Source organism: Mauremys mutica, chromosome 12 (genome assembly GCF_020497125.1).
Source record: "Mauremys mutica isolate MM-2020 ecotype Southern chromosome 12, ASM2049712v1, whole genome shotgun sequence".
Taxonomy (NCBI): Eukaryota; Metazoa; Chordata; order Testudines; family Geoemydidae; genus Mauremys; species Mauremys mutica.
The window spans coordinates 54,853,372-54,912,732 of NC_059083.1; the positions used below are offsets into that span (position 1 = coordinate 54,853,372).

A 59,361-nucleotide genomic window follows, 5' to 3' on the forward strand; every position below is an offset into this window, starting at 1 on the left:
GATGTGTCCTGTTTCTTTATGAAACACTCTGATAGGTTTGGTTGCTTTTTGACCAAATGGTTTCTAGATTTACAACCTACTATTTGCAGGATATTGTAATTAGACTCTTAACAAATATTCTGTACAAAGCAGGAATCGCAATAACTAACACACATACTCTTTCAAAGCATGGTATAAAAGAAAGTAGTGTATAGAATGTTACAGTTCAATAGAAGCTATACAGCTGCATTCTAGAATCTGCATAAACACATTTGGAGGTAATAGATTCTCCTTAGCCATAAACCGATGTTTATCTTTACTGACATTTGTTTGTCTTTGGGAGATAAGATAGAAGTCCCCTGAGACTCCATTGGTTAGTCTGATTTTTTTCCCCATAATTAAACAAACAGAAATACAGATATATGAGGTAATTTTCTGCTTCAGTATAAGAACAGGAAGGTTTGATGGCATAATATTTAAATTTATTAATATTTTGCATTAATATTTAGGTCTTTCACCTACCAGGGGCTGAGGGATTCAGCTCCTAATATTTCAGTCTCCCCATCAACTCTCAATATACTGACTGACTCCTGTCTGGTTTCTCTCTGTCCCAGCAGGTGACTGGACAGTGAGTGAGAAGAAGGAGGAGAACTCTCAGCAGGGATGTCCTGAGCCAGTGGAACCACAGAAGGTGGTCTCAAGAAGAGGTGAAGGGAACTTTTCTCAGAGTCCTGAGCAGTGAGAAGCCCATGAGAGTCAGTGCAGGCCAGAGAAGCAGCAGGGAAACCAGCCAGAGAAGACAGTGTAAATCCTCTCAGAGGAGCAGAGGGGACAAGAAAATCAAAAAAGCTGTTCGACAGAGAATCCCCACTGGAGAGGGACCCTGTATGTGCGGCAACTGTGGGAGAAGCTTCCCTTGGAAATCCGTTGTTCTTATTCATCAGAGAATTCACACAGGAGAAAAACCCTACAAGTACCCTGATTGCGAGAGACGCTTCAGCCTGCACGGAAACTTCATTGCACATTACAGAATCCACACAGGAGAGAAATTCTACACATGCACTGACTGAGGGGAAAGCTTCAGTCTCAGCTCAGACCTCACAAAATATCAGAGAAACCATATGGGAGAAAAACCCTATACCTGCAGTGAGTGCGGGAAAAGCTTCAGACTCCGCTCCCACCTCATTGCACATCAGGGAATCCACAGGGGAGAGAGACCCTATAAGTGTCCCGAGTGTGGGAAAAGCTTCAAACACAGCTCCTCAGTTATCAGACATGAGAGAATCCACACAGCAGAAAAGCCCTATAAATGCCCCGACTGCGGGAAAAGCTTCAGCTGGAGCTGGTACTTTATTACCCATCAGAGAAGCCACACATGCTCCCTGTGTGGGAAAAGCTTCTGCCAGAGCTCACACCTTATTTCACACCAGCGAACCCACATGGGTGAGAGCGCCTATAAATGCCACCAGTGTGAGAAAAGCTTCAATCAGAAGTGGAACCTTATTAAACATTAGAGAACCCACACGGGCGAAAAGCCCCATAAATGTCTTGAGTGTGGGAAAAGCTTTGGTCAGCGCTCACACCTGGATTCACACTAGTGGACTCACACAGGTGAAAAACTCTGTGAATGTCCCAAGTGTAGGAAAAGCTTTGGTTGGCGCTCCAACCTTTATTGCACATGAGAGAGTCCACACAGGAGAGAGATTGTATAAATGCCTGACCTGTGGAAAAAGCTTCCTATACAGCTCAGACCTCCGCAAACTTCAGAGAAAACACATGGGAGAGAAACCCTAAAAATGCAATGAGGGCACATCTCAGAGCAGACTTTAATCCAGGGGTCGGCAACCTATGGCACGCGAGCCAATTTTTAATGGCATGCTGGAGCCTGCTGGGACCCCAGTGTGCCATTAAAAATCCTGCTGACGTGGCAAGCTGCAGGGTCCGCGCTCCCTGGCCGAAGCGCCGGCCGAGCGTGGCAAGCTGCCGGCCCCTCCTCCGCCTTCCCCTGGAGCCCTGCCGCCGCGTTTGGCCCCGTGGGGAGGGAATACTGCTCCACGCTCATCCAGAGCCCCGCCGCCGCACACGCAGCACTCTGAGGGGCGGGGCTGCGCGCGCGGCGGCGACAAAACTCCGGATGAACAGGGAGCCTCATGGTAAGGGGTCTGGGGTTTGTGGGGGGTTGGATAAGGGGTGGGGGCAGACAGAGAGCAGGGTGAGTTGGATGGGGCGGTGGGATCCTGGGGGTGGTGGTTAGGGGCAGGAGTCTCTGGAGTGGGCAGTTAGGGAGCAGGGGGGGTGGATGGGGGGTCAGGGCAGTCAGGGGACAGGGAGCAAGGAGGGTCCTGGGGGGGCAGTTAGGGTGGGGGGGGGGTCTTTGGAAGGGGTGGTCAGGGGACAAGGAGCTGTGGGGAGTTGGATGAGTCGGGAGTTCTTGGGGGGAGGCTGTCAGGAGGTAGGAGTGTGGAGAGGGGTTGGGGCAGGCATGGAGCAGGGGGGGCGTTGTATGGGTCCAGAGTTCTGGGGGTCCTGTCAGGGGGTGGGGAGCGGTTAGATAGGCATGGGAGTCCAGGGGGTTCTGTCTGGGTGTGGGGGTGTGGATAAGGATTGGGGCAGTCAGGGAACAGGTAGGGGGTAGGGTCCTAGGGGGAGCAGTCAGGGGACAAGGGGCAGGGAGGCTTCGATAGGGGGTGGGGTACCAGGAGGGGGTAGTTGGGACAAGGAATGGGGGGGGGTTGGGGGCTCTGGGGGGGCAGTCACCCAGCCCTGTGCCCCGAGCCCTGCCCCCCCCACATGCACCCCAGGCCCCTGCCCTGAGCCCTGTACCACCCAGCCCTCTGACTCCTTCACCCCCCCATGACCCCAGCCCTGACTCTGGCACCCTCACGCATACCCAGCCCCCTAACCCTGACACCAGCACCCCCTCACATGCCCCAAGCCCTCTGCCCTGACTCTTGCACCCCCCACATCCCATGCACCCCACACATCCTCACCCTCACCCTGAGCACCAAACGGGAGCTCCTGCACCCCCACTCACATTCCCACCTGCACCCCTCACACCAAATGGGAGCTGACCAGGTAAATGCCCCCCACACCCAAACCTCCTGCCCCAACCCTGAATCCCCTTCCTCATTCTAGCTGCTGGCCAGACCCTTCACCCCCAGCCCTGTGCTCGGTCCACTGCCACCCTCAGCTCAGTGCAGAGAGAGGAAGAGAATGGGCCAGAACCAGGGAGAAGGTAGGTACCCACTGTATGTGGGCAGGGCCAGGACCCTAGACCGGCAGCGGGCTGAGCGGGTCCGGCAGCTGGGATGCTGCTGGCAGGAGCCGGCGGATGGAACCCCTGAGCGGCAGTGGGCAGTGGGCTGTGGCAGTGGGCAGCGGCAGTGGGCTGTCGGTCTGGGGTTCTGGCTGCCAGACCCTGTACAGTCCACTGCCAGTCTGGAGTTCTGGCTGCCAGACCCTTTCCAGCTGGGGTCCCGGCCGCAGGCCCCACTCAGCTCACTGCCGGCCTAGGTGAACAGAACCCCAGACCAGCAGCGGGCTGAGCGGGCCGGCGGCGTAAGATCAACATTTTATTTTAATTTTTAAATGAAGCTTCTTAAATATTTTGAAAACCTTGTTTATTTTACAATACAACACTAGTTTAGTTATATAATATATAGACTTGTAGAGAGAGACCTTCTAAAAAACATTAACATGTATTACCGGCACACACAACCTTAAATTAGAGTGAATAAATGAAGACTCGGCACACCACTTCTGAAAGGTTGCCAATCCCTGCTTTAATACATATCAGAGAATCCACACAGGATGCAAACCCTAGAGGGGTCCTGGCAAGGGATGGGCCATGTGGATAACACCTTTGCCGATTCCCATGAAGCTGAGTGTCAGGCCAGGCTAGAGTGGCCAGGTAACAAGGACATGTAACAGTTATTAAAGCAGAGAATAAAATCACCTTCCTGGAAGGGAGTCCTGTAGAGCAAGAGACTGAGACGTTGTGATGGGATTTGATTCTCATTTCTCAAGGAAGCTCTGAGTGTCTCTTCAGCTCCTACATTTAAGTTTGGTACTAGAAACCTAGAACAATCTTTATCTTGTAACTTCTGGTTTATTCTTTCCGGTGTTTTATTTAATCGAATTGATACATACAGGAGCAATGTTGGAGTTACTGATATCAGTTTCAAAACACCTATCCTGGGCTCTGGGCGCTGAATCAAGGCAATGGTTTAATTGTGATTTTTCTTGCTTTGAACAAGGAGGAATGAGGTAGATCCCAGTTTCTCAAATGCTCAGAGTCCTTTATCTGGAGAGGACAAGAGTGTGAAAATTGATCTTTGTGGGGTGAAATGGGGCCTCCAGGGGAGTCTCTTTAAGGGTTTAATTTATACTGTACAATCTAGCAGTTGAAATTACACTTGGACTGTGCTTTTTATTCCCCTGTAGTTACTATGAATTCACAGATCTAGAAGGTTTAGTTAGATGACTGAGTTACTGATATCTGCCAGTAGAGTTACATACATACATACACTGTCATGAGTCTCCAGTTTTTCTTTTCAATACATGTATACACTACACAGCCCCTGTAATGAGTAGGTGAACTCCATGACCCATTTACTTGTTCCTATTCCATGAGAACGGCCATACTAGGTCAGACCAAAGGGGCTGACCCCAAGACTGATTCTCCCTTGTACATTTAGAATCTATGTCCATTAAATGCACTGTTGTTCCAGTGTAATTATCATGCTGTTTCTTTCTCTCTCCTTTTTTTTTTTATACAGGCACTTAAAACACAAAAAATATCAAAGTTCACTTCAGAGTCAAGACAGTGAAAAAACATAGAAGATAATTCTCTGTACTCCAAAAATACCTCATTGACTGAGTTGGGGGTGGGGGGGGGAGTGTTTATTAAAAGATTCCATTGTAAAGTTAATCATCTGTTTGTATGAAGTAGTTGTAAAGATGGGTGAAATGAAGAACACAGTGAAATTGAAGCCACAGGTTTACATTTGAATTTGAGGCTGATAGACTCATTGAAAGTTAGGCCAGATTTTTCTGCTATATGTTTTTCTGCTCTAACTGTATCAGTATAACTATTGTGAAAGAATGCATCCACTCTTCTTTGTTTATGCCACTTTTAGCTGCTTCCCTTCTGAATTGTTGCTCTGCACTTTGGTCAAAATAACTGTGGAGCATCCTGAGCAGATACCCTGGGACACAATGTTCCACCACTGGGCTCTCTGCATTGTGGGATCTTTTTCATGATGCATTGTGGGATGCTTACCACAACCAACTGGGACTTGGGGTCAAACTAACAAACTTCTAGGATTCCTCTTCTGGCATCCCATAATTCATCCTTTTTTGTCCCTTGCGAGTGACATTTTCAAACTGCAGAAAGACAGTATGGGGAAATTACCGTTGAGGACATAGTCCTGACAGTCCGTAATATGAACAGGCTGTTCTGTGTGTACTGGCAGTCATGCAGCTGGACAGCTTCGGATGGGTGGGAGACAGTCACGGCAATATGGCTAGCAGAGAAGGATGAAATAGAGCAGTTACTTTTTCATGACAGTTTTCTGAGGGGAGTACCGCTTTGGGTCTCTGCCAACTAGCACTGGCCAGCGGGATGGGATAGCACTGCAGAACAGGGAGGAACAGACATGGTGGCAGAACCGCAGAATGAAATTCAGCATAGACAAATGTAAGGTGCTACAATGGGGGATGAAAAAACAAATGCACAAATACTGTATGGGGAATAACTGGCTTGGCAGCAGCACTGCTGAGAAGGATCTGGGAATTGTGGATTACATCCCCAACATGAGTCAACAGTGCAACGCTGTTGCAAAAAAAGGAAAGGCAATTTTAGGTTGCATTAGCAGAGTCATAGCATGCAAGTCACAGGAGCCGATAGAACTGCTCTACTCGGTGCTGGTTAGTGGAGTACTGTGTCCAGTTTTGGTTACCAATGTATAGAAAGGATGTATAGAAACTAAAAAGGATCCAGAGGCATGCAACAATGATCAAATGCAAGTCATATGAGCAAAGGCTGAACTGGGTATGTTTAGTTTGGAAAAGAGGAGATGAAAGGGGGACATGACAGCAGTCTTCAGATACTTGAAAGGCTGCCATAAAGAAAATGGAAAAAATTTCAGGAAAAAACTTCCTAGCTGTAGGAACAGCAAGACAATGGAACAGACTGGCTAGGGAGGTCATGGAAGTGCCTTCACTGGAGGTTTTCAAAAGGAGGCTGGATAGCCATCTGTTCTGGATGCTTTAGACACAACAGATCCTGCCTCTTGGCAGAGGGTTAGGCTAAATGACCCTTGCAGTCCCTTCTAACCCTATAAATTCTAACACAAGCACTCCAGGTGAGTACATGCAGCGCTGACACAAGCAGCCAAGTATATATATGCCCAAGCAATGTATAGACCAGGGATCAGCAACCTTTGGCACGCAGCTTTGGTAAGCACCCTGGTGAGCCGGGCCAGTTTGTTTACCTGCCACCTCCGCAGGTTCGGCTGATTGTGGCTCCCAAGGCCGCAGTTCGCCGCTACAGGCCAATGAGGGCAGTGGGATGCGGTGTGGGCCAAGGGATGTGTTGGCTGCTGTTTCCCGCCGCCCCCATTGGCTTGAAGCGGTGAACCGCAGCCAGTGGGAGCCGTGATCGGCCTAACCTGCGGATGCGGCAGGTAAACAAACTGGCTCAGCCTGCCAGGGTTCTTACCCTGGTGAGCCGCATGCTAAAGGTTGCCGATCCCTGGTAGACTTTGGTAGCTGCATGCTGATGTAACTTGTGTTGACCAAAGTTTGTAGGGTAAATGTGGCTGTATATGATGATAGATTCAAGAAGCTCAATCTATTTAGCTTAACAAAGAGAAGGCTAAGGGTAACTTAATTACAGTCTATAAGAACCTACGTGGGGAATAAATATTTGATAATGGGCTCTTCAGTCTTGCAGAGACAGTTGTAACAACCACAGAATCCATAGGATAGGAAAGGACCTCGAGGTGTTCTAGTTCAGTCCCCTGCACTCATGGCAGGACTAAGTATTATCTAGCCCATCTCTGACAGGTGTTTGTCTAACATGCTCTTAAAAATCTCCAATGATAGAGATTCCACAACCTCTCTAGGCAATTTATTCCAGTGCTTCACTATCCTGACAGGAAGTTTTTCCTAATGTCCAATTGGGATTTTTTGTGGCTTTTAGAGATTTTAGTTTAGGTTGGCTGCCTGTGGCTTTTTTTAGTATTACCAAGCCACACCGGCTTCAGGTTTGCAAAGGCACACTGTTGGATATTGCCTTTGGTTTGCCTTTGTTTATATTTTTTTTACAGCCAGCTGGGGCCGAAAGCAGGTTTTTTTTTTGTTTTGTTTTGTTTGTACTTAGCATGGTTTGCATTGATTTTGACCTTGAACGCAGAGCAACATTTTTTTTATTTTTGGGCCAAGCTGAATTTTAAATTAACTGGTTTTTTTGTAATAGACAAATTGCTTACACTATGTTAGAGGCTTTTTTGGTGATTAAAAGCTTTTTTTAGATGTATAATTTTATTTAGATTGAAGGAACCTTTTAGTGGGCATTGTTTGGATGGATTTTTATGCGTGTAAAGATTTTAATTTTTTAAATACCTGCAGGTTTTAGGACCATAATGTACGTACATGTAATATGCTGGGGCAACCTTAGGGGGTGAGAGGGAATGCTTAGACTGTTTTTTTTACCCATTTTTTAATTACACACACAGGGAGGATGCCCTGTTCGCGCTAGCGGCTTATAAACTAAGGTGTTTTGGTTTTTTTTACAAGGTACTTACACAGGAGAGGCTAATGAGGATGGACACGGCCCTTTTACACCTTTTTTTAGCAAAGAGTGTCAGCTAGTTTTAGGGAGACGGTGCCGCTTACTTCTGTTGCGTTTAGTGAGATGATTAGACTGTTAGCAGCCCACACGGAAAGGAAGGGGGAGGGAAGATGGGTTTACATGCTTTTAGACCCAGGTAGCTTTTTTACCGGACAATGCCAGGCCGAGTCAGCCCACTGTGGGTTGGATTTTTTTATAGATTAGATTTTTTTTTTTTTAGGTGGAGTTACCAGGCTTGCTTTAGAATATTTTTGGTTACGAGCTATTGCTTTGCAGAATACTTTGGGCATTTTTAGCAACTTTTATTTACATTGTGTACACATAGAATCATAGAATCATAGAATCTCAGGGTTGGAAGGGACCTCAGGAGGTCATCTAGTCCAACCCCCTGCTCAAAGCAGGACCAAACCCAACTAAATCATCCCAGCCAGGGCTTTGTCAAGCCTGACCTTAAAAACCTCTAAGGAAGGAGATTCCACTACCTCCCTAGGTAACCCATTCCAGTTCTTCACCACCCTACTAGTGAAAAAGTTTTTCCTAATATCCAGCCTAAACCTCCCCCTCTGCAACTTGAGACCATTACTCCTTGTTGTGTCATCTTCTACCACTGAGAACAGTCTAGATCCATCCTCTTTGGAACCCCCTTTCAGGTAGTTGAAAGCAGCTATCAAATCCCCCCTCATTCTTCTCTTCTGCAGACTAAACAATCCCAGTTCCCTCAGCCTCTCCTCATAAGTCATGTGCTCCAGCCCCCTAATCATTTTTGTTGCCCTCCGCTGGACTCTCTCCAATTTATCCACATCCTTCTTGTAGTGTGGGGCCCAAAACTGGACACAGTACTCCAAATGAGGCCTCACCAGTGCTGAGTAGAGGGGAATGATCACATCCCTTGATCTGCTGGAAATGCCCCTACTTATACAATCCAAAATGCCGTTAGCCTTCTTGGCAACAAGGGCACACTGTTGACTCATATTCAGCTTTTCGTCCACCGTAACCCCTAGGTCCTTTTCTGCAGAACTGCTGCCCAGCCATTCGGTCCCTAGTCTGTAGCAGTGCATGGGATTCTTCCGTCCTAAGTGCAGGACTCTGCACTTGTCCTTGTTGAACCTCATCATATTTCTTTTGGCCCAATCCTCTAATTTGTCTAGGTCCCTCTGTATCCTAGCCCTACCCTCCAGCGTATCAACCACTCCTCCCAGTTTAGTGTCATCTGCAAACTTGCTAAGGGTGCAGTCCACACCATCCTCCAGATCGTTAATGAAGATATTGAATAAAACTGGCCCCAGTACCGACCCTTGGGGCACTCCACTTGATACCGGCTGCCAACTAGACATGGAACCATTGATCACTACCCATTGAGCCCGACCATCTAGCCAGTTTTCTATCCACCTTACCGTCCATTCATCCAGCCCATACTTCTTTAACTTGCTGGCAAGAATACTGTGGGAGACTGTATCAAAAGCTTTGCTAAAGTCCAGAAATAGTACATCCACTGCTTTCCCCTCATCCACAGAGCCGGTTATCTCGTCATAGAAGTCAATTACATTAGTCAGGCATGACTTGCCCTTAGTGAATCCATGCTGACTGTTCCTGATCACTTTCCCCTCCTTTAAGTGGTTCAGGATTGATTCCTTGAGGACCTGTTCCATGATTTTTCCAGGGACTGAGGTGAGACTGACTTGCCTGTAGTTCCCTGGATCTTCCTTCTTCCCTTTTTTAAAGATGGGCACTACATTAGCTTTTTTCCAGTCATCCGGGACCTCCCCCGATCGCCATGATTTTTCAAAGATAATGGCCAATGGCTCTGCAATCTCATCGGCCAACTCCTTTAGCACCCTCGGATGCAGCGCATCCGGTCCCATGGACTTGTGCTTGTCCAGCTTTCCTAAATAGCCCCGAACTACTTCTTTCTCCACAGAGAGCTGGTCACCTCCTCCCCATACCGTGCTGCAGAGTGCAGCTGTCTGGGAGCTGACCTTGTCTGTGAAGACAGAGGCAAAAAAAGCATTGAGTACACTAGCTTTCTCCACATCCTCCGTCACTAGGTTCCCTCCCTCATTCAGCAAGGGGCCCACACTTTCCTTGACTTTCTTCCTGTTGCTAACATACCTAAAGAAACCCTTCTTGTTACTCCTAACATCTCCGGCTAGCTGCAACTCCAAGTGTGATTTGGCCTTCCTGATTTCACACCTGCATGCCTGAACAATACTTTTATACTCCTCCCTGGTTATTTGTCCAATCTTCCACTTCTTGTAAGCTGTTCTTTTGTGTTTAAGACGAGCAAGGATTTCACTGTTAAGCCAAGCTGGTCGCTTGCCATATTTACTTTTCTTCCTACACATCGGGATGGTTTGTTCCTGCAACCTCAATAAGGTTTCTTTGAAATACAGCCAGCTTTCCTCGACTCCTTTCCCCGTCATGTTATTCTCCCAGGGGACCTTGCCCATCAGTTCCCTGAGGGAGTCGAAGTCTGCTTTTCTGAAGTCCAGGGTCTCTGTTCTACTGCTTTCCCTTTTTCCTTGTGTCAGGATCCTGAACTTGACCATCTCATGGTCACTGCCTCCCAGGTTCCCATCCACTATTGCTTCCTCTACTATTTCTTCCCTGTTTGTGAGCAGCAGGTCAAGAAGAGCTTTTCCCCTAGTTGGTTCCTCCAGCACTTGCACCAGGAAATTGTCCCCTACACTTTCCAGAAACTTCCTAGATTGTCTGTGCACTGCTGTATTGCTCTCCCAGCAGATATCGGGGTGATTAAAGTCACCCATGAGAACCAGGGCCTGTGATCTAGCAACTTCTGTTAGTTGCTGGAAGAAAGCCTCGTCCACCTCATCCCCCTGGTCCGGTGGTCTGTAGCAGACTCCCACCACGACATTACCCTTGTTGTTCATACTTCTAAATTTAATCCAGAGACACTCAGGTTTTTCTGCAGTTTCATACTGGAGCTCTGAGCAGTCATACTGCTCTCTTACGTACAACGCAACTCCCCCACCTTTTCTGCCCTGCCTGTCCTTCCTGAATAGTTTATATCCATCCATGACAGTACTCCAATCATGTGAGTTATCCCACCAAGTCTCTGTTATTCCAATTACATCATAATTCCCTGACTGTGCCAGGACTTCTAGTTCTCCCTGCTTGTTCCCCAGGCTTCTTGCATTTGTGTATAGGCACTTGAGATAACTCGCTGATTGTCCTGCTTTCTCGGTCTGAGACAGAAGTCCTCCCCTCTTGCAGTCTCCTGCTTGTGCTTCCTCCCGGTATCCCACTTCCCCACTTACCTCAGGGCTTTGATCTCCTTCCCCCGGTGAACCTAGTTTAAAGCCCTCCTCACTAGGTTAGCCAGCCTGCTTGCAAAGATGCTCTTCCCTCTCTTCGTGAGGTGGAGCCCATCTCTGCCTAGCAATCCTTCTTCTTGGAAGACCATCCCATTGTCAAAGAATCCAAACCCTTCTCTCCGACACCATCTGCGTAGCCATTCGTTGATTTCCACGATTCGATGGTCTCTACCCTGGCCTTTTCCTGCCACGGGGAGGATAGACAAGAACACCACTTGCGCCTCAAACTCCTTTATCCTTCTTCCCAGAGCTACGTAGTCTGCAGTGATACGCTCAAGGTCATTCTTGGCAGTATCATTGGTGCCCACGTGGAGAAGCAGGAAGGGGTAGCGATCCGAGGGCTTGATGAGTCTCGGCAGTCTCTCCGTCACATCGTGAATCCTAGCCCCTGGCAAGCAGCACACCTCTCGGTTTTCCCGGTCAGGGCGGCAGATAGATGACTCAGTCCCCCTGAGGAGAGAGTCGCCGACCACCACCACCCTCCTCCTCCTCCTCTTGGGAGTGGTGGTCGTGGAACCCCCATCCCTAGGACGGCGCATCTCATGCCTTCCAATCAGTGGAGTCTCCTTCTGCTCTGTTCCCTCAGGTGTATCATCCACTCCACTCTCTGCACTAGTACCTGTGGAGAGAACACGAAAACGGTTGCTCACCTGTATCTGTGTTTCTGGTACGTGGATGTTTCTGGTACTCTTTCCCCTTCTGGAAGTCACATGCCGCCACTTATCCTCGCTGGCCTTCTGTCCCCGCTGCGTAGCCTGCTCTGAATCTTCAGAACATTGTGCCCGCTGCAGCTGATCCTGACGTCTATCCAGGAAATCCTCATTTTCTTTTATGGAACGCAGGGTTGTTATTCGTTTCTCCAGACCTTGAATCTTCTCTTCCAAGATGGAGATCAGCTTGCACTTTGTACAGACAAAGTCGCTCCTATCCTGTGGAAGGAAGACGAACATGGCGCATCCTGTGCAGGTCACAACGGCGGATTGCTCAGCATCCATGGTCTCTTCCTTCTAAGAGCTCTCTCCAAGCCAACTCCCAGGCAAACTCCTTCTGTTTGCCTCTCTGCTGTTCGCTGCTCAGCTGGTTCGCAGCTGACTGCCTTTTTATAACAGTCAGGCCCAGCTGGAACAAAGCACTCCCAAATCAAACTGGTCAAACAAGCAATCAAACAATCAAGCACACAGTCAAACTGCAAAACTGCCCCCCCAACAGACACTCAGATACTCACCAGCGCAGTCCCCCTACTGCAGCACTTAGCGTACCTCTGCTCAGAGGGATCCCAGGCAAACTCCTTCTGTTTGCCTCTCTGCTGTTCGCTGCTCAGCTGGTTCGCATATGTTGAATATGTTGAACAGCACTGGTCCTAATACAGATCCTTGGGGGACCCCACTATTTACCTCTTTCCTATCTTTTAATCAATTACTGATCCATGAGTGGACCTTCCCTCTTATCCCATGACTGCCTACTTTGCTCAAGAGCTCTTAGTGTGGGACCTTATCAAATGCTTTCTGGAAGTTCAAGTACTCTATATCAATTGGATAACCCTTGTTCATATACTTGTTGAAACTCTCAAAGAATTCTAACAGATTGGTGAGGCTTGATTTCCCTTTACAAAAGCTATGTTGACTATTCTTCAGCATATTATGTTTATCTATGTTTCTGATATTTCTGTTCTTTACTATTGTTTCAATGAATTTGCCTGGTACTTAAGTTAGGCTCACTGGCCTGTAATTGTCAGGCTCTCCTCTGGAGACTTTTTTTTTTTAAATTGCATTGTTAGTTATCCTCCAGTCATCTGGTACAGAGGCTGATTTTAGCAATAGATTACTGTACATACCACAGTTAGTAGTTCTGCCATTTCATATTTGATATAGTGTCATTGTAGCCATGTCAGTCCCAGGATATTAGAGAGACAATGTGGGTGAGGTAATATCTTTTATGGGACTAACTTCACCGTGAATGGTCCCTTGAAATATGTGTTAACTAGTAACGCTAAACAGTCTGTTCCACTTTGTATTTAGCTGGGATACTCTGAGTACATTTCCCAGCCCTGAAGAAGAACTCTGTGTAAGCTGGAAAGCTTGTCTCTCTCACCACTAGAAGTTGGCCCAATAAAAGATATTATCTCACCCATCTTGTCTCTCTAATTTCATATTTTGAATTCCTTCAGAACTCTTGGGTGATATCATCTGGTCCTGGTGACTTATTACTGTGTAATTTATCAATTTGTTTCAAACCCTCCTCTACTGACACCTGAATCTATGGCCTGGTCTAGACTACGCGTTTATACCGAATTTAGCAGCGTTAAACCGAATTAACCCTGCACCCATCTACACAACGAAGCCCTTTATTTTGATATAAAGGGCTCTTAATATCGATATCTGTACTCCTCCCCGACAAGGGGAGTAGCGCTCAAATCGGTATTGCCATTTTGGATTAGGGTTAGTGTGGCCACAATTTGACGGTATTGGCCTCTGGGAGCTATCCCACAGTGCACCATTGTGACCACTCTGGACAGCAATCTGGAGTCGGATGCACTGGCCAGGTAGACAGGAAAAGCCCCGTGAACTTTTGAATTTAATTTCCTGTTTGCCCAGCGTGGAGAGCTGATCAGCATGGACTGTACGGGAGATACTGGATCTGATCGCTTTATGGGGAGACAAATCTGTTCTATCAGAGCTCTGTTCCAGAAGACGAAATGCCAAAGCATTTGAAAAAATCTCCAGACAGAGGCCACAGCAGGGACTCAAAACTGTGCTGCGTGACAAGTGTAATGGAAAGCCAAAGAATCAAATGGACGCTCATGGAGGGAGTGGGGGGGACTGAGGACTCCAGCTATCCCACAGTCCCTGCAGTCTCCAAAAAGCATTTGCATTCTTGGCTGAGCTCCCAATGCCTGAAGGGTCAAAAACATTCTCCCGGGTGGTTCAGGGTATATGACGTCAATTTACCCCCCTCCCTCCCCGGTGAAAGAAAAGGGAAAAAAATCGTTTCTCGCCTTTTTTCAATGTCACCGTATGCCTACTGCATGCTGCTGGTAGACGCGGTGCTGCGGCGCTGAACAGCAGCATCACCTCCCCTCCCCTCCCCGATGGCAGATGGTACAAAAGGCTTGGAAACCGTCCTCATCATCCCGTGAGTGCTCCTGGCGGGCCTCAGTGAGGTCGGCCAGGGGCGCCTGGGCAAAAATGGGAATGACTCCCTGTCATTCCCGGCAGACGGTACAAAAGGATTGAAAACCGTCCTCATCATAGCAACTGGAGGCTGAGCGCCTCACCCCCACCCCCCTTTCAGGCCTAATGAAGATTCTGTACTGCCTGGACTATCATAGCAGCTGGAGGCTGCCTCCCCCTCATTTTATCTCACTAAAAAGTCAGTGTTTCTTATTCCTGCATTCTTTATTACTTCATCACACAAATGGGGGGATAACTGCCATGGTAGCCCAGGAGGGGTGTGGGAGGAGGGAAGCAATGGGTGGGGTTGTTGCAGGGGCACCCCCTAGAATGGCATGCAGCTCATCATTTCTGCGGGATATCTGGGGCTCTGACCCGGAGCGGCTGTGGTCTCTGGTTGTCTAGTAGACTTGCCCCATATTCTAGGCAGGACTGACTCTATTTTTAGACAAAACATAAAGAAGGGAATGACCTGGGGAGTCATTCCCATTTTTGTCCATGCGCCCCCAGCCGAGCTCAGTGAGGCCAGCCAGGAGCACCCATGACAGCAGCAGATGGTACAAAAGGATTGATAACCGTCATCGCCAATTTCCAATTGCAGACGGTACAAAAGGATTGATAACCATCATCGCAATTTCCAATTGCAGACGGTGATTATAGGGCTGGTAACCGTCTCTGCTACCTTGGAAAGGCGAATGAATGCTGCTGTGTAGCACTGCAGTACCGCATCTGTCAGCAGCATCCAGTACACATACGATGACAGTGACAAAAGGCAAAACAGGCTCCATGGTTGCCATGCTATGGCGTCTGCCAGGGCAATCCAGGGAAAAAGGGTGCGAAATGATTGTCTGCCGTTGCTTTCACGGAGGAAGGATTGAGTGACGACATTTACCCAGAATCACCCGCGACACTGTTTTGGCCCCATCATGCATTGGGATCTCAACCCAGAATTCCAATGGACGGGGGAGACTGCGGGAACTATGGGATACCTATGGGATAGCTAACCACAGTGCAATGCTCCGGAAATCGACGCTAGCCTCAGTACATGGATGCACACCACCGAATTAATGTGCTTAGTCTGGCCGCGTGCACTCGACTTTATACAATCTGTTTTAAAAAAACCAGTTTCTGTAAAATCGGAATAATCCCGTAGTGTAGACATACCCTATGACAGTGCCTCAGTTTTGTCACCTAAAAGGAATGGCTCAGATGTGGAAATCACATCCCTGCAGTAAAGACCAACGCAAATAATTAATTTAGCTTCTCCGCAGCAGTCTTGTCTTCCTTGAGTGCTCCCATATGCATGTGCATGGGATGTGCCGGGTGTGCCCAGGTGCACCCTAATGCCTGCGGGCCGGATCCAGCCCCTCAGGGCTTTGGATCCGATCTGTGGGCCATGCCCCCCGTGGAGCCGCAGGCCCCACACCGCTCTCAGAAGCAGCCAGGACCACGTCCCTGGGGCCCCAGGGGGTGGGGGCAGAGGGCTCCATGCATTGCTCCAGGCACTGCTCTCTGCAGCTCCCATTGGCTGGGTACAGGGAAGGTACCTGGAGGCATGGCAAGGGCAGTGCACGAGCCCTGTGCCCCCCCGAGGGGCCGCAAGTGGATGTGATGAACGGCATGGTGTGGGGCCAGGGTACGCAGGCAGGGAGCTCGCTGCTGCCACCCTGAGCCGCTGCAGGTAAGCGGCGCTGGACCAGAGCCTGAACCCCTCCTGCACCCCCCCCAACTCCCTGCCTTGAGCCCCCTCCTGCACCCCATACCCCTCCTGCACCCCAACTCTCTGCCCTGAGGCCCCTGCCTGCACCCCTGTATCCCTCCTATACCCCAACTCCCTGTCCTGAGCCCCTTGCCTGCACCCCTGTTCCTCTCCTGCACCCCAAGTCCCTGTCCTGAGCCCGCTGCTGCACCCTCCTGCACCCCAAGTCCCTGTCCTGAGCCCCCTGCTGCACCCCACACTCCTCCTGTACCCCAACTCCCTGCCCTGAGCCCCCTGCCACACCCTGCACCCCAACCCTCTGCCCTGAGGCCCCTGCCTGCACCCACACCCGTCCTGCACCCCAACTCTCTGCCCTGAGGCCCCTGCCTGCACCTCACACCCCAACCCCTTGCCCTGAACCCCTTCCTGCACCCTGCACCCCAACTCTCTGCTCTGAGCCCCTTGCTGCACCTTGCACCCCTCTTGCACTCCAACCCCCTGCCCTGAGCCCCCTGCTGCACTCCGCACCACTCCTGCACCCCAACCCCCTTCCCTGAGCCCCCTTATACACTCCGCACCCCTCCTCTGCCCCAATCCCTTGCCCTGAGCCCCTTCCTGCACACTGCACCCCCCCCACACCCTGCACTCCCTTCCGCACCCCAACCTTTATGATGTTTGCCTTAAAAAAAAAATTCCCTGGGTGCACACCCTAACGAAATGTGCTGCGCATGCCTATGAGTGCTCCCTTAGCACTTTGATCATCCGGGGCTTGTACACACTAACGGTTACTTCAGTATAACTCAAGTCACTCAAGGGTGTGGAAAAGCACCCCCTCCTCCCCCCATGAACAATGTAAGTTACACCGACCTACGCACCGGTGTGGACAGCGCTGAGTCAATGGGAGAAGCTTTCCCGTCAACATAGCTAATGCTGCTCAAGGAAGTGGCATAATTACGCTGATGGGAGAGCTCTCTCCCGTCAGCAAAGAGCAGCTCCACTGTAGTGATTCTAGTGTAGACTAGTTCCCAGTGGCCCCATTGATTGTTTGGCAGGCTTCATGCTTCTGATGTCTTTCTTTTTATTTTGCTGTTAGTGTTTGTGTCTTTTGCTAGTTGGTTTTTGCCCTGCCTCTTTATACTTTTACACTTGCCAGAATTTCTGCTCCTTTCTATTGTCCTCAGTAGGATTTGACTTTCAATTTAACTTGGCTGCCTTACTGTTTTTTGTTTTGATTTTTTATTTGGAATGTACATTTAGTTTGATCCTCTATTATGGTGTTTTAAAATAGTTTCCATGCAGTTTGTAGACACTTCACTCTTGTGACTGTTCCTTTTAATTTCTGCTTAACTACCTTCCTCATTTTTGTGTAGTTTCCCTATTTGAAGTTAAATTCTACTCTTGTGGCTTACTTTGGTAGTCCCCTCCCCCGGATGTTAAATTTAACTACATTCTGGTCGCTATTACCAAGTGGTTCAGCTATAGTCACCTCTTGGACAGATCCTGTGCTCCACTTAGGACCAAATCAAGAATTGCCTCTCCCCTTGTGGGTTCCAGGACTAGCTGTTGCAAGAAGCAGTCAATGAAGGTGTCGAGAAACTTTATCTCTGCATCCCGTCCTGGGGTGACATGTACCCAGTCAATATAGGAATAGTTTAAATCACACATTATTATTGTTTTTTGTAGCCCCTCTGATCTCTCTGAGCATTTCACCATCACCATTACCATCCTGGTCAGGTGGTCGGTAATATGTTCCTATGACTATACTCTTATTATTCAAGCATGGAATTACTATCCATAGAGATTCTATGACACTGTTTAAGATTTTTACTAGATTTGACTCTATGCTTTCTTTTACATATATTGTCACTGTTCCACCAGCATGACCTACTTTGTCACTCCCATGTATTTTGTACCCTGGTATTACCATGTTACTTTGATGATCGTCATTACATCAGATTTCTATGATGTCTATTATATCAAGGTCCTCATTTAACACCAGGCACTCAAATTCACCCATCTTAGTATTTAGATGTCTAGTATTTGCATACAAGCACTTATAATATTTGTCAATAATTAGTTGTCTGCCTTCATGTGATATAATTGAATGGGACTCTTTTTCAATTGACTTTTTCGCTTTGGTTCCTACCCGTACTTCAGCAATTTCTATCCTCTCTTCTTTACTATGATTTAGAGGGGCCCCTTTGATAAATCCTCCCCTAAGGCTCTCTCTGTCCAACCCATGTGCTCTTTAACACCTGTTGCCTTTCCCCCAGTCCTTAGTTTAGGGGCGTTATACCAGCAGAGCTATATCAGTATATTTGTGCAACTACACTTGTAAAATTTCCCCATGTAGACAACCTTTAAACTGGTACAACTGTTGTGTGAAAAATGTTATAGTCCCACAAGGAGGTGAGGGCCTCGCGGGGTGTGGGGGTGGAGGAGGGGAGCAACTCAGCAGGCGGTGGGGCCTTACGGGAAGGGAAGGGGATGGGAAGGTGCAGAGCGAGGGCAGGTCTTGGGATGGGGGAAAGGTGGAGTGGGGATGGGAAGAGGAGAATAGTGGGAGAGGCAGTGCGGGGGGAAGAGCGGGAGTGGTGCTTTGGGGCAGAGCGCAGGCATGGCCACAGCCCAGGCATCCGTGCTCTCAAATGCATCCAAATGAAGGTGCACAGCATCCTGTTTGAGAAGGCTTAGCCTCCCCTGGCCTATTATACCTGAAGCCCATGGTCCTTCTGCTGGGCTCCCTTCCCCTCAGTTGCTCAGTCTTGGTGCTAGACTCCCAGCCACTTGTCCCACGAGGGACAAGCACTCAGGTGCTTGTCCCTCGTGCTCAGGCACAGTCATGCCCTGGAGGGCAGGAGAGGTTGGAGTGTTTTGGGGAGGTCGAAACAGGGAGGCATTCAGCATAAGGTTGGCACCCACTGACTCTGTTATTTGGGGATGAATGGGGATATTGCCATCAATCTTGGGGCCATTGTAGCCATCCCAGACACCAGTGATGCTCCAATAGGATCTCCGCAGCCAGGAGGGTAAATTCTGTAGGAAACCTCAAAGAAAGACTCCCCCTCAAAATAAAACAAAAACAAAACAACCGATGACACCCCAAACCTTCAGGAGGGGCAAGAATTTTGTCACTCCCCAATTGCCATTCCCCTGGCTCTGCCCATCCCCCTCCACAGCAGTGTCCAGTGAGGGGTACTAAAGGCTCAGAGTATCAGAGGGGTAGCTGTGTTAGTCTGGATCTGTAAAAGCAGCAAAGAATCCTGTGGCACCTTATAGACTAACAGACGTTTTGGAGCATGAGCTTTCGTGGGTGAATACCCACTTCGTCGCTGATGACACTGCTTGTCGGTGGTATTTCGATGGATGCTTGTCCACTGGCCAGTACGCGGGCGGACTTAGATGCCCCAGCGGGCACCATGGTGCCCATGGGCACCACGTTGAGGACTCCTGAGCTAGAGCTTATCTGAAAAAAATCAATCTTGATTTAAAAATTGCCTGTGATGGAGAATCCACCATGACCACTTGAAAAATCGTTCTGATGCCTATCTTCACTATTGACTTCCAAATATGTGGTTCCATGTGCTCTGGAATTTCATTTTGGAAGAAAACAGAAACAAAATTTCCCAACATCCTGTTCTGACATTTTCACAGTGAAACATTTTGAAACGTGCTGATTGAACTGAAAGAATTCAGGGGGTTGTGGTGGTGGTAATTTTTCATTGCAATTTAGTACAAAGCCAAATTTCAAAATCTGGAAGAGAACTTCCCTCCCCCGCACAGGTCACCTCGGCAGCAGGTTACCATGTTCTTTGCCTGGCTGAGAGGCTTCTTTAGAAGTATTTTATTCACTCCTATGTATAGGACATTCTGTCAGCCTCATGTATTTATCTGGTCCCCATCATGATCTTCAGTACATTTCTCCTCACAACACATTTGGGAGATAGGGGACTGCTAGCATCCAGATTGGGATCTGAGGTGCAGAAAGCCTAAGGGCTTGGCTACACTTACAAGTTGCAGCGCTGGGAGTTACAGCGCTGGTCATGCAGCTGTGTAGGGCCAGCGCTGGAGTGTGGCCACACTGACAGCTACCAGCGCTGCAGTGTGGCCACACTTGCAGCATTTCCAGCGCTGTATTGAGAGGTGCATTGTGGGCAGCTATCCCACAGAGCACCTCGTCCCATTTTGGCGCTGAGTATTGTGGGAAGGGGAAGGAAGTGTGTGGGTCATTCCGCTTCCTGTGCCAACGCCCCGTGGTGCATCACTTCACATCCCAGCATTCAGTCTTTCCGGCAACGTTTGGCGCCATTGTGAGTGTCTTTCTGTTACTGTGTGTGAATCGCGATTGCTGTGGGAAATGGAGCCCGAGCTGCTGAGGACTGTGCTGATGAGTGTCGCCAGCACAACACGTTTGGCAGTCGAGCTATTCCTTCAGCTCCAAAGTGACAGTGAGGAGTCTGACGATGATATCGATATCGATTCTCCTGCCGCGTGTGACACTACAGTGCTTGTGGCATTCATGGAAATGCTCAGCACCGTTGAATGCCGCTTTTGGGCTCGGGAAACAAGCACTGACTGGTGGGATCACATCGTCATGGAAGTCTGGGATGATGAGCAGTGGCTGCAGAACTTTCGTATGAGAAAAGCCACTTTCATGGCTGAGCTCGCCCCCACTCTGCAGCGCAAGGACACAAGATTGAGAGCTGCCCTGACGGTGGAAAAGCAGGTGGCTATTGCAATCTGGAAGCTGGCAACTCCAGACAGCTACCGGTCAGTCGGGAACCAGTTTGGAGTGGGAAAGTCGACCGTTGGAATCGTTTTGATGCAAGTTTGCAAGGCAATTAATCGCATCCTGCTAAGAAAGACCATGACTCTGGGGAGCGTGCAGGACATTGTGGATGGCTTTGCACAAATGGGTTTCCCTAACTGTGGAGGGGCGATAGATGGGACGCATATTCCTATTCTGGCCCCCCCCCCACCTGGCATCAGAGTACGTTAATCGTAAGGGGTATTTCTCTATGGTTCTCCAGGCACTTGTGGATCACCGTGGGCGTTTCATTGACATTTACACAGGCTGGCCTGGAAAGGTGCATGATGCACGCATCTTTCGGAACAGTGGCTGTTCAGGAAGATGCAGGCAGGGACTTTTTTCCCAGACAGGAAGATCACAGTAGGGGACGTTGAAATGCCCATTGTGATCCTTGGAGACCCCGCTTACCCGTTACTGCCTTGGCTCATGAAACCCTATACAGGGAAGCTTGACAGGAGCAAGGACCGGTTCAACTACAGGCTGAGCCGGTGCCGAATGACTGTGGAGTGTGCTTTTGGGCGTTTAAAAGCCCGCTGGAGATCCTTGTATGGGAAGCTAGACTTGGGGGAAAGCAGCATCCCCGCGGTTATATCCGCTTGCTGTACCCTCCATAATATTTGTGAAGGGAAGGGTGAAATATTCAGTCAGGCATGGACCACCGAGGTTCAAGTCCTGGAGGCTGAATATGCACAGCCAGAGAGCAGGGCTAATAGAGAGGCCCAGCACAGGGCTTCAAGGATTAGGGATGCCTTGAGGGAAGAATTTGAGGCTGAAAGCCAACAGTAATGTTTGCTGCCTTGCATGGGAGTGAAGTGCACTGTTTACACTGTTATTCTATTATCCCTAAAATGATTTGCAGTGCCTCTTTCTTTACTGGGCTAAGGTATCTTTCACTATCTGCTATAATAAAGACTGTTTTCAAAGCCAAGAATTGTTTTATTGAAAAGAAAAAAAATTCCTTGACAGACAGACACACACACAACATTTCATGAACACAAGAGGGCAGGGGTGTGGGTTGGTGAACTGTACAGTCACAAGTTTGCATATGTCCTGTCTGGAGTGCTGTGCAATGAATCCTGCACTTCAGGGTGCATATACTGCATGGTGATGGGGGTTGAGTGCAGAGGGTAAGGGTTGTAGTTATCAGGGCTGGTTGGTGAACGTACAGGTGTTGGAGGCAGCTGGTGGTGGTAAGAACCTGGATGGTGGGGAAAGGGGGTTTGAGCTGACATTGGGGCACAAGGCAAAAAGCTTTGGGACGGGGGTGGGTGGGGGAGTAGCCCGGTAGTGCTCTGCTTGCATGGCTACGAGTGACTCGATAGAGTCCGCTTGGCGCGACAGGATGCTTAGCAGCTGCTCTGTGCTTTTCCTCTTGGTCACTGCATTTCTCTGCCAGGTCCTGCTTTCCCTCTGGCGGATCCTGCTTTCCTTTTCTCTCCACTCCTGCAAGTTTTTACTCTCTCTAGCAGAGTGAGCAAGAACAGTTTTCAGCATGTCCTCCTTGCTCTTTCGGGGATTTTTCCTCAAATTCTGCAGTCTCTGTGCTGTGGTACATCTGGTCAGTCCAGCAGTCAAGGTCACTTTAGAAAGGCAGAAATGACAACATTTAACAGGGTAGCATTGTTTTCATTATCTCCAGACAGTAATTCCCACACACTGAAGGAGTTCTTAGTCCTCACTTTAGCATTCTTTTACCACACACATAACACAACAGAAGACACGAAATGGTGAGTGAGGGGTGCTGCATAGAGTGAGAAGTGGGGCTTGAGTGATAGAGGGGTGCTGGTTGCTTCGGGGAAGTGCACCGAACAGCTGCAGTGATAGAGGGGTTGAGTGAAGATGCAGCTGCAGGGGTGATCTTCACTATCTCCCTATCTCCTAATCACTATCTTCACTAAAGAGTCTCCCAACATTTTTCACAGGAGTTACTCCTGGAAGATATCTCCCTGCTGCGGGTCACTAGGGAAGAGCGGGAGGCTCTTCTACAGCAATGTGGATTCCGCCCTGGACCCTATGCGGGTTGCCTGTGTGCAGCAATGGTCCCACCTCCCCTCGTGGCACAGTGGCGCGGACGCGTTAGCCTGACTGGGACAAGGACCACAGTGGCTCTCCCTATAAACCTGCACAGGCATATTGCCCACGCTCTGGCTGAAACTTTTGAGGAGATTACTGCAGCCGATTACCGCGACGTGATAGACCACATCAATGGGCTATTCCACATCTAGGCTGGCATGCATGCAGCCCTAACCCCCCTTCCTCTCCAGAAACATTTCCACCCAGAAAATAAAAGCCGCTTACCGGTAACCCGCTGCTCTGCTTGTCCTTCTGCAACTGCTGGCTGCTGCGATTGGGTACTTTCCTCCTGGCTTGAGAAGAGCTCCTGGCTGCATGCCTCCTGGGACTCTGGGGTGTCTTCCCCCATCCCAGTAGCTTCACTCGCGTTTTCCTCCCCCCCCCCGCCGCCTCCGCCTCCACCTCCACCTCCACCTCCTGTCCCCCACCCTGCTCAGAAGTGTCCATCGTGGTCCTGGGATTGGCAGTGGGGTCACCCCCAAGTATCGCGTCCATCTCCCTGTAAAAACGGCAGGTCGTGGGGGCAGATCCGGATTGGCGATTCCCCTCGCGGGCTTTGTAATAGGCACTCCGCAGCTCTTTAACTTTAACCCTGCATTGTAGTGCGTCCCGATCATGGCCCCTATCCAGCATGGACCTTGATACCTGCTCAAAGATATCGTAATTCCTACGGCTGGAGCGCAGCTGGGACTGCACAGCTTCCTCCCCCCAAACACTAATGAGGTCCTGCAATTCGCCAGTGCTCCATGCTGGGGCTCATTTGCTGCGTGGAGGCATGGTCACCTGTAAAGATTAACTGATTGCACTCCACACCTGGCTGCAGCAAACAGGAAGGAGATTTTTAAATTTCCCGGTGCATTTAAAGGGCGGGTCACCTGAGGCCAGAGCAGTAGAGTGCAAACTGATGAGCAGAGTGGCTGAACAGGAATTCTGGGATAACTCCTTATTCCCTGGAGGACAATTAAAGCGCTGGTGAGTGTCCACACCTGATGAGCAGCGCTGGATCACCAGCGCTGCACTCCTTATACCCCAACCCGGATGGGTTTTCAGCCAGTGCTGTAACCAGGGAGTTGCAGCACTGGTTGTGCCCTGCAAGTGTGGACGGGGTGTAATTGCAGCGTTGGAAAGCCTCCACCAGCGCTGCAACTTGTAAGTGTAGCCAAGCCCTAAGAGAGGCTGTAGCAGCATAAGGGATTGAACCAAGGTCTCCCAAGTGCTAAACTAGATTCTGGACCATTGGACCACCCTTCCTCTTATCTTAGAGCACGCCAGTCTGGTGGTCACAAGGACATAGACCACCAGGGAAAGTCCATATCGGTTCCTGTCCAGTTGCTGATTGAAGAAGAAGAAAAAAATCACAGTGATTGTTACTATGTGGGTGTAACACAAGCTAATCCAGCCCTGCTGTTTGACCCTCACTTAGTGGCTAGACTGCATCTAGAGCAGGCCTGCACAGCTTGTAAAACGGCGAGGACCATATTACTCCAAAGAAATCAGCTGAGGGCCAAAACACCCTGGCCCTACCGAAACCCTCTCCATGCGCACCGAAACACCCTCCCCCCAGCACACAACAGTCAATCAATGCAGTTGTAGATAAATCTCTGCATTATGCATTTTTGTATAACTTTTATATGACTTTGTATTGAACCTTGGTAATATGTTATAGCGGGCTCCTAAGGTAGTATAATTAAGTTAAAAGAAAAATATCTTTTTGCTAGAAGTAGAATAAGATCCCCCCTCCCTCCCCGCACTCTGTAATCAATTGCCCTGTTGAATGAATGAGCTGTGAATGAGGAGGGCGTAGAAAGCAAGCACCTCAGACAGCTGTAACCCTTGGAGAGGGGATGGGAGCCAGACCAAGGAAAATCAGACTTGTCAAGTGGGCTGACTAGAGAAAAGCAGACATACTGACGGCCTCGGGGGTTAGAAGCAAGAACCTTCCTTTGGGAACACCCTCTTTGCAGCACTGGGACAACCCCTGGCCCAGAGAAAAGCAGCAAAAAGGACCAATTTTTATGAGACAGTAGGTCAGCCACCAACTCGCCGCTTGCCTCTTCACCCCCCCAGTATAAAGCCCCCCCGTCACTCGGCTCATCATCCCCCCCTGCTCGCCTACTCACCCCCACCACCCGCTCACCTCCTCAGCCCCCCTCCCCCACCGCCGGCTCACCCGTCCCCCGCCACTGCTCACCCGCTTGCCTCCTCAGCCCCCCGTCTCACCTACTCACCCCCCACTCACCTCCTCAGCCCACCACTGCCACCACCAGCTCACCTGCCCCCCTGCCACTGCCCGCCTGCTTACCTCCTCAGCCCCCCACTCCCCCGGCTTGCCTCCTCAGGCCCCCCTGCCAGCTCACCTGCCTGTCCACTGCTGGCTCGCCTGTTCCCCCCACTCCCCCTGGATCGCCTCCTCAGCCCCCCTCCCCTGCCACCGGCTCACCTGCCCCCCCCGCCACTGCCCACTTGCTCGCCTCCTCAGCCCCCTCTGCCGCCACCACCAGCTCACCTGCCTGTCCACCACTGCCTGCCCACTTGCCTCCTCAGCCCCCCCCCCGCCGGCTCACCTGCCCCCACGCCACTGCCTGCCCACTCGCCTCCTCAGCCCGCTGCCGCCACCAGCTTACCTGTCTGTCCGCTGCCAGCTCGCCTGCTCCCCCGCCACCAGCTCACCTGTCTGTCCGCTGCTGGCCTCTTATCTTCTGCCGCTGCCCCAGCCCCGCCCCCTGCTGCTGGTTCACTCTCACTTCCCAGCCTGCCACTGGTCTCTTCACCACCCCACCTGCCAGCCGGCTGGCCAGCCAGCCAGCCACCCGTTGGCTTGCCCCACCCCACCGCTTGCCTACTCACACCCTGCGGGCCGCACAGTGAGCCCACCTACTCACCTCCCGTGGGCTGCACAGTGAGTCCACATGGGCCACATGAGGCCCACGGGCCGTATGTTGTGCAGGCCTAATCTGCAGATGCTGCAAAACGTCTGTTAGTCTATAAGGTGCCACAGGATTCTTTGCTGCTTTTACAGATCCAGACTAACACGGCTACCCCTCTGATACTTGAGGCCTAATCTAGAGTCTGCTGCTTCTTTTGGGTTGTTATGGGTGGGGTAAAACCTCAGTGAAGGTGGTGAGTGTAGCCACCTTCAACTGGGATAAATGTAAGAAACAATGAAGCTCCTTTATGAAATGAACTAGCTGAAACAATAGCAGCCTCCACCCAAAACAAAAGTACACGTCCCCACCCAGAAACTGAGCTTTGTGGAGAAGTTTTGCTGTCTACTGTTTTGTGAAGGTTTGTGTGTCTGGAAGAGAAGCAACAGAAAGACCACAGAAGTTGAAGGCTTGGCTACACTTGCAAGTTAGAGTGCATTAAAGCGGCCCTGGGCACCCTAACTCCTGATGTGTCCACACTGGCAAGGCATGTACAGCTCCTGAACTCCGCAGCTGGAGCGCTCCTGGTACTCCACCTCCACGAGAAGCATAAATACCCGGGCGTCAGTGTGAACGAGGTATTGCATTACTGCAGGGGTTCTCAAACTGGGGGTCGGGACCCCTCAGGGGGTCGCAGGGTTATTACATGAGGGGGGGGGTCGCAAGCTGTCAGCCTCCACCCCAAACCCCGCTTTGCCTCCAGCATTTATAATGGTATTAAATATATTTAAAAGTATTTTTAATTTATAAAAGGGGTCACACTCAGGCTTGCTATGTGAAAGGGGTCACCAGTACGAAAGTTTGAAAACCACTGCATTACTGTGTTGTGACTGGCATCCAGAAACATCCCATAATCCCCTGAAGTCAAGTGGCCACTCTTCTCATTGTTTTGAAATCAGCTACAGGAATGCGGAGATGCCCTTTCAAAGCTCCATTTCTGACAGCTGGCCTGCTTATCTGCTCCGGGACAAAGCAAGCCATTAGTGTGGAATGCTGCTGTTGTGAATGTGTGTGTGTGTGTGTGTGGGGGGGTCTGCTGCTGTCTGAACTTACAAGACAGCATGCTGACAAGCTCTCAGTCCCTCAAAACACACTCTCTCTCCCCCCATATACACACACAACATACTCCCTGTCACACTCCATCCCCCCCCCCTTTGAAAAGCACGTTGCAGCCACTTGCACACTGGGATAGCTACCACAATGCACTGCTCTTTGTGGCATTGCAAGAGCTGCTAATGGGGCCATGCCAGTGCGCTTGCAGCTGACAGTGTAAACACACAGCAGCATTTTCCCTGCTGCGGTCTCTGAAGGCTGGTTTAACTCCCAGTGCTCCACATCTGCAAGTGTAGCCATGCCCTGAGAGAGAGGGCAGCAAGAAAGCCAGGGAGGAAGCTAAAAAGAGCACTTACAAGCATGGTCCTGAGAAAAGCCAAGGGAGAGCTTTTGAGCAGAGTGCTGGCTGAAAGAGAGCTGGCTGTGATCAAAGAAACTGTCTCCTGTTGTTTGATTCCTCCTGTGTTCAGGAAAACAGGGCTTTTGTCATAGTTCCTCTTTTACCTGTAAAGGGTTAAGAAGTTCACATAGCCTAGCTGACACCTGACCAGAGGAACCAATGGGGGACAAGATGTTTTAAAAGAGGGAGGAGGGAAATCAGTCTTTGGTCTGTTCAGAAAAGTTTGTGCTGGAGTGAAGGATCCAGGAATCAGCCATCTTACATTTCTTAAAAGTAGTAAGTGTTTAGAGAAGGAATGTATTAGATTATGTTTATTTTCTTTTGTGACTTCTTTTTGCATAGAGGGAGAATCAAATTGGGTTGTTTTTTTTTTGTGTAACTAAGGTTTTGCCCAGAGGGACATCCTCTGTGTTTTGAATCTGTTGTCTGTGAGAGTAGCTTGCATGCTAATCTCACAGAGGTATTCCTTTCACCCTTTTTCTTTAATTAAAAGTTGTCTTTTAAGAACCTGATTGATTTTTCCTTGTTTTAAGAGCCAAGGGTTTTTTGGATCTGGGCTCACCAGGAATTGGTGGGAGGTGAATCCTGCCAGGAAAAGGGGGATAAAGTCTGGGGAAATATTTGGGGGGAAGACAGAGTTTCCAAATGACTCTCCCATAAACGTTTGTTTAAACAATTTGGTGGTGGCAGCTACTAGATCTAAGCTGATAAATAAGCATAGGGGTTATCTCATGTGGATCCCCACATCTGTACCCTAAAGTTCAGAGTGTGGGTGACACCTTAACATGGTAGGCAGCGAAGTGGGATTCAATTGAACCAAAAGCCAGTAGATTTTTTTTCTCCTTTTGGGCTGCTGGGGAAAGCAGTGCAAAGAGGGCTTGGCTACACTGGAGAGTTGCAGCGCTGGTGGAGGCTTTACAGTGCTGCAACTTAGTAACTGTCCACACCTGCAAGGCACATCCAGCACTGCAACTCCCTGCCTGCAGCGCTGGCTGTACACCTGGTCTGCTTGGGGTATAACGAGTGTAGTGCTGGTGATGCAGCGCTGCTCGTCAAGTGTGGCCACACACCAGCGCTGTTATTAGCCTCCAGGATATTAGGAGATATCCCAGAATGCTTTTAACTAAATTACTCTCTTTGTTTTGCTATGATGCCTCTCTTTGTTTTGTTGTGAACTCAGGGCTCCCGGAGCTGCTTATCTAAAAAACAAACACAGCTCTTGTTTGCTGTGATCAATCTGTAACTGACTGTGAACATTCAATTGAGATAACCCACTACCTTGCTGTGAATGAGGCAGGCAGGGGGATGAATGTTTGCTTGAGGAGAGAAACAGCGGGGGGGTGGGGAGAAAGGGAATCCGTTAGAGCAGCTGCTTATCTGGTCTGCAGGCTATTTGCAGTTAACAGTGAATGAGGGGTCGAGGAAATGTTCAGCTCCCTGCCTTGCAAAATCTGACACAGTGTCGGCTCCAAAAATCCACTCTCTCTCTCCCCCGCTCCCTGTCACACTCCACCCCACCCCCCTCTTTTGAAAAGCACGTTTTCCTTGTTTCTTACTCTGAGGGGTCAAGTTCCAGTAACAAAGGAGATTACAAGCTGTTTCCCCCCCGCACCCCACCTCTTGGGGATACTAGGGTAGATCAGAAAGGCTGAACACTGAATGCTGTGAAAGTCTCTGTTAACTAAGCAGCCCTGAGCTGAGGCATCCCAGTTTCAGTGGACTGCAGAGGGGGTGTGACCCAGCACAACAAAGCAGGAAAATGAGTATCAGTGATGCCACTAATAAACTAGAGATGGCCAGACTGGCAGCAGAAGAAAATGAATTAAAAGACTGCTTGAATTAAAAGAACTTGAGAAAGCAGCTACTGAAAGAGAAGAGAAAGCCAAAGAAGATGCCCACAAGAGAGCTATGGAGGAGAAAGAAAAAGAGATAGAGATCCAGAGGGAGGCCCAAAAGCATGCACTGGAGTTAGCAAAGATTCAGTCGAATCCACCAAATAATCCTAACAATCCTCTACCCAAAATCCACGGATGGGAGCAACTATGTCCACAGTATAATTAATCCAGTGATATTGCTAATATTTCCTCAACTTTGAGAGACTGTGCACTCTCCATGCCATTCCTGAAGATCAGAAGATGACCACCTTGGTAGCAAAATTGACTGGAAGAGCTCTGGATGTATTCAAAAAGATGCCTACTGGACATGACTATGGTAAATTTAAGGATTTGGTTTTGAAACAATTCCAAGTTACACCTGACACTTACAGAGTCAAATTTAGAGCCCTTCAGAGAGGGCCTGGACTAAGTAATGTGGCTTATGTACACCAGATAAAGGATCTGTTAGAGAAATGGGCCGACGGCAGGGGCCATAACTACCTTTGAAGGAATGGTTGATTTCATGACTCAGGAACAATTCCTGAATATGACCAAGGATAATATAAAACAGTGGTTATGGGATAAGAAAATAGACTCAGCCGAAAGTCTTGCTTCTTACACTGATCAATACGAGCAGTCCCAGGCTGCCAGAGAGGTGGGGAAAACTGACACAAAATGGATGGAGGGAGCAGAGAAGAACAACTCTGATCACATTTTGAGTGAAAATCAGAAGGAACACCCTCAAACCACACCCTACCACTGGGGGCAACCCAAGGCCCCATCTACATCCCAAGGTAAATCCCAACCCCCTTATCATCCCACCACACCAGCCTCCAGCAACCCACCTCGCCCCGGTGATACTTTAGCAGGGTGATGTTTTAAATGTAATGAGCTGGGGCATATAAAGGCCCACTGTCTCAAGAACCCCAACCGATTACAGTTCATTACACTACAATCACATCAAAGGTCCCCAGGCCCAGATGCCTCTCAAATACCCTTGGAGCGAAGGGAAACCTTGAGAGTGGGCGGAAAGAAGATTGTCGCATGGAGGGACACTGGAGCACAAGTGTCAACTATCCACCAATCCCTAGTGGACCCCAAATTCATCAACCCAGAAGCTCTGGTGACAATTCAACCCTTCATGTCAAACTCTTTAAACTTGCCTACAGCCAAGTTGCCTGTCCAGTACAAGGGCTGGCCAGGAATGTGGACTTTTGCTGTGTATGATAATTATCCCATCCTCATGCTGCTGGGGGAAGACATGGCCAACCATGTGAAGCTAGCCAAGAGGGTGGGAATGATCACCCGCAGCCAGGGCTAAGCAAGATTTCACACCTATTCCTGTTCCTGAGTCTTCCACCAGGGCCCTGTCTGTGTTACTAGAGACCAAGACAGAGGTGATGGAACCAGATCCCCTGCCCACGAGTGCTACAGCCATAGTGGATCCAGTCCCAGAACCAGAACTGGCGAAGCAACCAGCACCAGAACCGTTGCCAGCACTGAGTGCAGTGCTTGCAAACCCGTCTACAACTCCAACGCCAGAGGGCACCAGTGAGCCTGAACTGGCAGAAGCAGCAGATAACCCTACCCAAGAGGCTTAGCCAGAGCCTGAAATACCACAGTGCACCAGCGGAGAGTGGTTCACAGCCAATGGAAACAACCCCATCCCCTGCATCGCTTCCAGAGGGACCAAGCCCAAGTCCACAGTCCAAGGAATAACTGATGTCTCCAGCATCAAGGGAACAGTTCCAAGCTGAGCAGGAAGCAGATGACAGCCTTCAGAAAGCTTGGGCGACAGCACGGACAGGGCTGGTGCAAGGAAGTTTTGCGCCCTAGGCGAAACTTCCACCTTGTGCCACCCCCCCACCCAGCTAACCCCACCCCCCTGCAGCAGCTAACCCAGCCCCCCACCCGGGGAGCCCGCCACCTCCCCTGCCTGGGGAGGCCCCCCCATAGCAACTCCCCCCCCCCCACGGCAGCTAACCCCGCCCAGGGAGACTCCCCTCCGTGGCAGCTAACCCTGCCTGGGGAGCCCGCTTCAGCTCACCTCGGCTTCACCTCCTCCGCTGAGTACGCCGGCGTCACTCTAATTCTCCCTTCCGAGGCTTGCGGCGCCGATTGGAGGAGACTTAGAGCAGGGGCTGTGTGCTCACCAGAGGAGGCAGAGTGGAGGTGATCTGGGGCGGGGAGCGGTTCCCCTGTGCACCCCCTCCGTTACTGCGGGCGACCCTCCCCGTGCCCCCCCACCCCAGCTTACCTCCACTCCACCTCCTCACCTGAGTGGGCTTTTAGGTGCCCCCAACCACTAGACCCCCTAGGCGGCCGCCTAGTTTGCCTAAATGGTTGCACCGGCCCTGGACACGGAGCACCCCACCACCTCTCAGCTCTTCTAACTGATCCCGGTTTGTTGTAGAACAAAGATTTTATACAAGGAGACTCTTTCTCATGGACACCAGGAAAACTGGCATCCTCAAAGACAGTTGGTAGTTCCAACTAAGTACTGGGTAAAGCTTTTGAGCTTAGCCCATGATCATCCTAGTGACCATTCTGGGGTGAACAGAACCAAAGACCGGTTGGGGAAGTCCTTCCACTAGGAAGGAATGGGCAAGGACATTGCTAATTATGTCTGGTCTTGTGAGGTGTACCGACGAGTGGGGAAAACCCCAAGACCAGGTCAAAGCCCCTCTCCAGCCACTCCCCATAATTGAGGTTCCCTTTCAGCAAGTAGCTGTGGATATTCTGGGTCCTTTCCCAAAAAAGACACCCAGAGGAAAACAATACATACTAACTTTCATGGATTTTGCCACCCGATGGCCAGAAGCAGTACCTTTAAGCAACACCAGGGCTAAAAGTGTGTGCCAGGCATTAGCAGACATTTTTGCCTGGGTAGGTTGGCCCTCCGACATCCTTACAGATTCGGAAACTAATTTCCTGGCAGGGACCATGAAAAACCTGTGGGAAGCTCATGGGGTGAATTACTTGGTTGCCACCCCTTACCACCATCAAACAAATGGCCTGGTGGAGAGGTTTAATGGAACTTTGGGGGCCATGATACGTAAATTCGTAAATGAGCACTCCAATGATTGGGACCTAGTGTTGCAGCAGTTGCTTTTTGCCTACAGGGCTGTATCACATCCCAGTTTAGGGTTTTCACCATTTGAACTTGTGTATGGCCGCGAGGTTAAGGGGCCATTACAGTTGGTGAAGCAGCAATGGGAGGGGTTTACACCTTCTCCAGAAACTAACATTCTAGACTTTGTAAGCAACCTTTGAAAGCACCCTCTGAGACTCTTTAGCCCTTGCTAAAGAAAACCTAAAGGATGCTCAGGAAGAGCAAAAGGCCTGGTATGATAAACATTCCAGAGAACAATCCTTCAAAGTAGGAGACCAAGTCATGGTCTTTAAGGTGCTCCAGGCCAATAAAATGGAAGCATCGTGGGAAGGGTCATTCAAGGTCCAAGAGTGCCTGGGAGCTGTTAACTATCTCATAGCATCTCCCACCTCAAATATAAAGCCTAAGGTATACCATGTTAATTCTCTAAAGCCCTTTTATTCCAGAGAATTAAAGGTTTTCCAGTTTACAGCCCAGGGAACAGATGCCGTAGAGTGGCCTGACGGTGTCTACTACGAAGGAAAAAGTGATGGTGGCGTGGAAGAGGTGAACCTCTCCGTGACCCTTGGACGTCTGCAGCGACAGCAGATCAAGGAGCTGTGCACTAGCTTTGCGTCAATGTTCTCAGCTACCCCAGGACGGACTGAACGGGCATACCACTCCATTGACACAGGTAATGCTAACCTAATTAGAGCCCCATCCTACCGGGTGTCTCCTCATGCCAAAACTGCTATAAAACGGGAGATTCAGGACATGTTAGAAATGGGTGTAATCCACCCATCTAACAGTGAATGGGCATCTCCAGTGGTTCTAGTTCCCAAACCAGATGGAGAGAGATGCTTTGCGTGGACTACCATAAGCTAAATGCTGTAACTCGTCCTGACAACTATCCAATGCCACGCACCGCTGAGCTATTGGAGAAACTGGGACATGCCCAATTCATCTCTACCTTAGACTTAACCAAGGGGTACTGGCAAGTACCGCTAGATGAACCTGCCAAGGAAAGGTCAGCCTTCATCACCCATGCAGGGGTGTATGAATTTAATGTGCTCCCTTTCGGATTGCGAAATGCACCCACCACCTTCCAAAGACTTGTAGATGGTCTCCTAGCAGGATTGGGAGAATCTGCAGTTGCCTACCTTGATGATGTGGCCATTTTTTCTGATTCATGGGCAGAAAACCTGGAGCACCTGGAAAAAGTCTTCGAGTGCATCAGGCAGGACAACTGTTAAGGCTAAAAAGTGTCAAATAGGCCTAAACAGAGTGACTTGCCTTGGACACCAAGTGGGTCAGGGAACTATAAACCCCCTACAGGCCAAGGTGGATGCTATCCAAAAGTGGCCTGTCCCAAAGTCAAAGAAACAGGTCCAATCCTTCTTAGGCTTGGCTGGATATTACAGGCGATTTGTATCACACTACAGCCAAATCGCTGCCCCAGACCTGACCAGAAAGACCTGACCAGACCTGACCAGAAAGACACAGCCAAATGCAGTTCAGTGGACTGATGAGTGTCAGAAGGTCTTTAACCAGCTTAAGGCGACACTCATGTCTGACCCTGTGCTAAGGGCCCCAAACTTCGACAAACCATTCCTAGTAACCACAGATGTGTCTGAGCATGGTGTGGGAGCAGTTTTAATGCAGGAAGGACTAGATCAAGAATTCCATCCTGTCATGTTTCTCAGCAAGAAACTGTCTGACAGGGAAAGCCACTGGTCAATCAGCGAAAGACACTACTACACCATTGTGAACGCGCTGGAAAAGCTACGCCCATATGTTTGGGGACGGTGTTTCCAACTACAAACTGACCATGCTGCGCTAAAGTAGCTTCATTCCGCCAAGGGAAATAACAATAAACTTTGGTGGAGTTTAGCTTTCCAAGATTTTGATTTTGAAATACAACACATTTCAGGAGCTTCTAACAAAGTGGCTGATGCACTCTCCTGTGAAAGTTTCCCAGAGTCAACTGGTTAAATAGTCCTTGAAATGTGAAAAATCTTGATAGTTTTACATAATTAGTAGTATATGTAAAGGTGCATGCGTTTTATTAATCTGTTTCTCCTAAAGTTCTAGGAAAAAATCACAGCCAGTGTGGTCCAGCACTGTCTATGATTTGGGGGGCGTGTCATAAACAGACAGTTAAGGGTTAGTTCCTCTTTTACCTGTAAAGGGTTAAGAAGTTCATATAGCCTAGCTGACACCTGGCCAGAGGAACCAATGAGGGGACAAGATATTTTAAAAGAGGGAGGAGGGAAATCAGTCTTTGGTCTGTTCAGAAAAGTTTCTGCCGGAGTGAAGGATCCAGGAATCAGCCATCTAATATTTCTTAAAAGTAATAAGTGTTTAGAGAAGGAATGTATTAGATTATGTTTACTGGCACTAGAAAAGGTTCAGAAAAGGGCAAGTAAAATGATTAGGGGTTTGGAAAGGGTCCCATATGAGGAAAGATTAAAGAGGCTAGGACTCTTCAGCTTGGAAAAGAGGAGACGGGGGGGGATATGATAGAGGTATATAAAATCACGAGTGATGTGGAGAAAGTGGATAAGGAAAAGTTATTTACTTATTCCCATAATACAAGAACTAGGGGTCACCAAATGAAATTAATAGGCAGCAGGTTTAAAACAAATAAAAGGAAATTCTTCTTCACGCAGTGCACAGTCAACTTGTGGAACTCCTTGCCTGAGGAGGTTGTGAAGGCTAGGACTATAACAGCATTTAAAAGGGAACTGGATAAATTAATGGTGGTGAAGTCCATAAATGGCTATTAGCCAGGATGGGTAAGGAATGGTGTCCCTAGCCTCTGTTTGTTGGAGGACGGAGATGGATGGCAGGAGAGAGATCACTTGATCATTGCCTGTTAGGTTCACTCCCTCTGGGGCACCTGGCTTTGGCCACGGTTGGTAGACAAGATACTGGGCTAGATGGATCTTTGGTCTGACCCAGTACGGCCATTCTTATGTTTTTTTGTGACTTCTTTTTGCATAGAAGGAGAATCAAATTGGGTTGTTTTTTTTTTGGTTTTGCCCAGAGGGACATCCTCTGTGTTTTGAATCTGTTGTCTGTGAGAGTAGCTTGCATGCTAATCTCACAGAGGTATTCCTTTCACCCTTTTTCTTTAATTAAAAGTCTTCTTTTAAGAACCTGATTGATTTTTCCTTGTTTTAAGAGCCAAGGGTTTTTTGGATCTGGGCTCACCAGGAATTGGTGGGAGGTGAATCCTGCCAGGAAAAGGGGGATAAAGACTGGGGAAATATTTGGGGGGACGACAGAGTTTCCAAATGACTCTCCCATAAACGTTTGTTTAAACATCTGGTGGTGGCCGCTACTAGATCTAAGCTGATAAATAAGCTTAGGGGTTGGGGGTGACAGCTTGACAGCTTTGTACATTCTTTGCAAATAAGCAGGATTGCACCAAAAAACCACCTGATTCTATCATTAATTTCTCCTCCTAGTAGAGGAGAAACTGGCTACCAACTTGGGCCAAAAAGGGCTAACTGAGTTAATGATGATTTAGCTCAGACACTATAGGCTCCTGGGGTGAGGTCCCACGGTGGAAACCTACAGCTGACCCCAGCCAGTAGCATCATTATATGGGTATCTAGGATCAGCGAGGAGAGTCCATGAGGCTGCTCACCATAGCTAGAGCTACCTAATGCAGGGGTTTATCAAGACATTTATCTCCTCTGGCCTGCATTACCTGGGTTCTCCTAGAGCTAGCTACATATGTTCATCCACAGCCCCCACAGAAGTAAATGAGGCCAGAGCCCCAGCTGGTGTGAATCAGCCCTAGCTCCACTACAGTCAATCCTCAGCTGGGTGTAAATTGGTGTTGCTCCATTGGACTCAGTGCACCAGCTGAGTATTTGTGCCATAAAATTTACTTATTTAATAGACACTGGCTGAAATTCCCCTCATGCAGAGGATCAGCATGAGAGCCAGGTTCTGCTTATTAAATCCGGGTGAATAACTGACTTTTCGGGTCACTGGCAATTCCGAAAGAAATCAGAAAAAAAAAAAATCCGGTCAACCTAAAAACAATTTTTTTTTTAAGTTTAAGTGAATTGAAAAGTCAGAAAAAATTGTTTTGGATTGAACAAGGTTTCTGATTTGAATACTTTTCACATTAAAAGGAAATTATGAAACAAAATGTTTCATTTAAAAAAATGTCAAAAAAAATGTTTTGGTTTCTTTTCTATTTTATTTTTTTGGTTCTCCAAAAATTTTCATCCAGCTCTACCATTTACGTCCTGCTCACGGCCTACATTTGCTCTCTCGCGTGTACACACACACACTTCTCTGTGTGTTCCAAGCATGATTCATAATTAAACAGAAGTAATTAACATTTATTAATTGTACTACAGTAGCAATGAACAGGCCCAGTTCTGATTGGGGCCCCAATGCATCGAGCTCTACATAAACACATAGAAAGACCTGGTCTCTGTGCCAAAGAGTTTACAATCTAAACAAGACAAAACAGAGAAAGAGACAGACTACAGATAAGGAGATGACTGGAAGTTTTTCCCACATATATATTACCAAACACATATATGAAGTACAGCTAGACTGACAGAGGGATATGCATGGTGATTATGACTGGCCAAAACACATGTTGTCTAAACTTTTTATTGATGGAAATTTGAATTTTGACTAATGCATTTTTCATGAAAAGGAAAATATCTGATTTCTGAGGAAAATATCAATTTTTCATCTAAAAGACAAAACAAAAAGCAAAACCCTGAACTCCCTCAAAATGAAATGTTTCGATTTGGAAATTCTGCCAAGGTTGCTTCATGTGAATTGTAGTTCAGTTTCTTCATATCTCCATTCTCCTTTATAGGCCGGGTTCCCCAGCTGGATTTCATCTCCCATGATGCATTGTGGCCATGGGAGTTCCATGATTCATCACCCTCCCTCAGCAAGGCATCATGGGAGATGTAGGCCAATTAAGGAACCTGGCCCATAAAAGAGAATGGGGGCAAGAAGCACACAAACTACATCTCCCATGAGGGACCAGGGTGTCATTTCAGAATTGAAATATTTCCATTTTGCATTTAAAAGTTGAAATTTCTTGTGAAAAATTTCAACAAAAGCATTTTCCCCATCATTTTCATTATAATTTTCCATGGGAAATCCCAGTTTCTGACCAACTTTAATGTGATTAGATAGATAAGAGCAGGAGTAGTCAATAGGTGGACCATGGGCCAAATCCGGACCACCAGACACTTCTGAACAGATCCCAAAATGTTACTTACTTATTACCATTATTGTTGGGATTTTTAAAATTAATTTCCCGAGTCTGAACCTTGACTATACCTTAACCAAGAAATTTGGACTTTGAGAAAAAATAACTGACTACCCCTGGGTTAAAGGGTATTAAATCCCCCTTAATCCCTCAATATAGAGCACAAATGGGACTGAAGTGGGGCCTTGCCCTTGGTCTGGACTCTGCATATGGGTGAAAGAACAGGAAACATCCCTTGAAACACATTTGTGAATGCTATTTACTGTTTTGGAGCGGGAGCTACAGGATTTTTGTCCATCACTATGGAGAGCTCCAAAATACAGGAATTGCCCAGAATGTATGTATGTATGTATGTGTGTGTATGTGTGGGGAACACACCAGATGGCCCCGCTAGTTTGTTATCCCCCCTCCTGCCACCTCAGAGAACCAGAGGCCTTCATCACTTTGGGTAGTTTGCGCTTTAAGAAAAATAAAATTTCCCTTTGGCTCCCAATTTCTCGCAACCCCAGACAAACAATCCATTCATGTAGTGCCCAGCTCCTTTGCGACAACCCTTGCTTCCTAAGGCAGCCACTCCCATCCCAACTCAAATACCAGTTCCCTCCCTCCTCTGACTGTTCCTCTCCCTATATCACACACACACCAATCCCCTTATACTCCTAAGCAATGTGGGCTGAAATTTTCAAAGGAACCTAAGGGACTTAGGCCCCCAAATCCCAGGGAAATTCAGTGGCAGTTCGCTAACCTCATGCTCCCTATCTATGATGCTGAGAAAGCTCCCATCACTATAGCATCTTGGCACCTTCAGTGCATTTGTCCGGGCATACCTCTGTCAGGCAGGGCAGAGCTATAACCCCATTTTACAGATGGGGGACTGAAACCCACACACACGAAAGGCCAGGTTTACAAAGGTACCTAGGTGCCTAAAGCTGCAGATAGGCACCTGGAGGGATTTTTCAAAAGCATCAGAGGAGGTTAAGCACTAGAGCTAGCCAAAAACATTCTGAGGGAATGGTTCTCTGTTGGAAGGGGCGTTCTGTCAAAATAGGAGAAATGGATTAGTTCTGATGAAATTTCATTGAGGAAAAATAAAATGAGACCGAAACATGCCTAGAAGGCTGAAAGGTTCCATTTCTACCTCTTGGGGAGGGACCATTTTGATTTTCCTTTTAAAATGATTTTTTGTTTACACACACACACACACACATGTCACAACCAGAACATGATGGAATTTTGTTGCATGGGAAATTTCTACTTTTTTTGGTTCCCTTTTGGAACTGAATTTTTAGGCAATTTTAAGCACCCAAATACCTTTAAAATCTGGCCCTAAAGCCCATTTAAATCAATAGGAGTCAGGAGCCTAAATACCTTTGACGATCTGGGCCTAAGTAATTTTTGGCAGAGCAAGAAACTGACCCTGGGCTAGTCCTCAGGGCTACGCTCTACCATGCCTCTGGGTGGGGCCAGGTCCCCCATCACAGGTGTGTCTTCTGGTGCCTCTGGAGCAGTGGGTCACTGGCACAGCACTTGCCCAGGTAGGGCCCGTCCCTGGCACAGGTTCCCGGGGGCTGGCGGCAGGATTTCCCACCCCTATGGGTGCGCTGGTGCGCCAGAAGGGTGGAGTTCTGACTGAAGCCCCTCCCACAGGCAGCGCAGCGGTAGGGTGCCTCCCCGGTGTGGGTGCGCAGGTGCACAAAGAGGGTGGAGCTCTGGGAGAAGCGTTTCCCGCAGCGGGCGCAGGGGTAGGGTCTCTCACCCGTGTGGACGCGTTGGTGCCGGGTCAGGTTGGAGCTGGCGCTGAAGCTCTTCCCGCAGTCGGCGCAGGCATAGGGCCTCTCTCCTGTGTGCACGCGCCGGTGCAGGGTCAGGTAGGCGTTGCGGCCAAAACCCTTCCCGCAGTCGGGGCAGATGAAGGACTTCCCCTCCTCCTCTGGGGCAGGAAGTAGCTCCCCAGCGTGGGTGCGCTGGTGCCGGGCAAAGTTGGACCGCTCGTGGAAACCCTTCCCGCAGTGGGGGCAGGTGTGGGGCTTCTCCTGGCGGTGGGTGCGGCGGTGCCGGGCCAGCGTGGAGCCCTCCCGGAAGCTCTTTCCACACTCGGGGCACCGGTGGGGCTTCTCCCCTGTGTGGGAGCGCAGGTGCTGCATGAGGTGGGAGCTCTGTCCAAAGCGCTTCCCACAGGCATCACAGGCGTAGGGGCGCTCCCCCGTGTGGATGCGCTGGTGGGTGGCCAGGGCTGAGCGGACGGGGAAGCCTTTCCCGCACTCGGGGCACTGGTGGGGACGCTCGCCGTGGGACCGGCGGTGCTTAGTGAGGTCTGAGCCGCGCCGGAAGCCTTTCCCGCACTCGCTGCACATGTTGGGCCGCTCCCTGGCCTGGCCCTGACTCTCCACAGCTCCACCACAGGGAGGGGATGGGCCCTGGGTGGGGTGCAGCCCAGTGCCTTGCTCACACTCCGACTCTGAGGGCGAGTTTCTCTGCTGCCTTCTTGAACTGCCCTCAGTTACACAGGCTGCTCCCTGACCAGGGCTCTGCACCTGCAGCTGCTCAGGGGCATCCTGCTGCGGCCTCTCTTCCTCCTCCTTTACCATCCCCTCGGCAGCTGCAATCGAGAGAATCCAGACAGGAGTCAGTGCCTCCATGGGCGGCAGGTTATATATTTGTGTGGGGCCCGGGCCCCAGCAATATTCAGGGCTGGGCGCCCTGCTCCAGCAATAGTTGGAGCTGGGTCTCTTCCCGCCCCCCCGGTCCTGCCTGGATCGGCCCCAGCCACCGCAGGTCTCCCCCCGCCGCCGCGACCCTGCCTGGAGCAGGTCCCAGCCCCCGCCTGCCACCCCCCCTCCGCGTGTTCCCCCCCTCCGCCGCGTTGTGTTGCGTCCCTGCCTGACAGAACGCAGCGCGCCTCTCCCCTGCCTGCTGCCCGGAGGGCTCCCAGCAGATTTGCTGTCTGCTGCCGCAGGGTCCTAGTGCCTGCCCTCCGCCAGTACTGGCAAGGCAGGCTGTCCTTACCCTGAGCCTCTCCAACCCCAAACCCTCAGCCCCAGCCAGAGCCCTCATTCCCCCCGCACCCTAATCCTCAGCCCCAGCCCTGAGCACCCCCACATCATGAACCCCTCATCCCCCCGCACCCTAATCCTCTGCCCCAGCCCTGAGCGCCCCCACATCATGAACCCCTCATCCACAGCCCTCACCCACAGCCCAACCCTCTTCCCTAGCCCTGAGCCCCCTCCTGCATCATGTACCCCTCATCCTCAGCCCCACAGTCCTCACCCTGCACTCCCTCCTATCCCCAAACTCCCTCCCCCTTCCCACACACCCCTTCCCAACCCCAAACTCCATCCCAAAGCCTGCACCCTTCACCTCCTCCTGCACACCCACCCCCTGCCCCAGCCCAGAGCCTGCACCCAGCACCCTTCCTGCACCCTAATCCCCAGCCCAGGATCTGCACCCCAGACCTCCCCCGCCGAGCCCCCTCCCAGAGCCTTAGGCAGGTGGGGGCGGAGTTGGGGGGGGCGAAGTTGGGGGCGGGTTCTGGGCCCCACCAAAATTTTTACAAACTTGCCACCCATGAGTGCCTCTGCAGGCAGCAAGGGAGCGTCAGGAATGGGGATGCTAAAGGGAGTGTCACAAAGGAATTGAGAGGGTCAAAAATCAGAAGCTGATTCCCCAAACCCTCCGTCCTCCCAGAGGAGAGAGAGGAGGGCCAGGCCTGCCTCTGCAGCCCATCTGAGCATGCAGGGGAAGGGAACTCCAGCAAGTCTCAGGCAGGGTGGGCGGGAAGTGCTGAGTTGCGTCCACCATGAGGATATGACACCTGCTGGGGACAATCCTGACCTGGCTGAGACGAGGCAGAACTGGGGGAGCTCCCGAAGGCTTGGATGGTTTCCAAGTTAAACTAAATCCTCACCTCTGTGGCTACGTCTTGGGACCTTCCTGTCCTCAGAGCCCTGGGGATCAGGGATCCACGGCTCCTCCCCTTCTTCCAGTTGGTAAATCACGAGGGGTTTGGGAACGGGAAACCCTGCTCAGGGGTAGAAAATGGGAGAGTTTGAGGCTGGTATTCACGTTGTGCTTCTCATGCAAATAGTTGTCTGCTTTCATATCAGCTCCTTTCCTTGCTTGGCGAGGGGGCGCTTGAGACAAAGGAACTGGAAAATATTCATGGAGACCCACTCTGAGGGGTCACACATCCAGTGGCAGACAAACAGGGTCCTCTGCAGTCCATTTAAGGGTCCCTCATGCATGCATGCGCACACACACACACACGTACGTACGTCCCTCCCTGGGGTGTAAAAATCCACCTGCCCATTTCACGGTGTAATAGGACAGTGGACTGACTTTTTAAGGTGTACAGTGGCAACCTGGTCAGCCCAGCCCAGTTCCAGGCTGCTTGGTCAAAAGACCAAATCACTGAACTGGAAGAGCAGCCAGGAATGAATAAGGAAGCAGTTATCACCTGAGGCTGGAATGGTACAAGTAGCTCCAGAGAAGCTGGCGCTCCGCTTGCCAGTGATGGGGCAAGATGGCTTCCGGGAGTTCCAGGCAGTCGCCCAAGAGCAGAGCATGCTGGGAAATGTAGCTCACTCTGGTAGCTATGTCAACAGTGTGCCCTTGTTACCAAGAAGGCTAATGGCATATTGGGCTGCATTAGTAGGACCACTGCCAGCAGATGGAGGAAAGTGATTATTCCCCTCTATTCAGCACTGGTGAGGCCACATCCAGAGTACTGCGTCTAGTTTTGGGCCCCCCACTACAGAAAGGATGTGGACAAATTGGACAGTCCAGCAGAGGGCAACGAAAATGATTAGTGGGCTGGGGCACATGATTTACAAGAAGAGGCTGATGGAATTTGGCTTATTTAGTCTGCAGAAGAAAAGAGTGAGGGGGGATTTGATAGCAGCCTTGAACTATCTGAAGGGGGGTTCCAAAGAGGATGGAGCTCATCCGTTCTAAGTGGTGGCAGAACAAGGAGCAATGGTCTCAAGTTGCAGTGGGGGAGGTCTAGCTTGGATATTAGGAGAAACTATTTCAAACTAGGAGGGTGGTGAAGCACTGGAATGAGTTACCTAGGGAGGTGGTGGTGGAATCTCCATTCTTAGAGGTTTTTAAGGCCTGGCTTGACAAAGACCTGTCTGGGATGCTTTAGTTGGGGTTGGTCCTGCTTTGAGCAGGGGTTGGACTAGATGACCTCTTAAATTTTCTTCCAACCCTAATCTTCTATAAATCTATGTCAATGTCCCAGAGTGAGCCAAAAAGCATGCTGGGAAATCAGGGGAAGGACATGAATCCTGCCCTTACCACAAAGACCTGGAACAGAGCTGGTGGGGAAATTTTTGACACAATGATTTTTTTTTTTAAATCAGAAAATGGCAATTTATGGAAACTAATTTCTCAGGTCCAAGATAGAGCCTAGGGTCAGAGAGCCGCATCCATACCAATGGGTAGGGAACGTGGCTGGGATCTAGGTCCCTGGCCAGAATCTAGCAGAGCAGCAAGTTCAGTCTATACCTCATGCACCCCAGGGAGAGCCCAGATGTCTCTCACTCTTTGTAAGCTTCCCCCATTGGAGCTGTTCCACTTTGAATAAACAATTAAATATTCACTGGGCCAACACAAGAGAAATTGGTTCCACAGCCTGTGGGTTAGGGCACCCCACAGGAACTGGGCTGAGCTAAGTCTCTGCTCCAAATCAGAGCCTTGCAAACAGGAAAGTCATGGGAGGGAGCTCTTCAGGTGCAGGAGGAGTGACTAGGTGATCCTGGGGGTGATCTATTAGCTTGTTGTGTGCCTGCTTGATTGATGTTTATAGTGTGGTCTGTTTTGGGGGCTGTGTGCTGAGCCTAGTGGCCTGCTAGGCTAGACTGAGACCTTACTAACGAGGCTGTAGCTGGCCATCCTTTGATCCCTTGACAAGGAGCAAGGCTAACTCAGGGAGAACAGGGGTTTAAAAAACCTGCTCCTAAGTGACCAGAGGAGCTAGTGAACAGGGGAGTTTTGCAAGGCAACTTAGAGGGGGAGCCTGAGAGCAAGCTACACTTAACAAACATACTCTAAACTTAGGCCAATAACCCCCCACACACATCCCAACCTCCGCCCCCCCCCCAAAAAACCCCCCAAACAAAACCCCCAAAGAACAAACAAGCAAACAAACAAACCCTGTAAAAGCAAAAAAGAATGCAGGCAGAAGCCCAGCAGTAGTGTGGGGGCTATCCAGTTTATTATTGCCCTGAATGAAGCATGTATCATTATCTGCCTTGTGGGTGGGTTATGGTGGCATACTTTTGCACTCGGTGAAAAGAGCTTATGGCCCTCAGAGACTGAGTATGGGCTGTGGAGACCAGAATGGCTGAACTGAAGGAGCTAAGGGAGACAGAGAGGTACATAGATGAGACTTTCCAGGACACAGCGGAACAGTCCCACCCCAGTCTGACAGCCTCTGTGCTGCTGAAGAGGATGGAAGTCTCGGAGAAGGAGAACATCCAGCTGGAGCAGAGGGAAAAGATTCCAGATGATGTCATGGTATTCCAGTTATTAGGAAGAGCCAGGTAATAGTTATAGGGGAGTTGATCATTAGAAATATAGGTAGCTGGGCTGATGACCGGGAGAACTGCATGGTGAACTGCCTACCTGGTGCGAGGGTTGCAGATCTCTCAAGACATCTAGATAGACATGTGTGCAATGCTGGGGAGGAGCTGGTGGTCCATGTAGGTACCAATGACATAGGGAAGGATAGGAAAGAGGTCCTGGAGGCCAAATTTAGGCTTCTGGGTAAGAAATTGAAGTCCAGGTCCTCTCTCTGAAGCTGAAACACTTCCTGTTCCACATGCAGGGCCAGCTAGCCGGCAGAACTGCAGGGTCTCAATGTGCAGATAAGATGAGGTGTAGGGAGGAATGATTTAGGTTTATTAGGAAGTGGAGAACCTTTTGGGGAAGGGGGAGCTGTCATAAATATAAAGGGAAGGGTAACAACCTTCCTGTATACAGTAATATAAAATCCCTCCTGGCCAGAGGCACAAAATCCTTTTACCTATAAAGGGTTAAGAAGCTCAGGTAACCTAGCTGGCACCTGACCAAAAGGACCAATAAGGGGACAGGATACTTTCAAATCTGGGGATGGGGTGGGGAGAGAAAGGCTTTGTTTTGTCTGTTCTTTGTCTGTCTGTTCTGTGCACTTGCTGGAGACAGATCAAGAAAGCAAGCAATCCAACTCCATTAGGATTAGTAAGTACGTACTAGCAAAGGAATGCGTTAGCTTACTTTTATTTTGGCTTGTGATTTTCTCTGTGCTGAGAGGGAGGTGTATTCCTGGTTTTCTTTTTTGTAACTTTAAAGTTTTGCCCAGAGGGAAATCCTCTGTGTTTTGAATCTGACTGCCCTGTGAGATTATCTTCCATTCTAATTTTACAGAGGCGCTTCTTTTAACGTTTTTCTTTCTAATAAAGTTCTGGTTTTTTTTTAATCTGATTGGTTTTTTTAGTGGTCTAAAAAAACAAAAGGTTGGTTTGTGCTCATCTTGTTTATTCTCAAGCCTCCCCAGGAAAGGGGGTGTAGGGCTCAGGGGAATATTTGGGGAAAGTAGGAACTCCAAGTGCTCCTTTCCCTGAGTTTTGGCTAATCACTTGGTGGTGGCAGCATTACCTAATCCAAGGTACAAGGGAGAATGTGCCTTGGGGAGTTTTTAACCTAAACTGGTAGAAATAATCTTAGGGGGTCTTTCATGCGGGTCCCCACGTCTGTACCCTAGAGTTCAGAGTGGGGAGGGAACCCTGACAGGAGCCTACACAGGAAGGATGGGCTCCACCTAACCCAAAACAGAACCAGATTGCTGGCATGTATAATTAAAAAGATTGTGGAGGCGTTTTTAAACTAAGGGCTGGGGGAAAGCTGATGGGCGAGGAGGAACACACAGTCCAGACAGACACAGCCCTTAGGAGAGGATTAATTAAAGAGGATACTCCTCATCCAAGTAAAGAGGAGAGGATATAAAGTACTGTAGGAAGTGGAAAAAAAAAATCAATGAAAAAGAGTCCATCACAGTTACACCACAGCAAGGCAGTCAACTAAATATTGCTTGTGTACAAATGCCAGAAGACTACATACTAAGAGGGGTGAACTTGAGTGCTTGGTATTAAATGAGGATATTGATATAATAGCCACCACGGAAATTTGACTGAATGATGATAATCAGTGGGACACAGGAACACCAGGGTACAAAATATATAGGAATGACAGAGTAGGTCTCACTGGTGGGGGGTGACACTACATGTGAAAGAAAGCTTAGAATCAAATACAGCAAAAATCTTAAAAGAATCAAACTATACCATATAATTTCCATGGATAGAAATTCCATAGTTGACTAATAAGAGTGTAGGTGTAGGGATATACTACCAACCACCTGACCAGGATGGTAATGGTGACTGTGAAATGCTCAGGGAGATTACAGAGGCCACAAAAACAGATCATCCAATCATAATCAAGGATTTCAACTACCCCGTTTTGACTGGGTATGTCCCCTCAGGATGGGAGGGAGAGAGAAATTTCTAGACACCATGAATGGCTGCTTCTTGAAGGATCTAGGCCTGAAACCCACAAGGGAAGAGGCAATTCTTGATTTAGTTCTAAATGGTGCACATGATCTGGTCCAAGAGGTGAATATAGCTGAACTGCTTGGTAATAGTGACCATAATGTAGTTACATTTAACACCCTTGCACAGAGGTGGATTAGGGTTTTGTGGGGCCCTGGGCCAGAACAAGTGGGGGCCCCTCCCCATCCCTTCCGTGCTCCTGCCGGGGAGTAGGGTTGGGGTACGGGGGCTTGGAGACTGAAGGATAGTTAATGTAACATCGATTTTTTAAAAAGGCTCCAAAAGGTAGTCCTGGCAAACACAGGCTTGTAAGCCTAACTTCAGTACTAGGTAAATTGGTAGAAACTATAGTAAAGAACAGATCAGACACATAGATGAATACCATAAGCTGGGGAAGAGACAACGTGGCTTTTGTAAAGGCAAATTGTGCCTCACCAATTTATTAGAATTCCTTGAAGGCATCAACAAACATGTAGACAAGGGTGATCCAGTTGATACAGTGTATGTGGACTTTCAGAAAGCCTTTGACAAGGTCCCTCACCAAAGGCTCTTAAGCAAACTAAGCTGTCATGAGATAGAGGGAAGGTCCTCTCGTGGATCAGTAATTGGTTAAAATACAGGAAACGGGTAGAAATAAATGATCAGTTTTCAGAATGGAAACAAATAAATAGCAGGCTCCCCAGGGATCTGTACTGGGACCTGTGCTGTTCAATACATTCATAAACAATCTGGAAAAGTGAATAAACAGGGAGGTGGCAAAGTTTTCAGACAATTCTAAATGACTCAAGATGCTTACGTGCAAAGTTGACTGTGAAGAGCTACAAAGGGCTCTCACAAAACTGGGTGACTGAGCAACAAAATGGCAGATGAAACTCAATGCAAAGTAATTCATATTGGAAAACATAATCCCAACTACACATACAAAATAAGTGAGTTTAAATTAGCTGTTACCACTCAGGAAAAGAGATCTTGAAGTCACTGGAGACAGATCTCTGAAAACATCTGCTCAAAGTGCAACAGCAGGCAAAAAAAGCTAACAGAATGTTAGCAATAATTAGGAAAGGGATACATAATAAAACAGAAAAGATCATAATGCCACTATATAAATCCATGGTACACCCATACCTTGAATACTGCATGCAGGTCTGGTCGCCCCATCTCAAAAAAGTTATATTAGAATTGGAAAAAGTACAGAAAAGGGCAACAAAAATGATTAGGGGTGTGGAACAGCTTCCATACAATGAACTTATAACACTGGAACTGTTCATCTTAGAAAAGGAATGAGTTCCCTCATGCTTCTAGCTATTCTGGGTGGATCTCTCTGCAACAGAATTTCAAAAGGTCTCATTTTTTGTCCTGGTGCGGATGGGACAAAAAACAAACCAAAAAAATGCCCAAACCCTTTGAAATCTCAAAATTTTCACAAGATGGGGAAATGATTTCTCATCTAGCTCTACCTGAAACGTCTACGAGCACCTACATGGGCAGGAGATTTCACGTAGTAGTCAGGTCTTTAATTTGGTAGGCAAAAGTAATGACAAGGTCCAACGCTGGAAGCTGAAGCTAGATAAATTCAAGCTGGAAATAAGGTGCACAAGTTTAACGGTGAGGAGAATTAACCACTGGAACAATTTACCCAGGGACAGGGCGTGTTCTCCATCATTTGGAGATTTCAAGTCAGGACCAGATGTCTTTCTAAAAAATACCCTCCAGTTCAACCACAAGATATTTGGAATCTCTGGGTAAAATTCTCTGGCCTGTGTGATGCAGGTTGGAGTAGATGGTTATAATGATCTCTTCTTTCTGAAGCTCTGAAGCAGGCTGTGCCGATGGCCTCCCCTGAACACTGACAGCTAATAAACCCACCCTCTTTTGTGTTGTCTTAAGGCAGGTATCTCCGACCAATGTGTCGGACACAATTACTAAGAGGCTAGGGAGAAATATTATCGCCTTGAATTGAAATAAAGTCTGGGAGGGGGAACTCTATTTTCTTTACAGATCCCACAGATCATAGAATCATAGAATCTCGGGGTTGGAAGGGACCTCAGGAGGTCATCTAGTCCAACCCCCTGCTCAAAGCAGGACCAAACCCAACTAAATCATCCCAGCCAGAGCTTTGTCAAGCCTGACCTTAAAAACCTCTAAGGAAGGAGATTCCACCACCTCCCTAGGTAACCCATTCCAGTTCTTCATCACCCTACTAGTGAAAAAGCTTTTCCTAATGTCCAACCTAAACCTCCCCCTCTGCAACTTGAGACCATTACTCCTTGTTCTGTCATCTTCTACCACTGAGAACAGTCTAGATCCATCCTCTTTGGAACCCCCTTTCAGGTAGTTGAAAGCAGCTATCAAATCCCCCCATTCTTCTCTTCTGCAGGCTAAACAATCTCAGTTCCCTCAGCCTCTCCTCATAAGTCATGTGCTGCAGCCCCCTAATCATTTTTGTTGCCCTCTGCTGGACTCTCTCCAATTTATCCACATCCTTCTTGTAGTGTGGGGCCCAAAACTGGACACAGTACTCCAAATGAGGCCTCACGAGTGCTGAATAGAGGGGAATGATCACATCCCTCGATCTGCTGGAAATGCCCCTACTTATACAACCCAAAATGCCATTAGCCTTCTTGGCAACAAGGGCACACTGTTGACTCATATATTCAGCTTTTCATCCACCGTAACCCCTAGGTCCTTTTCTGGAGAACTGCTGCCCAGATGTGCCTTGTCTCTGTGTGCGTCAGCACCGGTCACACTAGATTTTCTGGCTGTAAACTCCTCAGGCACAGACTGTCATTTACTATGTTTGTACAGTGCTTAGCAGAATGGGACCCTGGCCTCTTGGGCCTCTGTGCAGTACTGCAAGCTAAATACTCACACTAATAATAATGACTAAGAAGAGGACAGGGAACCATTGGGGGTTTAAATCACAATCAGGAATTTGGGGGAATAAAGCGAGTGTGTTCCTGTTCAAAGCTCTAGAGATATTAAGAGAAGCATCCCTGATGGGTCCCAGAATTTTCTGGTCCATGAGAAGAGATGTGGAGGATGTGTCTTTCATATGGGATCTGGGGACTATGAAATGTATCCCTAAGATGTGGGGTCTCTTAAGCACCTCCATTGGCTTCTGCTCAGGGTTCCTTCCCTGCTCCCTTATAAGAATATAAGACTGGAAGAGGTCCCCATAGTCACAAGCTGTACCCGAGGGGACAGGAATCCTTACCCAGTGAGGCCACAGCCTCATAATTCTCCTGCATGACGTCCCTGTAGAGGGCTCTCTGACCTGGGACCAGCAGAGCCCACTGCTCCTTGGTAAAATACACAGCCACCTCCTCGAAGGTCACCGGCTCCTGGAATAGCAAGAATCCCCCATTCAGAGCTTCCTGCTCCAGCCACAGTCCCACTAGCTCAGTCACGGGATACCTAGTTGAGCCCTCTGCTGAGTTCTGCCCTGCAGGGATCAGTGTAGCTCCCATGAACCCTAGCTTCCAAAAGGCCCTCACCCCACTTTCCTTGTACTCCACAGACTCTTGATGGCACCATCCCTGCTTTCGTTACTCACAGAAGCATGAACGGAGTGGGGCAGAAAACAGGATTTATTTATTTTTTGGTAAAAATTCAAATACTGAAAAAAAATTGGACAAACCTGAACTAGTTCAATTCCGAAATGCAGGTCAAAAAACCATTCCCCCACCAATCTACTCCTATGGAAAATGGTATCCAAAACTGGTGCCTCACGGGAGTTGTAGTCTGGGGGCCTCAGGCTGCCATCCTCTGTGGCTCAGATAGTCCCAGACATAACTGTGCTGGTCTCTACTACCAAAGAGAAGTGGGGCAAAAACAGGGCCTGTAGCAGAAATGAGAAGTTCCTTCAGAAACTCCCAGCAACCCCAACCCCTAAGGGAGTTTAAATATGGCTTCAGGACCTTCAGGGGCTTGGTCCATCTTCCACACCACAGGAGGATTCCCAATCCTCCAGGACAGGTTTGTATCCAAAGCATAAGGGCCTGTTTGACCCCCAGCATTTTGCTGCCTTCTTCTCGTTTCCATGAACTCCAATATGAATGCCCTACCTGAGCCAGCTCTGCTCCAGCCATGTCCCTGCCCCATGCCCCGGGAGGGTAGTGCAGTCTGGAACGGACCAGATGTAGTTCTTCAGCCAGTCAGGGTAAGAAGATAGGGCAGGTTTCAGAAGGGGCGTTAGGCCATTTCACGCCCTGATTCCCACCAGGCCTTTTCCCTGCAGACATGTATCAGAGGGGTAGCTGTGTTAGTCTGGATCTGTAAAAGCAGCAAAGAGTCCTGTGGCACCTTATAGACTAACAGACGTATTGGAGCATGCGCTTTCGTGGGTGACATGCATCCGACAAAGTGAGTATTCGCCCACGAAAGCTCATGCTCCAATACGTCTGTTAGTCCATAAGGTGCAACAGGACTCTTTGCTGCTTCCCCTGCAGACAGACGCTCATGACTCAGTGGTGGAAAAAGGCTTGGTGGCGTCATGCCAGTGCAGACCCAGATCCGCCCACCAGGACTGCCACATTTCAACCCCCCGCTTGCCCCAATACCAGAATATCTGAGCCAAATACTACAAAAGAGATGAAAGGAGCCACTTTGGGGGATCCCCCTGACACTGTCCCCCGGGCAGCACATTCCCCCAGCAGCGCGGGGACCAGGCAGAGGCAGGAACTGGCTTTTCCTCTCCCCGCCCCTCACCTTGTCCAGGAAAGTCAATGTGCCCCAGGGTGCTGCAGGGAATGGAGCTGGGCAGGGCTGGGAGCCGGGAACCTCCCTCCCCACTGATCGCTCCTGCCAGTCTCTCCCCCTGTCTCCCTCCCGCCCCCTCCCCTCGGCTGGAAGACTCGGTCCATGGCCCGGCCCGGGGCCTTCGCTCTCCCGGAGCTGGCTCGGCTCCTGCAGGCGCTCAGGGGGGCAGAGCCGGGGCGAGGGTCAGGGAAGGCAGCAGCTCTGGGACTCGCAGACCCCCGTCCCCCCCGGGAGCAGAGCTGGGGCGAGGAGGGGCCGTTGGTGCAGAGTCACTTTCCTGCCCGGCCCCGGCCCTTCCCCCGGGGCTCGCCCCTCACCTGCAGGCTCCGGCTCAGGGGCTGGTGTCGGCACAGCCCGGGGCTGGTTCCAGCCCCCGGAAAAAGTCCCCCCGGCTGGGCACAAAGGAGCGTTGTTTCTCTCCCGGCTGGGAAGCGGCGGCTGCTCAGCCCCGGCTCCCCTGCATGACAATGGAGGGGTCATTAATGTCTCACCCCGGAAGCTCAATTGCTGATATCCTGATCTGAGTGTAGAAAGAGCAGCCCTCTCCCACAGCTTTATCCAGAGCCCTCCTGTGGCAACAGCTAATTTCTACATTAGCGATTGCTTGTATACGCTGCATCCCCAGGAGGAGGTCTGCGCAAATCTAATGTGCTTTTGTCAGCAGAGCTTAAACCAGCTGCTGCCCAAACAAAATAAGCCACAGGGACACATTGTGGTGCTGATATAACTGTGTCTGCTTTATTGAAATGTCACTAAGAAAATCACCCCTCTAAGTGTTGTTTGGACCTGGCCTTTAAAACCTTAGGGCTAGTCTCCAGTGCTTAATTTGTGCCAGGGCTTGCCAGCGCTGAGCCCTGGCACCTGTGGGCTCGGCAGTTCATAGCTCCAGCACCTCTGGTCTTGCTGTATCAGTTATTAATGTAAAAAAATTGCTTGTGCCCTGGCACCTCTTTCATTACAAATTAAGCACTGTTAGTCTCCCTCAGTGTCACTGGGTATTGTAGCATTCAATACGTCTCTGCTAGCAGCAGATCTCACAGGCAGGGGTCATGTGTCTCCCATCCCAGAGAAGGTTTTGATCTGGTAGAACTGTCTCACATGCATGTGTGCTAGGGTTGAAGGGTGAGTGGGGACAGGGAGTATGGGTATCTGTACCCCACTCTGGACACTGCTGCAGAGAGGGATGGGCAGGGCTGGAGGACTGGAACTTGGGAGAGCTGAATTCCTGCCCAATCCAAAGATTTTGAGTCTCCTGGGATTCTCTGGGGCCTCTGAGATTTCTTGCAGATTTTACTCTCTTGGCTGCAGAGGTCCTGTCAGAGCCACACTGCGGCACTGGTGTCTCAGATCGACATGACACCAATTCTCCTGCCAATCATGTTAAGCAATTCCTTACTAGTCTCAGGACTCTTCGCCTCTTATTGGCTCACCATTATTTCAAGACAGTGTGAGTTAAATCCTTTATTTCATAGATGTTTAAGGTCAGAGGGGATCATTGTGATCATCCAGTCTGATCTCTTGCATAGCTCATGGCAGAGAAGAGAGACAAGGACATATGGCCCAGCTTTTATAACACAGGGTCATACTTTCTTGGTTATTCAAAGATAAATATATCAGGTGGGATTCACAAAGGTATTTAGGCACCTAACTCCCATTACACCATCCTTCTAGGCTAGAGAGTTGCACACTTCATTGTTTATGTAGCTTAACTGTCAGCAGGGGCTCTCACCTCCTACTCCGGTCAGAACCTGATTGATTATGGATTTCCATAAAAACTGGGCATTTCTGGTTTTCCAATTTCCACTCAAATCAAAAGGGTTCTGACCAGAATGAAGGGAACAAAGGAGATGGCTGAAGTGGGGACAAGACCAAATTTTGGGAATGCATGCAGTTGAGGTGGGGAGCAGGGCATAAATTCTGCCAGAGTCATCTGGAGCGGAACTCCAGTCCATATTTGTAAACCCATGGGAGCCCCAGTGTACCCTGCAGGGCAGAAGCCCTGAGTGCTGGTGTGCCCCATGGGGCAGAAGTGTAACGAGAGGTCTGGACTTGACATGACCCACAGCCTTCTTGTGTATGGACTTAGCATAACCCACAGACATCTTGTATGCTCAGTCACCATAAATTGGAAAGAAAAACTATAGTCAGGAGAATTTGGCCTTGATGCAGGAGGACAGATAGAAAAGTATCAGCTACAGCATTACTAACAGGAATAGCTAGATATTCACAAAGTCATGGGGGGGGGGAGGGAGGGGAGGGAATGGAGAACTAACTAACCTTGAGTTTCTGCAGTTTCTTCCTGATAATAAAAAGTATGAGATTTTGCTGTTGCAAGTATATCCCACTAAGGAAGCATAAAGAGAAGTGACCTTGAGAACTTTTTACTGACTTTGAAAAATGCAAAATGCAAAATCTAATGAGTGCATGTGAACCCATGTATAGTGAGAATGATTGGTTAGTGAGTTTTGCATAGCTTTGTTTTAAGTAAAATAATTGGGTAAGGCATAAATAAGAGAGAACCTCATTTTAACTATATAACGAGGGTCAGAAAACAAGCTTGTTGGAGCTTAACTCCAGAATACTGCTCAAGACCAAAGCTGCTAGGATTTTTAAACCCTGCATGAATAGACAGTGGAGAAGCCAGAACCCAGACGACATGACCCTGACCGGCCATCCGGAGACATCTATTTTATTGGGAGTGGTGAGCATAAGATACTTGGTGTGTGTATTCTGTTGATTTGCTGCTAATTGTTAATAAATGAGTGTACATGTTTAAGGATATTCACTGTGTGAAGGCACTGGGAAAAGGCCTTGCATATCAATAGAGCTCAGAGTCCATCAGGAATGAGTGTTAGCCCTGAGCCCAGGGAGGGGTAGAGCCCTGAGCCCACAGAGGGGTAAAGTTGGGTCTCTTACGCCCTGAGTACCCACAAGGATGGGTAAGTGTGGAGTCTAAAATTGTGTGGGTAAGAGACATGCTGAGCTCCGGCATGCCCCATGGGGCAAAAGCTCCAAGTCCCAGCGTGCACAGTGGGGCTGAAGTCCCAAGCCTGGGGGCTCCTGCAAATACTCCAGGAGAATTTAAGCCCTGTTGGGGGGTGAGGAGCCCAACTAAAAGAGGGCTAGCCAGAGTGGGGGGAGGGGCCACTAACCCTAACCCTAATCTAACTCTCACATCACAGCCACACACCTGTATCCTGAGGGATCCAATTGTGATTTTACAGTTTTCTGATTTTCCCCAAAGTCAGTAGGGTTCTGTCCATTAATGCCTAGGACATTCCCTGAAATTTTGGAATTGATCAGATATGGCTTTCAAAAGTTGTCATGTTACTTACACATAGACAACAGAGAAATGCCATTGAGTTGAGTACAGAAGATCCTTGATACTTAACCAATGAAACCTGTGCATAGACAAACCCACCAGCTTAACCTGACAGGTCACAATGGCTGGTTGTTCAGGGTAGATAGAATCTTCAGTCCAGCTCACGGATGTTCTAGGCCACATGCATGGTGGCAATTAAAATGGCATAGCTGCAGCACTGTGGTTACACTGGTATAATCCCATAGTGCAGACGTAGTGCACAGCAAGGGAAGGGGGTTTTCCATTGCTGTAGGAACACTCCCTCTCCAAGTGACAGTACCTGGGTTAATGGAAGCATTCTTCCATGGACCTAGCTGCATCTGTGCCAGGGTTAGGTTGGCATAGCTACAGTGCACAAGGATTTTGATTTTTCACACCTGAGTGCCATAACTATGTCAACCTACATATTAAAGGCAGACCAGGCCTTCCCTGCCTCAGCTGTAGTCTTGTTTGGGCCCGATAATGCTGCTTTCTTCTCTGGGTTGCACTCATATTGGGACAGGACACCAGCCCTGCTCTGAAGCTACCATTCTGGGCTCCAGCATGTCAGTTCCAATTTCCTTTGTCAAAAGTAAAAGGCTAGATTCATGAAGGGACATTGGTGTTTTGATACTGAGTGTCACAGTGCCTAACATTTAGGCACGTAAAAGCTACAGGAACACCCCTGGTATCCATTAAACCTGAGGTAGGTACCCAGGCTCAATAAATGCGGAGAGGGATGTGCCTTAGATTGCAGGGAGCCGCGTAGGATCACTAGTGGGAGCTTCTGATGAAATGAGTGGTGTGCAACCTCCACCCCCATGGAGATAGGGCCTAAATCCAGGCTGCAGGGAACCCTCTTTTGGAGTTAGGCACTTGAGGCAATAATTGTGTGCATGGGATTAGAATTAAGGTGCCTAAAACTACCTTTGTGAGTATAGGCCACAGTCTCTCTGTGTTATGTGTGCAAATGTGAGCAGAGTCCTGCTTCACACACAACTTTTGCACTGACTTAATGGGTTAAAGAAATGATTTAGTAAAATCAGTGTAATCCTCACATTTGAAGAGTGGTTTATTTCAATTAACTTCACCCTATTCATTATCGACTGAGGCTACACTGCAATTGGCCACTCTTAAACCAAAATAAGAATGTCCACAAGTGAGTTTGCATTGATTTAATTAAATCATTTTAAATTCACACCTTACATTAACATGTTAGCACAACTTCCTTCAGTAGCCAAGTACAGAGTGTTAAAGATCTGCCAGTTAATCTGTAGGCTTTGATAATTTCCACTCACCATATTTGCCAATATGCAATTCACCAAAAAATATTCCATTCTGTTGACAAAATGTGAACGTCACTAACAATTGTACCACAAACCATAAACTTATGACTGTGTTCTCCTTTCCCTGGTACAGAACCCCACCCACCCCAGAGATAAGCTGCAAATGGGTATAAATTGGTTATGCATGTGTTTAGACTGGAATCGAGAAGAAGATTTCGAACCATAAGAGGAGTGAGGTTCTGGAACAGCCTCCCATCATGAGGAGTGGTCAGGGCCACCCAGAGGATTCAGGGGGCCTGGGGCAAAGCAATTTCAGGGGCCCCTTCCATAAAAAAAAGTTGCAATGCTATAGAATACTATATTCTTGTGGGGGTGTGGGGCCCAGGGCAAATTGCCCCACTTGCCCCCCCCCCTCCCGGGGAAGCCCTGGGAAAAATAAACATTTTAAAACCTTCCGCATCTCGGCACAAACCCAGTTTTGAGAAAACTTCTTTTCAAGTCACCTTTACAAGGTATCACTGGTTCTCAGCATCAGCTAGTGCTAAAAGGCACTAAAGCTCATTACAAGGGTTGGACAAATATTTTCCGTCAAAACTTTTTTTGAATCAAAAACTAGGGGTTTTTAAAAAGCAGGAAAAAATCATGGACAATGTCTACTTTCCTTCAAAATTTGTTTTTTTTTAATTGAAAAGCTGAAATAAGTCTGCCAAAACCTGAATATGGTTTGGGGTTTCAGAAGTGTGTGGCCAAAAATTTGCTGCTTGCTGTGTTTGTTTAAAGAAACAATAAAACAATTCTGCTTAAAAAAATCCAAAACTTTTGAACCACCTCAGCTTGTGAGCCCATCCACTCAGAGATTTTTCCAGGTTTCTGATACTCTGCTCGCTTCCTTGACTCCTATCTGTCTCCAGAACTTTGGGTTCATTTAGCTTAGAACATAAGAACATAAGAACAGCCATACTGGGTCAGACCCAGTATCCTGTCTACTGACAGTGGCCAATGCCAAGTGCCCCAGAGGGAGTGAACCTAACAGGTAATGATCAAGTGATCTCTCTCCTGCCATCCATCTCAACCCTCTGACAAATAGGCTAGGGACACCATTCCTTACCCATCCTGGCTAATAGCCATTAATGGACTTAACCTCCATGAATGTATCTGTTTCCTAGAGACTGGCTCCATGGGGTCCCTCACAAACTGGAGACGGTTACTGTGGGTTTGTTTTTATTATAGCTTATGTACATACTCCATGAACTGAGCATTTGAGCTTGTTCCTGAATCTGGGATGAGCCTATGTTGTGAAAACTGAAATGCTCAAAATAGCACATGCATGTGAATGGACACAGGGTGCTAAAATTAAATTAACCCAGGGAGGTCCGCCGAAGCCGCGGGAGCAGCAGACCCTCCGCAGGCAAACCGCCGGAGGCAGCCTGCCTGCTGTGCTTGGGGCGGCAAAATCCCTAGAGCTGCCCCTGGCCACACCACTTTAGCTTTGTTCAGGGCTGCTCCTTTATGCGGAGTGCTGAGGCGCCAGGGGATGGGGGAAGGCAGAGGCGGGGCCGGAGCCTTCTCTTGGGGGCCCTTGCGGGGCCCGGGGCAAATTGCCCCACTTGCCCCCACTCTGGGCAGCCCTGGGAGTGGTGGCCAAACAACTTCACTAGTTTTAAGATTGAGCTTGGTACATTATGAATCGGAGTATATGTTGAGGTTGCCTGTAGTAGTATGGAACTGGACTCAGAGTCATGGAGTCCCTTCCAGTCCTATGTTCTATTTTATCTATTCTTTTAAAGAGGTACTGTGCTCCCCACCATAGTATTTGAGTGCAAATGGTCCCTATGTGCTAACTACTTATGTTAAACAATGTTCCAACTTACATTTAGCCGTGATGTTCAGAGTACCTTTCCCAGCTCTGAAAAGAAACTCTCTGTGACTTGAAACTTGTCTCTCTCACCAACAGAAGTTGGTCCAGTAAAAGATATTGCCTCCCACACCTTATCTCTCTAATAACCAGGGACTTACACAGCTACAACTATGCTGCTTTCCAGTAGTGTGTTAAGCATGTCCCTATGTAAAAAACACAGAGATCCTGCCAGTGCATCACAAACGCCTGTAGTCTATGGCACTCCAGTGCCGCTGGAGTCCAGTGGGAGTGCTGTACTGTGGGATGTCTTGCAGTTGGGGGGATGTAAGTGGCACTTCCATGAGAGGTGGTTGCAAGGGGGCCGACAGTAGCCTGTATTGTATGACTGTGTTTAAATGTAACCTCTACCTAATTTTAATAATTGCTGCGCATTTCCTTTTTTTAATGTTTGGATCCTGAAGTGTGTCCTGCTTTCACACCTTTGATGGGAGGGGAGGTCAATCGAGTTCTTTCCTTTGCTGGTTGTTTCATAGTTAATAAGCCTCCTCTTCAGGAAGAGATTTTGAACTAGTGGAATCATAGAAGTGTAGGATCGGAAGGGACCTGGAGAGGTCATCTAGTCCAGTCCCCTGCACTCAGGGCAGGACTAAGTATTATCTAGACCAGGGGTAGGCAACCTATGGCACACATGCCAAAGGCAATTTTCAGTGGCACTCACACTGCCCGGGTCCTGGCCACCAGTCCAGGAGGCTCTGCATTTTAATTTAATTTTAAATGAAGCTTCTTAAACATTTTAAAAACTTTATTTACTTTACACACAATAGTTTAGTTCTATATTATAGACTTATAGACCTTCTAAAACCGTTAAAATGTATGACCGGCACACAAAACCTTAAATTAGAGTGAATACATGAAGACTTGGCACACCACTTCTGAACAGTTGCCGATCCCTGATCTAGACCATCCCTGACAGGTGTTTGTCTAACCTGCTCTTAAAAATCCCCAATAATGGAGATTCCACATCCTCCCTAGGTAATTTATTCCAGTGCTTAATCACCCTGACAGTTAGGATGTTTTTCCTAATGTCCAGCCTAAACTGCCCTTGCTGCAATTTAAGCCCATTGCTTCTTGTCCTATCCTCAGAGGTTAAGGAGAACAATTTTTCTCCCTCCTCCTTTTATGTATTTGAAAACTATTATCATGTCTCCTCTCAGTCTTCTCTTTTCCAGATTAAACAAGGCCAGTTTTTTCAATCTTCTCTCATAGGTCATGTTTTCTAGACCTTTAATCATTTTTGTTGCTCCTTTCTGGACTCTCTCCAATTTGTCCACATCTTTTCTGAAATGTGGCACCCACAACTGGACACAATACTCCAGCTGAGGCCTAATCAGCACAGAGTTGAGTGGAAGAATTATTTCTTGTGTCTTGCTTACAACACTCCTGCTAATACATCCCAGAATGTTTGCTTTTTTTGCAACAGTGTTACACTGTTGACTCATATTTGACTCATCTTTAGCTTGTGAAAAATGCTTCTACACCCAACAGAAAAATTTGGCCAAAACCAGAAATATTTTGAATGGGAAATGTCATCACAGTGCCTCATGCGAGTTATAGTGTGGATATCTCATGCCTGAATTGTTCGCTATAGACCAGGTTCACCTATATGTTCCATGATGCACCACACTTTTCCCTCTTGCGGTACATCTACCCAGCAGCTGGGAGGGTGCATCCCAGAGCGGGTAGACAGACACCTGCTAGCTCTGCTCAAGCTAGTGCACTAAAATAGCAGCACAGCCAGGGTAGTCTGGGTGGATTTGTACTCAGGTGGCTGGCTCAAGCTGCCGCCCTGGCTCACTCTGCAATTTTCACCATACTAACTTGAGCAGAGCTTTCTGCCCAAGTTGGGACGCATGCTCCCAGCTGCAGTGCAGACATACTCTTAGGGTATGTCTACACTACAAGAGTAGTTCGATTTAACTTAGGTCAAATTTGTGGATTCGACCTTATGAAGTTGAAT

At 48.8% G+C, this 59,361-nt stretch overlaps 1 protein-coding gene across 3 annotated transcripts; it reads right to left on the reverse strand.

Moving 5' to 3' along the window:
• Window positions 1-3,689: 3,689 nt before the first annotated feature.
• Window positions 3,690-51,342, reverse strand: LOC123345411 (zinc finger protein 250-like). Of its 3 annotated transcripts, XM_044982263.1 has the most exons (6): window positions 51,178-51,342; window positions 50,167-50,246; window positions 49,317-49,443; window positions 41,425-41,538; window positions 39,277-40,119; window positions 3,690-5,504 (listed from the first exon to the last, which is right to left on the reverse strand). In XM_044982263.1, exons 1-6 carry the CDS (start codon window positions 51,338-51,340, stop codon window positions 5,491-5,493), a joined length of 1,341 nt encoding a protein of 446 aa, XP_044838198.1. In that variant the 5' UTR covers window positions 51,341-51,342; the 3' UTR covers window positions 3,690-5,490. The 3 variants fall into 3 exon arrangements, with proteins under 3 accessions (XP_044838198.1, XP_044838196.1, XP_044838197.1); XM_044982261.1 differs by lacking the exon at window positions 3,690-5,504 and having other exon boundaries at window positions 37,762-40,119; XM_044982262.1 differs by lacking the exon at window positions 3,690-5,504 and having other exon boundaries at window positions 37,762-40,119; window positions 50,167-50,333.
• Between the last annotated feature and the right edge of the window lie 8,019 nt (window positions 51,343-59,361).

What these genes read in the sequence shown, in the direction of transcription:
- LOC123345411 (XM_044982261.1), bottom strand. Translation starts at nt 51,340, where the DNA reads ATGACCCCTCCATTGTCATGCAGGGGAGCCGGGGCTGAGCAGCCGCCG. An exon ending in CTGGAGCAGAGCTGGCTCAG is followed by an intron (nt 49,444 to 50,166) that starts GTAGGGCATTCA and finishes TTGCTATTCCAG; the next exon opens with GAGCCGGTGACCTTCGAGGA. An exon ending in CCCAAGACGTAGCCACAGAG is followed by an intron (nt 40,120 to 41,424) that starts GTGAGGATTTAG and finishes TCTCGATTGCAG; the next exon opens with CTGCCGAGGGGATGGTAAAG.